Genomic DNA, 72089 nt, shown 5'->3' on the forward strand with positions numbered 1-72089 from the left:
TTTATTGAGTATTGTATAATAATAATAATGAAATACGTATAATAATAATTAAATTTATAAATTGTAAAACAAATAATTGAAGACAATCTCATTTTGAGAAAATAACACTAAACCATCAACATAACTAAATTATTAGTCGTTATCTAATATACCATTTTGAGCTCTTAAAATTTCAAACTATATTATTATTAAAAGTTCATACTCCCTCCGTCCCAATAAACATGGCAACATTTGTTTCGGCACGGAGATTAAGAAATGGAGTGTTATGTTTTAATTGAATGGGGCCAATCAAAATTATTGAATTAATTAAAATAATTTCTTCCTCCTTTCCCTTTCTTCTTAATCCACTGCCACCCACCTCCGGCGAAGTCGCCGGCATGAGCCACCCCTCCTCCGGCGAAGTCGCCGCCACCCTCGTCTCCCTCATCAGCCACCCCCTCTGTCCCTCAAAATCCACTCAAATCTGCCAACAACCACCACCACCGTCGCCAACAACCACCACCGCCGCCAATCCCTTCAAAATCCACTCAAAATCAGAAATCAAAAACCAAATCTTGCCCACAAACACTGTGAAGGCGAATAGAGGGAGAGAGAGAGGACGAAAGGCGGCGGCGCAGGCGACGACCTCTCGCCCAAATCGGCGCAGGCGACCTCGCCCAAATCGAAAGAGAATAGAGGGAGAGATGAGGGAGAGCGAGCTCTAGAGGCGGCACAGGCGAGCCCTAGAGGGAGAGAGGGAGAGAGGCGAGAGGCGGCGCAGGCGACCTCGCCCAAATTGAAAGAGAATAGAGGGAGAGATGAGGGAGAGCGAGCTCTAGAGGCGGCGCAGGCGAGCCCTAGAGGGAGAGAGGGAGAAAGGCGGCGGCGGCCGGAGAGGCAAGAGGCGGCGGCGGCGATGGGGGTGGCATCCCGCCGGAGAAGAAGAAGAGAGAGGCGGCTGCTCTCTAAGTGTGTGTTTGTGTGTGTATGTTTATTTTAAACATAATTGAGGGTTTAATTAGTAACTTAATTAATGATCTAATTAAGTTAAATTATTTCCTTTTTTAGAAAGTGGCCAACTTTAGTGGGACGCCCAAAAAGGAAATGTTGCCAACTTTAATGGGACGGAGGGAGTATTTAAATAGCTCAAAACTAATTTGTTGTGCCTAAAAATAATGCTTCTAACGAAAAATAGTAAAAACAAGATAATGATAAGGAAATTTGGGAACTTTGTATTAAACTTCGGAAATTGGCTTGTGAGTAAAAAGTATGGTAAACGATGGTCTTCACAATGAGATTTTACATGTAGCTATAAGTTAAAATATTAAGAATTCTAGTAAAAATAGTACTTCTTTTATACTTATAATAGAACTATAATTCTTCATGTTTATCCATATCTTATGATAATCTTTTTTTTTATTGGATATGTGATGGTCTTCAAGATAGCTCCAAATTCTAGAAAATCAGAGTTGCATGGCTGCTAACAGCATTGTCATTGGTGAATGTAGGCTGATTTATGCTTAATTGTTCTAAATTTTGGGGTTTGCATGTGTGTATTTTAAGATAAATCTTCTGGAAATTGGTGCGTTTTATGGTTTGTTTTATGCTTTGCAGGAGATTTAGGTTTTATAGATGGAAGAGTGTAATTTTGGAGATTTTAGATGAAAATGGCATTTTTAGGAGCACTCTGCCGTGCAGAGCCGAAAAGCCGCTGCAGAGCAGAGCAGAGAAGCTCGTCAGAGCAGAGCTGCGAGGATAGCTCTGTAGCAGAGCAGAACCGACTTGCAGAGTCAGAGCCGAAATCTCCAGAGCTGAACTTCCTTATGTAGAGCTGAAATCTCCAGAGCAGAGCTAAATCCGCAGAGCTAAACTCGACAGAGCTGAAATACGCGCCAGAGTATAACTTGACAGAGCAGAGCTAAGGATTGACAGAGTCAACTTATGCAGATCTGAATGCCAGAGTCAACTATGCAGAGCTGACTTTTCAGCTCTGCACTTTTCAGAGCTCGCTATGCCGGAGCTGACTTTTAGCTCTGCACTTTACAGAGCTAATTTTCCAGAGTTCGCACTTTTAGCTCTGCACTTCCCTTTCCAGAGCCGAGTTTCCAGAGCTCGCGTATGCTGCCAGAGTGGAGGTATTTTGCAGAGTGCGTTGCCAGCTTGAGTTACCTTTGCCTACACGATTCTATTGCCTTTAGAGTCCAACTATGCATGGCAACTTTGATGGTGATCAAGAGTGTTTTGAAGTTTATAAATAGGGCTTAGTTATTCATTGTAAAATATAATCTTTTGCCCTAATTTTTGTCCGCCTTTGAGAATCCTCTTCCGTTGGCAACCGAGACTTAGGCATTTATTTGCTTTCTTAGTTTCTTCATAGTTTTCGAATTTTATTACTTTAAGTTAGGTTTCAATTTAGTTTGTTTTTAGTTTATTCTTGGATTGTGGTTGAGTGACACAATTACACATTCAAGACGTTTACGGTATTTCATATTTTAATTCAATTTATTTTGTTTAATCATGTTTATGCTTTTCGTTTATGTTTATGCTTTGTTTTTAATTATGCTATTTAAATTATGCACTTTAGTTTCACGCCTAGATTAGAAAATCTTTAATTTCTTAAGTTAGATTTAATTTAAGTTGTTTAATTCTTGCCTAGGGCTTTTATAGTTTCGAGCCTAGATTAATTTTAAGATTAATTTATAAGTTCAAGTTTAAATTCACGTTTAAGTTTAAGTTTAAGTTTATTATTTTTAAATCAATTCTTTATTGTTTTTCCTACGATACAATTAGAAGCCCTTAAAAATCTTCCTTGAGAGATGACACTGGGTCAACTTACCATCGCTAGGATGTCCTTGTTCTATTGCAAGTCAAACTAGAGGTGTTCTAGGTTAAGTCGTAGGCCAAATCCGTTTTAATCTTTCGGTTTTCAAGGGATGCATATTTTTGTCCTCATCATAATTAAAAAATTCAGAAAAATACGAACAATATGAAAAGGAAAATATAACAACTGCTGAAATAAAAATTTCATAAAAAAGAGAAAAACAGAAAAAGAAAACCTAGCAAACATGTGAAAGTATAAATATGCTAATTAAGGGTCGAGCCTTATTAAAACTTCTCCGGTGAAAACCCAGTGGAAAAAACACCAGTAAAGAAAAAAGAGCACTCGTCTATAAAAAGGAAAATAAAATTATGTTTATATATATAAATAAACAATTCGTACACATAATTAAATAAATGTGTATAATAGTTTAAATTCTAATTTTTAGATATATAACTACTTTTTTTAAAAATATATATATATATTTAAATTATTACAAATTTCCTTCTTCTTAATTGTATTAAAAATTATTATAATTTAAACATATTTAAATTTAAAATAATTATAATTAAACAATCATGTAAACTTTTTTGAAAAAAAATAGAATCTACTTATTTTTCACCAACAAACAAAAAAAATGAAAAAAATAGTATGATGTTCAACATTAGAGATAAATGAGAGAGAACAAAAATTAATTTTAAGACTTTAACCGAAATGTATTCATTTAAAATTTATTTTTCATAATTTTTATATTGAATTAATGATCTTCTCGTGATCTTTAATTTAGCATCCATATTAAATATCTATTACTGAATTGAAGTTAACCATTTTTAAAAAACAATTAAATAGAAAAAGGAAAAAAGAAGAGAGAAAATTTTGGTGTGAAAAATTAAGAGAATAGAGAAAATTTGACGGTTAAAAACTCATATTTTATAGTATATAAATTACATCGTGATTGAGAATTTCTCAAAAATTAGTGTTGCAATTCAATAAAATAAACTATCATAACAAAAAAAAAATATCGTTTCACTCGAAGCAGTGCCACATCAAAGACAACTCATATCTTCTACGTCAATTTTATTTTAGATGAAAAACTCAATCATGATAAAATTATAATATATTTTTAAGTCCGTGAATTTTTATACTAATTTTAAAATTTATATGCAAAAATTAAAAATTTGATTAAAATTGGTGTATCTTAACATAATAACATCCCATCAAAAAAAAAACTGTAGCGATGAGAATAATAATAAGTTGGGCTACAAAAGTGGGTGCATATGATCAGTGGCGGAACCAGGATTTTTTTTTTGGGGGGGGGGGGCTGAACTGTTTTTTGGAGGCATTCAATACATTTTAGACATTTTTTACTAAAATACAAATATAATAATAATAATAACAACATTTTCATAGATAATATAGTTCAAAACATTTACTAAAATTTTTTTTGGGGGCATTCAATACATTTTAGACATTTTTTTACTAAAATACAAATATAATAATAATAATAATAACAACATTTTCATAGATAATATAGTTCAAAACATTTACTAAATTTTTTTTTGGGGCCATTCAATACATTTTAGACATTTTTTTTACTAAAATACAAATATAATAATAATAATAATAATAACAACATTTTCATAGATAATATAGTTCAAAACATTTACTAAAATTTTTTTTGGGGGCATTCAATACATTTTAGACATTTTTTACTAAAATACAAATATAATAATAATAATAATAATAATAATAATAATAATAATAATAATAATAATAATAATAATAATAATAATAATAATAATAATAATAATAATAATAATAATAATAATAACAACAACATTTTCATAGATAATATAGTTCAAAACATTTACTAAAAATTTTTTTGGGGGCATTCAATACTTATTAAATTAAGGTTTATTATAAAAGAAAAAGAAAATAGAATCCCTTGAGAGCACAAAACGCAGACTAAGGGCACGAAACTCGAAAAGAGATCGTTAAACAAAGAAACCTGAAGATACTAGTGATCCCATAAATCAGGATAGTCGTCCATTTCATCTGACCAACGTCTATGAACTATATTATTCATTGCACTCATGCTATCACTATAGCTACAATCAACCACAAAGTTACTCGGCTTGTAGCCCATTTCTCCCGCATTCCTGAGGCGACCTTTTATGCTACCTTCCGGAACCGCTTGCATCGGCTCACTTCCCATGCCCTTTCCCGTGCCCTTTGGGCGGCCACGTCCTCGCTTTGTCGTCTTGTCCGAGAGTAATTGCATTCCCTGACTAACCTGCTCCTCTAATCGACAAATGCGACTAGTAATATTGTCCGGGGTAAGAGCGGACAAATCTTTGTTACCTTCATGCGGAACACCCCCGTTTTTGTCCAAATTTGGGTCACTTTCGAGAGCAACAGCTGTGTCGTCAAAAAAAAGTCTGTTCAAATCCGCGCCATCCGGAGCCTCCATTTCCAAAGTTTCCTCCACATCCGAGTCTTCCTCGTTAATGACCAAGTCACTATCTTTAATCACATCTTTATCCCCCTGAATCGGAACCATGATTTTTTCCAACGAATCCGGCTCAGATAAATGAATCCCGAAAGACTTTCCAGAAATAGGATCCACGCCCATATCCAAACAAGTATCCTCATTATTCTCCAAATCCAGAGCCTGAAATGCATTTCGCGTCTCGACAGCCTCTTTCTCAAGAACCGGATCAGCAACCTGTTTTTTTACCGCCTGTTCGGCAACCTTTGACCAAACCGCAGCAGGTTTTTCATGATTCTTCCCAAAAGTATAAGCCAAATGAGCTTTAGGCTTAGCCGACACCTTGTTGCCCTTGTTTTCATTATCAGTAGAAGACTCGATAGGAAATGCGACATTCTGATCTGCTTCCAGAGCTTCTTTACTGTCCTGGCTGTCCTTCTGCTTAAGCTTTGTACACTTTTCCACCTGATGTCCAGTGATGCGGCAATTCGAGCAAAAGAAAGGCAATTGTTCATAGCTAAACTCAACATAGAAAGGATGTTCACAATCTATAAGCATCGATTCCTGCAATGGCTGAGCGAGATCCAGTTCAATAAGCACACGAATGAAATGGCCGACCTCTCCATAAGCTGATACACCATCAATTTTGATTGGAAAACCAATAATTCTAGCGATTGCTGTTATTACCTCATGTAGTGACCCGCTCTTTTATATATTTTTAAATCCAGTAATGCGTGTTTATTATTGTTCATCAGTGAATGAAACCAGTTATTATCCTGATATGAATTCAGCTGATGATCCTGAATTTATATTGTTAAAGCAGTCAATGATATTATTTCAGAGTTATAACTGACTTAGCAAAGTCACGTTATTTATTTAAGCGAGATGGAATTAAATTTTATTTTTACTCAAGTCGTGGATTATTTCCGACTCGTGAGTTAATTAAATCTGCGGATTTAATTTTTATATTAAAACAACGAACGAATTAAATCTACGGATTTAATTTAGATTCATTTTATAACTTATCGATTTTAGCGAGATATCACATGTCGAAATCGAGATTTATTTAAATAAACAGTACAAGCAAATATGAGCACGCGATTCACTTTACAGTTACAGAATCACCGAGTCAGAGAAAATATATCAATAATTCTCCTCTACATTTTTTTTTCCTTTCTTTTTCTTCTCTTTTTCTTTCCATTAAATTTTGTTCCCCAACTTCTATACACCACTATCATTATTTTTTTTTCTCCCCCACCACACTCATGTATGCGCCAATGAACTATTAGTATCAAACCCAGCCAACAAACAGCTCTCAATCTCACTTCACTTCACCGAAAAATATCGAAGAGCAGTCCCAATTCATTCTGCTAAGATCTCAAGGTAAGGCTTGGCCTCAATATTCATTTTTTTTTTTTTTCATCAAGTTCACCTGCATTAACAGAAGACCAATTCATTTCAGTCATTTCACAAGCTATTCGAACTTCAACAGCCACCCATCAGCTCGAAAACATTCAAGGTAATTCACAAACTCAAATATCCATTCCAGTAAGCATTTATACCAAGCATGATCATGAGTAGTTTCACAAGGATAGACAATCTTATAAGCATCTTGAACTTAGTTAACACACCAACTATGCGATCATGAGCAAGTGACAGTTCATATGAATTGAGTAAACGAGCATAATTTGAGATGTAAGCAAAACAAGAAGATTTCACCTTGCTTGTCCGATTAAGAATCGATTAAATGGATTGAGAGGGAGTTACTTAGCTTTAAAGGAGGGAAGGGCCGGCTGCCCAAGGGACAGCGAACCACCTACTGCCGAACGGGAAAAGAAGATGGCGACGGCAAACATTTACTGCTCCATTAAACTCCGACAACAGCAGCGGATCAGCGGGCCTTCACCTGCCGCCGGGAGGAACGTAGCAGCAACGACGCAGACCGGTTTTGAGCAGCAGGAATCGATCGATTATTAAGGGAGAAAATCAGTTTGAACTTCAGGGAAAGAGTTAGGGCTTTGCTTCCCTTTCATGGTTGAGACGAGAGGAGAGGCGTGTACGACCATCGCCGGCTGACTCGCCGGATTCGAGACAAGGGCGTGACAGCAGCGGCGACTAGCCAGAAATTCAGGGCGTCGGAGCTGGAGAATCACTGAGGCCGACTGGAACCATGGCCGAGAGAGAACGGCCGGCGTCGTGGCCGGAGCAGCAAACGCTCGAACTGGGCGATTTCCCTTTTCTGAGATCTAGGGCTCGACGTCGGAGAGGGATATGAAGACGGGAGTTGGACGGCGCCGCTCCCAAACGACGACCGGCGCCGACTGAATCGCCGGATTCCGGGCGAAAGAATAACAGCAGCAGCAACGATGATTCCTTGAGAATCAGGACGCGATTTGAAGCTCTACGGAGAATAGAGAAGGAAGCGACAGGGGATAGATGCTTCGATAACCGAGGTCGACCGGAGTTGACGGCCGCTGAACAGCCGAGGAAGAGGAAGCCGGCCAGTTTTAGCCGGAGAAGAAGAGGCCGATCGGCTTTGTGAAGATCGGTTCTTGAGTTTTGAGAATAGAGAGAGAAAGGTGAGAATTTCTTTGAGGGAAATAGAGAGGACCGAGAGTTTGAGTAGAGAGAGAGAGGGGATGGGCTTTGATTATTGGGCTTCACTTTTAAATTAGAATTGGGCCTCTATATTTTTTTATTTGGGCCGAGTTATTTTAAGCTTGGGCCTTTTTCTTTAATTTGCTGATGGGCTTTAATTATTTAAAGAATTTGGGCTTTTTCCCTTTTTAAAATTTTGGGCTGTGAATTGTTTTAATGGTTTTGGGCTTCCATATAATAATTTCGAACTGGGCCGAATTATTTAAGAAAAAGTTTGGGCTTCACTTTTAAATTCGAATTGGGCCAGTCATTTATTTAAATGGCCATTCCCATTATTTCTATTGGGCTTGAATTATTTTAAAGATTGGGCTGATGCTTATTTTACGATGGGCTATTATTCTAATCCCATTTATATTTCAGCTGGGTCGAGTTTTATTTAATTTAAGCTCAGAATAATTCATTCTATTCTTGGGCTAATTTTAAATTATGGACTGAAATTTTATTTAGTTGGGCCTTACATGATTTATTTATTTGAGCCCAATTATTCATTATTTAATCATTTGGGCCAAGAATTATTTAATTACTAAGCCCAATGAATTATTTCAATTGGACCTTTCATTTTAGATATCCAGGCCCATTTCTGTTTAATTAATTATTGGGCTACCTTATGTTGAGCCTTTTAATTATTCGAACTCATAACATTTTAAATTCTCATTATTAAGCCCGGTTAATTATGAGTTTATAAAGCGAATAAGCTGTAGTATTTAATTATTTTCTATCGACAACGAGGAGCGGGATTTATTTAATTGACGGATTAGAACACCCCGAAGAGAACGGATTAATTTTTGTTAATTATCCGGCTTCATGAGACGAGACTTAGCTTTTGTTTAAATCCGATAGCCTGGATTAACAATAGAAATTCCCTGATTTTATCTCAGAATAATAGTTCATGCATACGAGATTCATGCATAGTTTAATTACGCATTCTCATTTAATTGAGAATTTTCCCTCGATTTAAAGTCTTACGTTATTTTCTCGGATTAAAGGTCGAGCGCAAGAATAAGAGCTCGTCAAGGAGTCACTAATCTGTAGCAAAGCTTTGCTATCAGGTGGGCATTACTTTCATATATATCAAATGAGTTTAAATGTTACGTTCAAGCAAGTTATTTCATGACTAAATTAATTGAAGTTATTTCAAATATTGTCTTGCCATAAAATGTTTAAATTTCAGTATGATATCTATCTGATGTGACTTTAATCATGTAATCGAATTCGGGTCTTGAGCAGTTGATAGCTATCCTGCCAGGGCTAGTGTACACCAGTGACCGTGAGTCATCTAGCGGGTTGGCCGGTCAAGTGTCCGTGAGAGGTGGCCACCTCTCCGGCACACAGTTCCAGATATGATAGATTACAAGAGAACTTAGTCTGCAGACGAACTTTAAGAATCACAAATGAATTTAGTAAGCTTGGGCCTTTTTAGCGAAAAACTCCCTTGCTGTACTGTTTATGATGGCATGACAATTTACAACTTTACGAAGCATGTTATATTTCATAGTAGGCATATGTGCCCACTGAGTACTTTTGTACTCAGCCCTGCATATATTTCTAAATGTGCAGGTTGAGCAGCTGCTGATGGTGATGAAGTGACGAGCGGGACTCTTTTGTCTTATTATGTATTAATGAACTCTAGGGTTACATGTCTTCATACATGTAATCAGAACCTTATTCCGCTGCGTACTCAGAAGTTTTATGTTATTTTGGATAAGTCGGAGTTATCCGAACTTACTAGTTATTTGAGTCTATACGACTAAAACTCCGTTATATTATAAATATCCCTGTTGTTAACAATGATACTGCGATCCTTTCTTGTTTGATTATTCCCCTTTCTACCCCGCTTCTAATCTCCCTCCATTAGTCACGGTTTCCCCGGCTTAATTATCCTTAATTAGGACCGGTCGTGACACCTCAGGATCCCAAAACTCATTCGGAAGGTAATAAATCCGAACCCAAACTTGACAAATAGAAGAGACTTCCTTGTAGGGATTGAAACATGGCACCCAATCGCGGAGGCGGATGGAACCCGCAGCCAGATCCCAAACAATTTTGGTTTTCGCAAGTTTTTTATCTTCAAGAGTAGAGAATTTCATGGTGAAGAAACCCTTACCCAAAGTGAGAAGCTTCCACTCTGATTGGATACCCCACAAATTGTTGAGTTCAAGCTTCAACTGATGTGTCGCCTGTGGCTTGCTTCCTTTCCGTAGTAACACCCTTCCAATAACAGAGAATTTGAATTCAGCAATACGTTTTTGATACATCTGTTTTGGAATGGTGAGAGAGAACCCATCAGCAAGTTTCTCGGCCTTAAGAGCTGAGAATTTATGCGCCGGTAAATCTGGAGGTCGTTCAACCCGGTTTTGCATGATCGAGGCGTAGGAAATCCTACCCTCTGGTGGCGGCAGCTTTGTGTAGTTAGGCACAGAAGCTGTTCCTTCAGACGGTATTGTAGAGGACAAACAAACCTCGTCAAGTTTCAAATTCCCCTGCTCCAAAATCCTCGGTTGTTGATTTTGTGGTAGGCTTTGTGGTAGGCGAATCTCAGTTGGCTTAGATCGAGACCTGTCAAAATTAGAAGATACCAGTGGAAGATTGAGGCCCCCCTTGTCACGATGGACCTCCGGCGAACTCGAATCCATCACCGGCAGGATAACGGCAGTTTAGGAGCAGCGGCGACGGAGCCGAGCACCAGTGGCGAGCAGCGGCGGCGAGGCGGCTGCGTGAATCTGCCGTGATGCCTCTTCGATCTTCCTCCGCTGCAATTTAACACTGCGTGTCGTCTCTGCTGGACGACAGCAGAGGCTAGGCACCAATCAGCGGCGGGCAGCGGCGAGGAGGCGCGAGCAGCGGCGGCGGAGTCTTCAGCGGCCGGCGGCGTGAGTGCCTTTAGGGAGCGGCGAGGCACCAATCAGCCTAAAGAGATCTGCTGGGGGCGACTCTGCTGGAGAGCTGGACAACTCAGCGGCGAGGTACCTATGAGCGGCGGGCAGCGGCGAGGAAGCGCGAGCAGCGGCGCTGGTTAGATCTGGTTTTTCGACGCCAGATCTTGTTTTGCAGCGGCTTGGACGGTGGGCATTCAATACATTTAGGCATTTTTTACTAAAATACAAATATAATAATAATAATAATAATAATAATAACATTTTCATAGATAATATAGTTCAACATTTACTAAATTTTTTTTTGGGGGCATTCAATACATTTTAGACATTTTTTACTAAAATACAAATATAATAACAATAATAACAACATTTTTAGACATATTAAAAAAAAAAAATCAAAATTTGGGGGGGCTCTAGCCCCCCCTGGCTACGCCCACTTTATTAGGTTTGGAGCCCAATGTTTGGGCCCGATGAATCTGTAATACTCCCTCCGTCCCACTAAAGTTGGCCACATTTCCTTTTTGGGCGTCCCACTAAAGTTGGCTACTTTCCTTTTTGGGTAAAAATTACACCAAATTAAACTCTATAATTAATCAACTAATCTACACCAAATTAAATTTTCTAATTAAACCTACATACACACAAACACACGCCTCTTCTCTCTCTCCATCTCTTTCTCTCTCGTTACACACACAGACACACACAAACATGGTTCGCCGCCCTTCCCCTTCTCTCTTCTTCTCCGGCGGACAACGGCAGCGCCGACCGCCGCCCCGGCTCCTGAAACCCTCTCACTCACCTCTGCCTCTCCCTCTTTCTCTCGTTACAGATCTCGTGATCTTCCCCCCCTCCCGACAACCCCAACCCCAACACAGCCTCTGCTCTCTCCCTCTCGCCCCACCTCTGACCTCCATGTCACCGGAAATAGGAAGAGCCGCGACTCCCTCCGGCGAGGCAACCGTCGACCGGCCTCCATCTCCCAGACACTTCCGCCTTCTGTCTTCTTCTCCGGCGGCACGCCGCCCCCATGGCCGCCGCCTCTCTGGCCTGCGCCGCAACCCCCATCTTCCTCCCTCTGTAATTCCGGAGTCGCAAGCCCTAGGCCTCTTCCGAATTCCACCTGGTCTCTGTAATTCCAGAGCCGCGAGCCCTAGCTCTCTTTCTCTCTATAATATCGGTTCTCTCACAGCAACCAGCCGCTGTCTTACCCCTCTCTCTTCACCCCTCTCTTTCTCTCTGTCTTTCATCTCTGCCGGCGGTGGTGAGGCCAGTCGTCGGTCATGCGATTCTCAGTGACAATGGGTGGGTTTAATTTTCTGGTTCTTTTGATTTTTGATTGGATTGATTTTGTGGTTTGATTGAGGAAAATTGGGGAAAATTGATTTTCTGGTTTGATTGAGAAAAATTGGATTGATTTTTTGGTTTTTGATTGTTGCCGATGCGATTCTCAGCGACAAGGTGTTTTTTTGGTTATTTTGAAGACCGCCGGTGTCGCCGTCGCCGTCACCGTCGCCGGCGCCGGCGCTGCCTTTGCCGGCAGCCAGAAGGTGCAGTGACAAGTGGAATATGGACCATATCTCATTAAATCTTTAATTAACTCAAAAATTTGATGGGTCCCACTCAATTAAAACATAACACTCAATTTCTTAATATCCGTGCCGAAACGAATGTTGCCATGTTTATTGGGACGGAGGGAGTATAGAAATCAACACCTTTCATTCTTATTAAATTTAAAAATGGGAAAATATTAGGAATTATTTTATTTTATTTTGGACCAATGCAAAATCGAAACGCGTAATGAGCCGACAGTTAGTCATCTATGAAGACGACCGTACCATGAAAAGATATAACCATTTATCAAATCAATTATTATCTTATCTGTCTGTATTTTAATAGTCAAAAAATTTAATCACCACTAGTTAACCCCACGCCCCACCAATTGTGTATTATCAATTAAACATTTATCTTTGAAAATTAATTTAAATAGATAAAAACATTAGAAATTAGTACTCTTTCTATTGTAATTAATTTGACCTATTTTTTTTCTATATAGTTATTTACGAGAGTAGATTGTAAAATTGCGTGGGCTTATCTTTAATACTTCCCACTAATTAATTAAAAATGATAGGGTTTATATTTTTTTACAGCCGGTCTTGCATGCGGCGATCGCACTCCAGTGCGACGGGTCCGCCCCGACCCGCGCCGGACTCAGCCCGCGCCCCAGATCCAAAATCCTTAATCTTAAATTATTACATTTGTTTACAATAATGATTACTTTTAATAAACATGAGATATACATATAAAGTATTATATTTTCTAAACCCTAAATTCTATAAATTAAACCTTAAACCCTGTAAACTAAACCCTAAACCTGAACACTAAACCCTAAATGTATAACAATTACATTTGTATATAATGGTCAGGCGAATGACTGTCAGCTCTGGCACTGGAAATCTACTTTGGCGAGTGATGGTCAGCTCTGGCGAGCTTGATCAGGCGAATGACTGTCAGCTCTGGCATTGGAAATCTACTCTGCCGAGTGATGGTCAGCCCTGGCGAGCTTGGTCAGGCGAATGACTGTCAGCTCTGGCACTGGAAATCTACTCTGGCGAGTGATGGTCAGCTCTGGTAAATAAATTTCATCTCTGTCGAGTTTGGTCAGCTCTGGCGGCCTTGACCGCTCGACGAGTGTTGTCAGTTCTGGCGAATGAATTTCAGTTCTGTCGAGTTTGGTCAGCTCTGGCGGCCAGCTCTGGCGAGTTTGGTCAGCTTTGGCGGCCTTGGTTAGCTCTGGCAGCCTTGCGGGTCAGAGTTTCGAGTCAGGAGCACAGGTTTGGAGCGGGTCGACCCATCGCACTCCTGTGCGATCGCCGCACCGAATAATTCACGATTTTTTTAAAGGCTAAATGTTTTTATTTATGAAAATAGGCCATTTAAATGGGACGACTAAAAATAAAATATAGGCCAATTTAATTTATTGGGATGAAGATAGTATAATTTAAAGTGATGCCAAATTATGAAACAAGTCAACTCAAGTGAAACAGTCTGAAAATGAAAATATGCCCAATCAAATGAAACAAAGATAGTGTAAGCTAACCCCTCGTTTATTAAAATATGGACTAAAACTTGGAAATATCTCAATATCCTCAATATCTCCACCATTTAAATTTATTTTACTTAATTTATAACTCCTTTATAAGATGAGATTGAAGAAATTTTCGTTTTAACGAGAATAAATATACTAGGGCGACTTCGACCTATAAAGTGGGATTCTTATGAAATATTTTGACGAACTCCGCCTATAAGCCACGCCTAAAGATAGGAATTGAAGATTTGAGGTCAACTATATATTCTAAAAATTAATACAAATTTTGTTTGTTTTTCTAAGTATAACAAGATAATGTATATAGTTATAGTAGTTATGAAACTAATTATTAATTAATTTATATATTTTTTATTTAGAAGATCTTGTGGTAACTTGAAATTCAGTCGTGTTTGACGAGCTTATAAGCTTCAACAGCTTATAAGATGTAATTTTTTAAAAGTTTATAAAATTGTCAAGTGTTTGGATAATTGAATTTATAAGTTATAGAGAGAATTTTTTTGCTAAAGAGAAAAGATTTATTAAAAATAGAAAATCGAAGAGAAATAAATTTGAAGTGGTATATGATGAAAATAACAAATTATAATTGAATAATATTTGTAAAATGATTGTTGCACATAAAATTATAATAAAATGAATTGAGGTAAATGAACTTATTTTTTTAGGAAATTAATTATAAGCTTTTAGATAGAACTTATAAATTGTTTAAAAAAAAAATTGTCATATATTTTGAAGAAGCTTATGATCTATTTTGAAGAGCTTATAAGGTCAGCCAAACACCCTACGAACATTACTCAAAATAAAAATTATAGCGGAAATAATTAATGTGTTTTACATGCTGTGAATATTTGTTCTAATCTATATATAATATAAAAGATCAATATAACGGTAACTTTTTACCGCCAAATTTTCTCTCTCCCATTTTCTCTAAATTTAACCAATTTCTCTCACTTCTAACCAACTACCCGTCACTCACTCTTTCTCTCTCTCTCTCTCTCCCTCTTTTTTCCTTTTTCTTTTTCTTTGCAAGTTTTCAATTTTTGTTTTCTTTTCTTTAATTTTTTTTTACATTTAGAATTTTTGTTTTTCCTAAAATTTATACATTTAGATTAATTAAAAATTTTAATACACATATAAAATTAAATATTATGACATGAGCTTTAATTTAATTTATAATAATATATAAAAAAAAAATTAAACTAAAAAGAAGATATTCAAATTAATTTTTTTAAAATTAATCTCTTTCTCTCTCTTATTTTATAAATGAAGTTAGTTTTCATCTTTTTTGTTATTTGCATAAAATATTTTATGAAATCATGAAAATTATGTACATTTTATTATGCAAGACTGCAATTATTTTTATTACTCTTTTATTTCAAGTTTTTATTTTATTTTTTCACTATATTCATGTTTTAAACTTGCATGAGTTTTTCATAATTTCTTTTTGCGTTATACTTATAGGTTTTTTTTTATTGTTATTAGTGTGGAGAGATAAAGACCATAGTGCATTTAATTATTTTCATATGTTTTGTCGTATGTTTGGATTGCTTCAATAGATTATTTCGTATTGGTTTTATTTTAGAATTCTTTAATCTAATAGAAAAAAAAAAGATAAATTCATAGATTTGTAATTTATTTTTCCTGTAAAAAAAGTAGAATTGAACATATGATTTATATTTATTTAATTTAACAATAATTTTTTTGGTAATATATATATTTTTAAATGCATTAACTTTATAAATTCAATACAGTATTCTCACATTCTTACGAAAAACATAATTTTCACAATAACCAATCCATATGTAAACTAGGCATGTGAATAAATTTTCATATAATATTTGAATCCCCTACTTTATGAAGAATGTGTATTAAAATATTTTTCATAAACTTTAAGGATATTTTTATTTAAAATTTACCAACCTCCTTAAATTTTTTTAATCTGGATACCTCTTAATTTCGATGTCCATCGTGCATCGCACGAATGGGCGTATACTTGTACGCATTAATTAGGTCTTTGATGTCACTGTAAATAAAATCTATATTATCGGAAGTTAGTGATGTGTGCATGCAATTGCTTCAAAAACATGTCGCATACAATATAAATGTCACAATCAAAAATAAAAAATCTAAATAACTGTTGCTATTTAACCATGAGATTTGGGTCCCACCTAGAAAACCCTCTCCTCTCATCCATACAATTGTGAATAGGTCATAAACAAACTAGCCCTTCTTTTCAAATAGTATCTGTTTTCTTCTTCTTCTTCTTCTTCTTAAAAAAACTGCTTTCGGTCATAATTATCTCTACCAATAAAATGGGCCACTTTGGAAACATGTTCATTCAAGATTTTACCGAACCCTTTTAATCTTCAAATTCTAGAACAAAATATTTGTGTTCATATTGTTTCCTTGTTTGCAGGCACAATTACATAAAGGCCCTGTTTGGATGCGCAGGGTTTACTGATTTTCTTGAAGTCGCGTTGACAGAAGATAGAGAGCACAACTAAGTATGCACAATGTGTATCATTAATGAAGAATTGTGATTTAAATAATCTTTGTGTATGATTAGATTTGTGCTCTCTCATCTTCTGTCAGCCAATTTTTGTCATTTTCTTTCCTGATCTATGTCTATCTGCGACGGATCATGATGTCACTAATCAAGGTAAGTTTTATTTTATTTTATGTTTAATAGTTTTTTTTTATCCTTAGATATTTTTGAAATGAAGATCTTGATTCTTGAAGGCTTTCATGAAACCCTATATAAGCTATTAAGCTGCAGCTTCTAACCTTTGGGAAATAGGGCAAAATGTTCCCGATTTTAGAAACCCTAATTCAACTCTCCCCCTCTTTTGTTTTTCTACAACTTTCAAATGAGTTTATTATTTTTTGAATTGTTGAATAACTAGTGTTCTTTCCCTAAGCTTTTTTCACGTATATTTAATCACTTACTTTTAATTACTTGTATTTGGGGATTTAATTAGTGTTTTTGTTTCCCTCTTTAGTTCATAATAAAAACTCTATCCCTTTTAGGCACATATGTTTGAATTAAATTTAAGCATGTTTTGGTTAATTAATTAAAGTCATCTATCTATACTATATTAAAAAAAAGGGAGTTTTCAATTTGAAATTGATTTCAAATTGATTTAGGTGGCAATCATGTGAATAATAGAAAAATTAAAGTCAAAAGTTCAAACTCAAATTAATATTTGTAAATTTTCGCATGCACATTTAATTATGTGTAGATAACTGCCATTAACTTTTTTTTAGGAAACAACCATTAATTTTTAATATTCCATTTACATATTTCCATTAATTTTTTCATTTTTTTAAATTGTAAAATTCGATTAATTGTAAAATATTTAATATGCATATCAAATTAAAGATCACGATAAGAGCTTTAATTTGATATATTTTATGTAAATATATGATTTAAAATGTACAAATTAAATTTGTTTAAATATTAAAATTTTATAAATTTCTCTCTCCTCTCTAATTTTTTGAAAAAAAATGTATTATTAATTCTTTTCTATTAGTATTTTTTTTGCTTATTTTTTTGGCTTTTCATAATATCAAATTTTATAATTGTAATTTTTTTATTTTTTAATATTCAATTCTAATATATTTAGTTAAAAATAAATTTTATTATATTTATGAGTATGATAATTACATTAATATTATTTTTTATATAAATATAAAAATAAAAAATATTTTCTCGTGCATTGCAGGGGATGCAAATGCTAGTATAAATTAAGGAATTGGTGAAAATTGATATCGATGTAATTCATAAACAAATCATATAGGATAGTAATTAGGGTTAATTGCAAAACAAATCACAATATATATATATATATATATATATATATATATATATATAGGGTTAGGTTCAATGAAAAGGGCCTAAATGTAAGAGAGAAGAGAGAAGAAATCTCATCCGTTGATCTTATATAATCTAATGGACATGATTTATTCACGCCATGTTCAACAGATTTTTTCGTTGAACATTCGTGAACATATACAATATTTTTGGGGGTTCTGGGGTTCGAACCCCCATACGTTCAACAGAAAAATCCGTTGAACATGACGTGAATAAATCATGTCCGTTAGATTAGATAAGATTAACGGATGAGATTACTTCTCTCTTCTTTCTTACATTTAGGCCTTCTTCATTGAACCTTAGCCTATATATATATATATATATATATATATAGGAATAGGATCATATAGATCCCAATGCTTATAATAGATCCGTAGATCCAAATCTAGACCACACATTTATGACATGTGGCGCATCAAGATGCATAAAGGCATTTCAAGGCAAAATCTGGAGATGGGTAAAATTGGAATGTAATTTTCGGATTTAATAATTAAAAAAAATATACTTTTTTTAGTTTTTCTCAAAATAGATATATTTTAGATGCATATAGTTTCCCACGAAGATGCATAAAGTTTTCACATGAAATGCATGACTTTGAACAGAAAAATGCATTTGATTTTTACAGTTTTGGTATTTTCACCATCCCACCCCGCACCACCCCCCAACCCACCCCACACCACCCCCAACCCTCCCCATTACCACCCCCCAAAATAGTCATGTTTCACATGCATATAAAATCAAACAAAAGTGCATAAAGATTTTACATAAAAATGCATTAAATTAATCAAAAAATGCATTTCATTTTAATAAATCTGGTATTTTCGCCACCCCACCCTTGCCCCACCCCCACCCCCACCCCTACCCCCACCCCCCACCCCCACCCCTCCACCCAATTTTTTTTTTAAAACTGATTTTCTGACCACTGACCCCCCACCCACCCCCCCCCCCCCCCCCAATTTTTTTTTTCAAAACTAATTTTCTGATTGTTGAGTCGCTGACCCACCCCCCCGGCACCCCCCACCCACCCACCCCCCCAAATTTTTTTTAAACTGATTTTCTGACCGCTAACCCCCCACCCACCCTCCAGCCCAAAAAAAATTATATTTTTTCAAAAAATGTAATGCATTTTTGTGTGAAAGTATATGCATTTTTGTGTGAAAGTATATGCATTTCTGTGCGAAAGTATATGCATGTAAAACATGTAATTTTTTTTATGTAAAAATCAGTTTTCCAAAAAAAAAAATTTGGGGGGTGGGGTGGGGGGGTGGGTGGGTGGGGGGGTCAGAAAATCAGTTTTTGAGAAAATAAAAAAAAATTGGTGGGGGTTGGGGGGGTGGGGGGTAGGGGTGGGTCAGTGGTCAGAAAATCAGTTTTTAAAAAAATAAAAAATTATTTTTTTTGGAGGGGGGTGGGGGGGTGGGGGGTAGGGGTGGGTCAGTGGTCAGAAAATCAGTTTTTAAAAAAATAATTTTTTTTTGAGGGGGGGGGGGGTGGTGGGGTGGGTGGGGGGTGGGGGGTAGGGGGTGGGTGGAGGTGGGGTGGGGTTCAGGGGTGTGGGGGGTGGGGTTGGGGTGGGGTGAAATCTTATGCATTTTTATATGAAATCTTATGCATTTTTATATGAAAGTTCATGCATTCTCGTATGAAACTTTATGTATCTAAAATATACCTATTTTGAGAAAATCTAATTTTTTTTTTAAATTTTTAAATTTCGAAAATTACATTCCAATTTTACCCCTCTCCAGATTTTGCCTTGAAATGTCTTGCCACGTGTCACCATCTTGATGCGCCACATGTCATAAATGTGTGGTCTAGATTTGTATCTACGGATCTATTATAAGCATAGGGATCCATATGAACCCAACCCTATATATATATATATATATATATATATATATATATATATATATATAATCCATTTTAAATTTTGGACATCACTTTTAAAAATTTACTTGTAGTTTGGTGAATTAAGGTGTTTTCTGTATTATTATTGGGAACTCAAGGTTCTATAATTAAGTAGTTTTTTAGCGCATAATCAGTTCTTTTTTGCTCTTAATTAAACCATCTATTCGGTAAATCAATATATCTTCTATCTTTCTTAATTTTGGAATTGCTTTGAAGTATTGCTTTGTTAACATCAGTATTTCTTGCTCTGATGGGATGTGTGTGTGTGTGTGTGTTTTAATACTAAGGGGATGTTTATTTTTTAAAATTAGCTTTGATATATAAAAATAATAAAGTTAATATATCTTTTATTTATTTTAATGGATTTAAATTTATAGATATTCAAGGTTGTTGATTATTTATACCAATTAGAATGTGTTCTTTTTGGTTGTAAGTGTATCATTAAAAAGAAGGGAAAAGAAAAGATAAAAAAAATTTATCTGGTCTCCACACTTTTTATCTCATGTTTTCTTTGGTGGAAAAATATATGAAAATATTATAGAGAGAGAGAGAGAGAGGGGAATGGATCCTCTGCTGTGCACAGCATCATGCTGTGCACAAAAACAAGGTAAATGGAGTGTATTTTGTATTTCTTTTTTGTATTTTTTTTAAGTTATGTATTTATTTTCTTCTTGTTTTTGTGCACAGCATGATGCTGTGCACAGCAGAGGATCCATTCCCGAGAGAGAGAGAGTGAGAGAGGGAGAGAGAGAAGATGAGATAAATTGTACTTCCTCTGTCCGACCGAAAGTGAGTCGTATTCTTTTTTGGGTCGTCCCAACGAAAGTGAGTCGTTTCATTTTTTGGTAAAAATTAGGGAATTATAAGACTCTATTAATAAAATTAATTACACCCTTATTTTTCTTAATCACCCTAATTACTACTCATTCCTTATTTTTGAAATTATTTTTGATTTATTTTTTTAAAAACCTTTAATTACACATATAATTAAATAAATTTAATACACTAAACATCAACTTCTATAATCTCGTGCCCAAAATAACTGCCTCATTTATGGTGGGACGGAGGAAGTATATATTTTGAGGGTAAAAGATAATATGGGAAAATATTATCACACTTATAATTGTGATAATTTTATCATGAATTGGAGTGAAAAGGTGGAAAAATGGACTATTCGGGAAAAATTTTCTTCATATCTGAAGAAAATTTTCCAACTAAGAAAACGTGTGAAAAGAGTGAAAAAGGAGGGAAAATATATATATTCCACACCATTTCATCAAAGAGAACACACCTTAAGTTAATTTAGGGGGTGTATTAGTTCAAGATTTATGTAGATTTTAAAAGTCCGTGGATTTTAAAAGTCTATAGAATTCTCACAGAATCTTCATGATTTTGAATGAATTCTTGGTCGGATTTTTAATGAATTCACAAGAATTTGGCATGATATTTTCGGACTTGAAATCCACAAACCCAGCGAGCGCGGGAATTGAACGAGCGCTGGATACCCAACGACCGCTGGGTTCCAGCGAGCGCGGGAGACCCAGCGACCGCTAGGGTCCAACGGCCGCTGCTCTTATACTCTACATTCTACCGTCAAATTATTATGATTATTTAAGAAGGAAAAGGGAAGTCAGTAAATGTGTTGATAACTTTTCTGCCATCTCATCTTTACTATACACGCATGCAAATTCTCTAGTCCATTTTGGCGGCTCATCACAATCAATTACATACATTCTCTAGTCCATTTTGGCGGCCGTTGGTTTAATTAATGGAGCTGCTGTTTAATTCATGGAGCTGTTGTTTGGTTGATGCAGCGGCCGTGGTGCTCCAGCAATCGCTGGAATCGTTGCAACGGGCGCTGGGGTCCAGCGGCCGCTGGCTTCTTGGCCGCGGACGCTGGCACCCAGCGAGCGCGGGGTTTTATCGGATTTGTGAATTCTCGTGGTCCGAGCTCAGATTTGTTCATGTGTATTTTTTGAATGAAATTCATGGAAATCAGTCCAATGATAAATTCCGTAGATTTTTAAATACACCTAGATTTTCATGGACTTTTAAAAGTCTTGAACGAATACAACCAGATTTATATAGACTTTTAAAAGTCTTGAACGAATACACCAATATTTTCATAGACTTTTAAAAGTCTTGAACTAATACACCCAGACTTTAAAAGTCTGCAGAAATCTATTAAAGTCTTGAACTAATACACCCCCCTTAGCTTAATTCATATCTCATTAAAGTGATGAGATTGAAAAAATCTTATTCTTGATTATAAAAAATATTCAATCATGTATTTTATCACGTAAAGTAATCACTCTTGGGTGGATTGCTTAATTTGAAGTATTTTTCTATTTTACTGAAAATACCAATAAGTACTGACTATAGGTTTTCTACTAATAAAAGATCTATGCAGGACTTATATATGTTAAACTACTTCGTGAATTACGGCAACGTTGTTTAGAAGATAGAGTAGATTGTGTTAATTGTTGGAACTTTTTTATATAATACTATTATATATACGGTTATTTTAAATTAATAAATATATCATTAACTTGGATACATGTACATGTATTTGTTGATCATAAAATTGGAATACATATGTGGTGGAAATTTGGAATCGAATTAACGTGTGATCCAGATCACCCTTCTAGCTTTTTCTACAGATTTTTTACACGTATATTAGTTGTAGTTTAGAAATTGTCTTTTCTTTATAGAATTTATCATAGTTTAATTCTTTCTACTACCTGTATTTTATACAAGAAAATAATCTTTGACTATATTGGGCATGACCTCAAATCTCAGGTCAGTCCGGCCCATTTATTATCGGGCTTGCACCCTTTAAATACGTTTATTTGTTTGTTTGTTTATTTTTATTTTTTAAAATATTGCAAAACTTATTTTATACTTGTTATGGAAAATTATCAACTTTTATATCTTGTAGTTTAGATTTTCACGAATATTAAATGACGATTTTATATAAAGAAAAGAAAAGGAAAAACTAAAAAAAACCCTTGAAAGCACAGAAGGAGCAGACTAAGGGCCGAGCCTCATTAAAACCTTTTCACGGAAAACCCAGTGGGAAAAACCGTGAAAAGGAAAAAGAGTACTCGTCTAAACACAAGACGAAAGTAAGGAAGAGCGGAAGGATCAACGAAAAAATCATCTGAATCCCCTAAAGAAAACGTCCACGATAAACAGAGACAAAAACCAACAGAGTCCGACCAGTAGCGTCCCCGAGCCGAGCGCACCCAAACCCGGAAGGACTCTACCGACACTCCATCCCTCACCAAACCAGGGCAGCACAAGCTCAACTCCATCCACCGCCTCAAAACCCACGCCTCCATCAGCGCAAGAATCAACTGAGCATCAAGAGCACCCATCTTAATCCAAACGCCTGCCAAGTGTTCGAAGAAAGACCCAAACCAAGATCTCCCCATACACACGCCAACAAAACCAAGAAAAAGCCGAACCAAACAACCACCCATCAGCCCCAACTACCGTTTCTGACGCAGATGGCTATGCGAAGCCATGTCAAGGCGAACCGCAGCCCTAATCTCCTCAATCTCGTGCGGCCACCACCCTTCTGAACGTTGTTGGTTAGCCATTAAATCTGCCGCCTTGTTTCCTTCTCTAAAGATGTGAGAGACCTGCAGCGAGAAAGCATCTAACATCTTTAAAATCCTATTCCACGTCGCCTTAAAACGCCAAGGCACATTCAAAGAACGAGAATTAAGAATGGATATCACGTAGTTGGAATCGGATTCAATCCAAAGCTTGTGCCAACCACGATTGTGAGCAATTTGAATCGCCGAGATAACAGCCAGGAGTTCCGCTTCAAAGGCAAAACCCGAGCCACCTTTGAAGTGAAAACAACCACGCACCACATTCCAGTTATCTCTAAACACCCCACCTGCAGCAATAGTGCCCGGAGCTCCCATCGCCGAGCCATCAGTATTCACTTTGATCCATGGCGCCACCGGTGGCCACCAATGCACCTCCACAAACTCCGGAGGAGGAGCACTCCTTGTAGTAACACCCACTGCCCTGAGAATCAGATAATCCGACCAAGAATTCCACATGTAGCCTAATTTAGCAAAGTTATCATCAATCTCTTTGAAAGCAACTTTCACCGTGTGGATGACACGGCTTGCTTCGAACTTTTGATTATCAAAGATACAATTGTTTCTCTGCATCCATATGGCCCAGATGACCGTGATGATACCCGCTTTCCAGAAATTACCGGTGAGGGGACTAAGTTTATACTGCCAAGCTGCCACCAAAAAGCTATGAATATCATTCTCTTGCAACCCTTTCGTGAAATTAAACCACCCAAGAAACGTAGCCCAAATATTCTTCACACGCTCACAATTCCAGAAAAGGTGATCTTGAGACTCACTTCCTTTTAAGCAAATAAAACAGACATTAGGCGTGATCATACCGTAGCGGATAAGGCGATCATAAGTTGGCACTCTATTATGAAGAAGACGCCAACATATCAAAGAACGTTGAATTGGAATAAAAGATTCCCAAAGCCAAGAACCCCAAGACACCTTCGGAAAATGATGACAATGCTTGTTGAAGGCCAGCGCAGTAGTGACATTCCCTTGCAACGAGGGTTTCCAGAAACGCACATCTCCCTCAGTACCAAGAGGAGTGAGTAAGATATCACACACTATCTCAGGAAAAGCATTAACAAAGGCTTGCGTGAAATGCCAGACCCCATCGTAGAAATAATCAGCCACCGATTGAGAAAGAAACGTAAGCATGAAATGCGGGATTCCGCATTTATTCATGAGATTATACCCAAGCCAGTCGTCATACCAGAACGAAGTATAAGCGCCGTCACCAATATACGAGTACGAATCCGCAACCAAACCATCAATTTCCTCACGTAAGCTCATCCAGATAGAAGAAGCAGCCACCAGAGATTTACTACGCCCAAAGCGATCGAGATATCTATCTCTAATCAAATCATATCCGAACTCACGCCCACCAACCACCTTCCACGCCATTTTCATGAGATAGCTCTTGTTCATGGACTCGAACGACCTTACCCCGAGACCGCCCTCCTCCTTAATCGAGCAGACCCTCTTCCAACTCACAGAACAGGATGGCGTCTGCTTGATGTTGCCAGTCCATAGGAAATTACGGCAGCACGCATCGAGCTCCTTAATAAGAGCAGTCGGCCATCTATAAACCATCATGGAGTGCGTCAGGGAGCTTTGGATAATCGACCTGATCAGGCAAATCCTCCCAGCCATCGACAAATGTAATCCCTTCCATCTCGCGAACTTGTTGATCACACGATCATGTATCGGTCGAAGATAGGAGGCATGCACACGACCCTTAAAGATAGGAACCCCAAGGTAAGTAATCGGAAAGTTGCCCTGAGAAAATCTCAAAATGCTCCGTATAGCCCTGCACGTCTGAGAAGGAACTTTGCTAGTAAAAAAAATCTGCGACTTATCCGGGCTCACAATTTGATCAGAAATTTGACTATAATATTCTAGAATTTTCTGAATGGTATGAGCGTTCGTGACCGTGGCGTGACAGAAAACCAGAATATCATCCGCATATAAAAGATGAGTGGGAAAATTAATTCCCTGTCTCATTTGCATCGGGGTAAGGGTGCCCGCGCTAACACAATTTGCAAAGAGCCTACCAAGAACATCCTCGGCGATTCCAAAAAGAATCGGAGAAAGAGGATCGCCCTGACGAACACCCCTCGCAAAATAACCTTTAAGCTGACCATTGTACAGAATAGAAATCCTAGCCGAATGAAGCAGAATTTCAATCCAACTAATGAACTTTGAATCATAGCCAGCAACACGAAGGACGTTAAGCAGGAAATTCCAGCTAAGAGTATCAAAGGCTTTTTTGATGTCAATCTTGCAAGCCATGTTTTGACCACGGCTCGTACGATGCATACAGTTCACGCCTTCCGACCCAATCAGAATACAATCGTGAATTGAACGGCCGCTAATAAAACCAAACTGATGACGGGAAACATAAACAGCAGCAACCTGGCTCAGTCTAGACGCCAACACCTTAGTAATAATCTTGTAAAGAAAGTTGGACAGAACAATCGGTCTCAGATCCGAGACCGAATTGACGACACCTTTCTTAGGTATCAACACCAAGGTATTAGAATTGCAGCCTTGAGGAAGATAAGAATTCCGGAAAAAGGCTTGAACAGCACACCAAATATCCACTTTAATAATCGACCAACAATGCTGAAAGAACTTACCCGAGAAACCATCTGGGCCCGGCGAGCTGTTCGGCTTCATCTGAAAAACCGCAGCAGAAATTTCATCTTCATCCGGTAAACGAATGAGCAAATTATTATAACGATCTTCGACCATTTCCTCAATAACCGCCTCTACCGCCGCAATATCAGTATTAGTTTGAGTGCTAGTCGAAAACAAAGAAGAGAAAAAATCCACGATATGATCCCCAATAACCTTCTGATCGTAATTCATATCTCCATTGATCTCCATGTGAGAAACGATGTGAGGTTTACGACGAAACCTAAGCATCGCATGAAAGAATTTCGTGTTCCTGTCTCCATCTTGAAGCCAAGACACCCGGCTTTTTTGCTGTAAAAGCGAGCTCTGCCTGGAAAGCACAACGTTGATCTTAGCTTGGGCTTCCACTTCTTTATCAAAGAGATCCTCCGTGTAACCATCCCTGGCAATCTGATTTTGAATCTCCAAAAGCTCTTGTTGAGTATTCATGATACAAGAATCAACATTTCCAAAAACATTCCGATTCCACGCGCGAAGAACCTGCCGAAGACGCTTTAATTTATGCATAACTTTAAAAATCGGGCAGCCAATCTCGGTATCCATCTGCCAGGACCCTTCCACTGTATGGAGAAAATCCGGATGTAAGGTCCACATGTTAAGGAACTTAAAGAAACGATGGCGAGGAGGAACATCCACCATGCAATGAAGACAAGCGGAGAATGATCCGAGGTAATACGTGGCAGAGCTTGAACAAAAACCGAACTCCAGAGATTTGCAAAAGAATCAGCATAAATCGCTCTATCCAGACGAGACTCCACATGGGTAGGCATAAATCTACGACCAGACCACGTGTACTGCAGACCAACCGTAGGTGCCTCAATGAAACCGGTGGCTTCAATGAAATCACAGAACTCCGCACAAGCAGTAGAGTTAGGCATACAGTCACTACTTCTTTCATGGGCGCCTTTCACCGCATTAAAATCGCCAATAAAGACAACATTACCATCAATATGATCCAGAAGATCCAACCACAAGCGCCGTCTGCCAGCATACGTGTTAACGCCATGCACCACCGTGATTTTAAAATTCCACGTCGACCATCTGCAGTTCATGATAACCACCTGCTCGGAGGAGAAAATGACATCATGAGTAACAGAAGGATGAGAAAAAACCCAAATATTCGAACTCATGTTGTTTCTTGAATTTTGAAAACAAGGAATAAGATTCAGAGAACGCCAAAATCTAGAGTAAGTCTTCTTGAGATTCGTCTTAGGCTCAATAATCCCAACAATAACAGGGGAGAAGGAGTCGCAATGCTCCTTTAAAACTCGTTTGGACTCGTCCGTAAGGCCCCGGACATTCCATACGAGGACATTCATCATAAAGACTGAGAATTCGTGTTCGGGTTTTCACCCGATTCCACTTCAGCTGCCCAACTCTTGGTTGCCACATTATTCAGGGCTGTATCATTCTTCGAGCTCCCAGACGTAATAATGAAATCTCTAGGTTTATCTCCTGCTTCCCAAGCTTTGTAAAGTTTATTTTTGATGAAATCTTCGGCCTGTTGATTAGGTTGCTGGTGAGGTTGTTGCTCCACCGACTTCCGGAGACGACTCTTGATACTATCTTCCCCACGAATAATCGGATTCTTTGCCGCTAAATCTTTCGGCGGTCTCCCCCTTTTTTTCACCTGCGCCTCCGCCTCACAATTCCTGAAAGTTTCCACTATCCGCTGAGCTTTGATAGCGCTTTCCATCATCCTTTCCTGTTTCTCACAATTTTTATCCCGATTGACCGAACTTTCGTAAATGACGATCTGTTGTGAATCTGCTTCAGCCCGTGTCTTGCCATCATTCGACTGCCCATCAGACTCCTCTCCCGAATCTATCTCTTCCGTAACCGGCACAGTGATCGCCTGTAAGATATCCGGACCCGACGTCAATCTATCTCCATTGACATCCTCAAAATCAACATTCCGATCAGTTAAAGCAAACGACTGATTGTGGTTCTTTGTTTCCCGCGGTGTCTGAATCTGCTCTTCTTCAACAGCAACCTGTTCCAAAACCCCCAACTGATTTAGAATCTGCTCTTCTTCGACAGCCACCTGTTCCAAAACCCCAAACTGATTTTCAGTGATAATCTGAGGTCTGTGAGGTTGGGCAGTCCTATTCTGGTCCCAAGATTTTGGCTTCCAGTTAGGTGCCCTAACCTCCTTGGCAGCTCCCTTATTAATTATTTCCTTGTCTTTACCCAGCGACATATCTTTGGCCTTCCCATTCCTGCTGTCCTCGCTGGATTTGTTCTTCATTTTATTGCAGTTATCAATAGAATGTCCAGTGATCTTACACTTAGAGCAGAAGGCCGGGAGTTGTTCGAATTCAAATTCGACGTGAAAGGAACGTTCTTCCCCGTCAACCAGCAAAGCCTCCGGAAGAGGACGCGAGATATCAATTTCCAACAAAATTCGAGCATAATGTCCAGCAGCACCACGTGCAGAAGCTCCATCAACTTTAATAGGCGATCCCATCGCCCTTCCAATACCCGTAATAACATCCAGAGTCCAAAATTCTAAGGGCAAAAAATAAATGCGCATCCAAACTTCACAAAGTGAGGAAATTTCTTTATAGGGGTCGAAGAATCTTACCCATTCGCGTAAACGCATGGTTCCGAAAGGTAACTCCCAAGAAGTGCTTTTCTGAACGAACGCCTTGTCTTCAGCGGTATTAAATTTAATAGTGTAGAAGCTCTTTCCCATGGGGATGATTTGCCAATCCTTGTCAATATTCCAAGCCACCTGAAGATCACGTTTAAGATCAGTGAGAAGACGCGGCTTCTCTCCTTTCCTCAGTAGAAGACGACCAATTAAAGCATGCTCAAATTGATTTATTTTGGGCAGCAGATGCTCTTTTGGGACCCTAAGCGTGGGTATTTCACCAGAGAAATCCGGTTGCAGTGAAGTGAATCGATGAACAAGCACATCCGGTGTACGTTCAATTTGTCGGGGTCTCCTCAGAAGTGAAGCAAAAGAAGTGGTGCTCGGCCGGTGAAACTCCGTCGCCGAGGCCTTCTTAGTATTGTCTCCCTTGATCAAATCCGAAACGTTAGTATTGGATGTAGTGATTTTATGATCCTGTGAATTTCCAGAAGTTCTACCAGCAAAAGACGTCGGCGTAGATTCCTCAGCCACACCCTTTGAAGATTCAACATCAAATTTCTCTTTGTCGTGACATTCTCCATGGCTATGACGTTGAGTAGAGAAATTATTGGAAACTTGCGGCAGATTCAGCCCTGCCTTATCAACCATTATCGGCTGTTGTTGGTTGATTTGTATCGTTGGCGTCGGTGGATTGATCGGCGACGTTGGCGGCATCAGTTGGTGGACGTTCGACGGCGTGCCGGCGATCTCAGCAAAGAACTGCATATTCCTTAAGCATAGAGAGGCTAACGCCGGGTGGCTGTGGTAACAGTCCGGTCGCCGGTGATTGGGAATCGGAGGTGAAATCCGATAGTCAACTTACACCCGCTGCAGATCACCTGATGCAGATCGGCTATGGAGCCGGAGCCGGAGGATAGTCGCCTGCTGCAGATCGGCTGATGGTGCCTGCAACCGCCGTGCAGCAGCAACAACAACTTATGGTGGAGGCTTCGACAGATCGCCGGGAGTGATGCTCTGCCGTTCCTCGCCCACTCCGGAGCAGCAGCAACGGCGGCTACTCTCGCCGATCTCAGGCAGCAGCCGCAACTTCCGTGAGGGACGGATCGCGCCGGACCTTCGCCGGTCTTCGGCGGTGACGGCAGCACGTGAAGAGATAGGTGTGAAATTTCTCTCTCTTAAAAGTCGCCTGTCTCTCCCAATCACGCCGGAGAAATGAGTTTCCGCCGGGTGAAGCTCTCGGATGGAGTATATTTCCCGCCGTGCAGCAGCAGCAACAGCTTCTGGTGGCGGATTCGACAGATCGCCGGGAGTGAACTGCTCTGCCGTTCCTCGCCCACTCCGGAGCAGCAGCAACGGCGGCTACTCTCTCCGATCTCAGGCAGCAGCAGCAACGTCCGTGAGGGACGGTTCGCGCCGGACCTTCGCCGGTCTTCGGCGGTGGCGGCAGCACGTGAAGAGATAGGCGTGAAAATACTCTCTCTTAAAGTCGTAGTCTCTTTTTCCTTTCCTTGTACAAGAAGGACTGATTGGAAGCAACTCTGTATATCCCATCATTTGATTAACATATTAATGCTTGTCATTTCACCATTTTTCATATAACATAATACCATGAGATCCAATTTGTTAGACAAAAGGATTAATGAATGTCAATCCACGTGTTTTAAGACTAAACTAGCATTTGCATCACGTGCAATGCACGAAAAATATTTTTATATTTATATATTAATATAAAATCGATACAAACTCAATTATCATATGTATAAATATAATAAAAAATAATTTTAAAAAAATTAATATATTTAAGTTGAATATTGAAAAAAAAAATCACAATATTAAAAACATATATATGAAAAAGCAAAAATAATAAGTTACAACAAATAGATTTATTCATAAAAAGATAGAGAGAGGAGAAAGAATTTTTTAAAATTTTAATCTTTAAATAAATATAACTTTTATATTTTAAGTTAAATATTTATATAAAATATTATCAAATTAAAGCTCTTATCGTGATCTTTAATTTGATATGCATATTAAATATCTTATAATTGGCTGAATTTTAAAATTTTAGAAAAAAAAATATAAAATAAAATAAAGAAGATAAAGAAAAGGAACAAAAATTGTAGTTTACAATAAACCTTCCACTACAAGAAAACGCCAGATTAGCTACTGAATTTAACTATGGAATTTATTCCGTAGTTAATTAACGACGGATTACCAACGAAACATATTAATTTTGATTTTTTAATTAATTTTAAATATTCCGTTATTAAACCGTAGCTAAATAGTCGTTAAAATATACTGAATTGTTCATTTTGTTTATTAAACTTAATATTCCGTAGCTAAATAGTCATTAAAATATACTGGATTTTTCATTTTATTTACTAAAATTAATATTCCGTAGCTAAATAGTCGTTAAAATATGTTGAATTTTTTTGTTTTATTTTCTAAATTAGCTTTCCGTAGTTAAGGAGTCGTTAATATTTATTGAATTTTTTTCTTTTTATTAATTAAAATTAATATTTTGTAGCTAAATAGTCGTTGATATATATTAAATTTTCATTTTATTTATTAAAATTTATATTCCGTAGCTAAATTGTCGTTAAAATATACTGAATTTTCATTTTATTAATTAAAATTATTATTTCGTAGCTAAATAGTAGTTAAAATATGTTGAATTTTTTGTTTTATTTTCTAAATTAGCTTTCCGTAGTTAAAGAGTCGTTAATATTTATTGAATTTTCTAAATAGTCGTCTGTCACATTAATCTCAATCGGAAGAAGTGCAGCTCCCGCCCCCTTTGCCGTCCATCTCTGAAATAAGCTCCTGGCCCCTTTGCCGTCGATCTCCCCGCCGCGCGCTTCGATCTCCGCCGTCTTCCCTGCCACCCGCTCCGATATCCGCCGTCTATCTCTGCATCTTCTCCCCATCGTCGCCTTCAGTTGCTGTTGCCATTGCTGGAACAATGGTGAGCCTTTTGTCTCCTATTTCATTTCAGTTAGGGCTGGAACAATGATAGTCGTTGTCTGGTTATTGTTTTATAGATCTGAAGACCGATCATTCAACCGATTGAAAGCTCTTACTGCTAGAATACACAATCGATCAAGTAGCTTTCTCCTCTTCAATTCAAGCCAGGTATTCTTTTCCTTGAATATGAGTTTTGAAGGTCTGGATTTCCTCATTTCAATTTCAATCTGTATCTGATCAAATTTTATGAATTTTGGGGCTCATGAAGCTCGTGAACTACTACTCTACTTGTTTTTTTGGTAAATTTTATGAGTGTGATGAGGTACCAACTCAGGAGTTCTTTATTGAATACTGAAACCATTTCGATCTGATCTCTCCTCCGCTTTTGGATTTTTGGAGAAGATGATTTTTTTTTTTCTTTAAAATAAAGCTAAAAAGGTCTCCACTTTTGGATTTATTATTCTTTTATTTATTACTCCCTCCGTCCCGCTATTGTTGGCCACATTCTTTTCGGCACGGAGATTAAGAAATTGAGTGCTATGTTTTAATTGAGTGTGGCCCACCAAAATTAGTGAGTAATTTTGGCATTTTTAGAAAGTGGCCAACAATTGTTGACTTAATTAGTGAGCAATTGTTGATTTAATTAAAGTAAATTATGCCATTTTTAGAAAGTGGCCAACAATAGTGGGACAAACCAAAAAGGAAATATGGCCAACAATATTGGGACGGAGGAAGTACATGCTTTCAAGTGAGATATGGTTGTGGCTACTTCGGGATCAAATTGGTAACACAATTAAGAATCCTAACACAATATTCTAATTAAGTATCCTAATTATAGGTCCGTTATGAATCCTAACACATGTGAGATACTGTGATACGCGCGTTTCCATTATCCTCATCTGTGCGTATGTGTGTGGTGAAAGAAAATCAAATAAAGGAACGGATAAATTTCTTCCAAAGGAAGATATATCTGGAATCTTGTTTAAGATCTTTAACCAGGCACAAAATTTGAATTTTGACTAACTTTGATTTAGCTTCTAAAAGAAAACTGTTTATTAAGATATATTCGAAACTGGCATTTGATAGTATTGGGTTCATCTTTGAAACCTCTAAGAGAAAGACTTTTTATTTTAATTATGCTTAATGTAGATCAGGAGTTAGGATGACTGTTAATTTTGGATTGTTCTATATATTTTTGAATTTCCTTTGTGAACCCTTCTGAATTTGTTATTTCTTATTGTTAATCTTATATCTAGGTTTCACGGAAGAAGAGCTTGCTTGGCAAACTTCTTTGGTCTGCTACTGATGCTAAAGAGCTCCAGCAAAAGTAAGATTTTGTTCTTCATTTTCAAAAATATGATACCCGGATAACTTATCTTGCTTGATTATAATTTGAGCACCTTCATTTACTGTAGGGAATTTGAAGGGCATGCTCTTAACAAACTTGTGGGAATGGCCTATGAGAAGTACATGGTAATCACTATCATCTTCATTCTTCCTCTATCATCCTTATAGTATATTGATGTAAGAATTAATTTTAGAGAATCAGTTGACTATTGACTATTTATTACTTATTAGTATAAAAAACAATAATGCTATAATTAGTAATATTTTAAATATGAAATTCCTACCAACAAACTCATACTTTGATACCTGAACACATTTTATTTATCAAAGATTCTTAATAAATCCAATTTTGAGAGCCTCTGACTCTGAGCACTAGCTACTCAGGAAACATAATATTTTGAAAAGCTTGTGTATGTAAAAATTGGACTATCTGCAGTTGACAAATATGAATTTCATGTCTGGTACTCTAATCACATGGGCATTGCTTCACTCAGATTAAAAGATACAAAGGAAAAACTCTATGACAAACGAGGAAGCTAAACATACCGTTGTGCATTTGAAAAGAAACGAGCAATAACAATCTAATGGTTTATGTTCTCTGTTGTCTATATCTCTGAAATCCATACATTCATTTGAGTGAAAACACAAAGTATAAAAAAAGAAAAAAACAAAAAAAAAAGCCCAGAAAAATGAAACAAGCTCATAGCTATCGTTGTTATGAAAGCAAAAATAGAAATCGTAATATCAGCTGCCTCTATATTTGGTTGTTTCTTAAAGTTGGTTCTGTCTTACTCTGCTTCAAAATTCAATCTAATACCACTGGTAGCTATTTCTGCTATACCTAATTTGGATTCTTAATTGTTTCTTTCCTACAGAGTTGCTGTGGACCTAACGGACCTATAATTAGGATACTTAATTCTTAATTGTGAGATACTGCAGTTTCAAGGTATTGCTCTTGTTCAATTCTGAAGGGTTATATACTTAAAGCAACACTTTTATGCTTGTATATATTGATACCTTATTCACTACTATTTTCCTATCTGAATTATTGTTATTGCATAATCCTATTATAGTCCAATTTATCTCATACTATAGATTATATGGTGTGTTGTAGATCACAGAAGATCATATAATTGGAAAAAGTTGAGATATAAATTGAGTTCACAATCGAGGCAACTATGGACGAGTTGCTGGTTTAGATTGTAGCATAAATGGATAAATAGTTTGTCTTGGCTATTTATTTTTGCTAGTACCTTCGTGTATTGAACAGGATCACAGTGAGATGAATTCTTATATTCTGACTAATTAAGAATCAAGATCTCGGCGACTTAAATAGTCTTAACCTTAGTTGGATTAATCGGTGTGAATAATAGATTGACTATTGCTTTGATTTATCATGGGTGAGAGTTCTCTTGAAGCTCAATATACTCGATACTTTGGGTGATAGCAATTATTATTTGACATGCGATTATATTGCAATAAGGATCTGTGTCCTGCTAATAACAAGATGATAATATCCTCTCGAGGAACTTAATAAGTTTATCGTATTAAACCCTGCAGGTGGAATTAGTTCCGATACGATAATAAGTTTAAGTGGTAGCACTCGAGATGTCGTTTATAATTAAACGACTAATTAATTAATTAATTGACAGTCAGAGGAATTAATTAATTAATGGATATTCGATATCTTAAACACGGAGATTAATTAAGTCTAATACTAGCCCCGACTCACCTAAAGAATAAAGAGGTAATTCAGTATTAATTTTCTAGTGGAATAAATTAATACTAGTGTCTCGATTTATATTCTGGGCTGAATAAGAAAAATCGAGCACTGGGAGGCCAAACTTTATTCGAGCTAGTAGATCCCCGATTGGCCCAAATTAAGGCTTAAATCTCAAGTGGGCAAACAATTCATTATCTCTAGATTCTTTCTCATAAATAATTGCTAAAGATATCACTTTGCCAAAAGTGAAATAAATAAATGACAAACATAATAATTGCTATTATTCTTATCTTTTGCTATTTTAATCAAAAGTAAAAGAAAAGAAAAGTATGTGATATCATTCTTAAGAATGAAGAATCACGTAGCAATTGTAAAAAAAATTTGAGAAAGAGAGAAATTGAGAAAGAAAGAGATTGAGAGTGTTTGTTCATTGGAGTTGAGATAGGATTCGAAGATCGTTGCCATCCAACGTCGAATCTTGCCGTGGGAACAATTCGGAAGATCAACTCTGGAGTCGATCACTTCTCATTTCGCAGGTATACTTCTTTTACTACCTTGTAGGATTATGGTTTTTGTATGTACTTGTTAGATATCCGAAATGGATCGTGGGCACACGAACCGTATATCAAAATATGGTTCCTGCAATTGGTATCAGAGCCAAGGTCCGGACATTTCGGCTCTATCGGATTAATGAGTAGTAAAACCATTAGATCTTGGTAGAACTTTGCTATATCAATATGCAGGTTTTGTATATTGTTTGTCGTCTTATCGTGGATCATTTATTTGATTTGTCGATCTTGGCCTGTAATCTTAAAATCACGACAAGCTATGCGTGATTAGATTAGGATTTCCATTTGTATTTTTTTTCTTTGTTGGTTTATCTATTGGAGAACAATAGAAATCAAGAACAGAGGGTGATAGAATGCAAAATGGAGAAGCACACAAATTCCGGGCTCCCGCTGGTCGCCCGGTGCCGGAATTCAGCCGGTGCCGCCGTGCCTTTCGCAGGAAATCAAGTTCTGGCAGTCTCCGAAGAACAGCTATAACTTCCTCTACAGAAGTCCGATTGAGGTGAAACAAGTGGCCACGGAAAGCTCTTTCAACGACGAAGAAGTCGTATTTCTGCATAAAATACGATTGGAGTTCGTTTGAGGGGTCAAACGGAGCGTTGAAGTTGGCTGACCTGTTCAGCAACAGATTGACGAATTGGGCCTATCTTTTGGACTTCTATGATTTAATTCCATTGGGCTCTCTTTTGGGCCTCTTAAATTAAATATATTGGACCTATTTAATTAAATTAAGTTGGGCCTATTTAATTAAATTAATTTGAGCTTATTAATTTGGGCTCTTTTATTTAATTAATTTGAGACTCTTTGATTTAATTAATTTGGGATCTTTTATTTAATTTGGGCTACTTAATGGATGGAGTGTTTCGCGGACGACGAGACTTGCCAAAAGACGAAGAAATCTATTATGTAATAGATTAGAATTTAATTTCCCTTATTTTATTCATTTGTAATAAAATAGGCAGGGAAGAACAGGTTCCAGGTTTCCACGATAAGACGACAATTTTTTTTGTCGGGTTTCTTTTATGTCGTGGAATTTAATCACCGTTAAGGTGTTTTTTAGAAGCATGATATTTTTTTTTTGTGGTTTTAAATGCGCATAGTATATCATGCTAGGTGTTATCACGTTTTCTCTAAGCATGTTTTAAAATTTCAAGCGAGCATGTTTTATTACATGTGTTATAGAAATGCATGCTTAGGTTTTCCGTGTCAACGTGATTTAACCTGTAAACCTTTTGAAGTAAAAGACTAAGCGGATAATTCAATTTTTTAAATAAAATTGATATAGACCTCCACAGTTGGTTTAAGACAAAGTAAATTGATAATTGGTGTAAACGTCCACACGAACGTGGCTTGCACTCGTTATTAATTTGCAGCTTTTGTCGGTTAAACTTCTAAATTAAAAAAAAATATTTTAATCTTGTGAATAAGTGGGAGTTTTTGCATGTAAACGTTCACACTATCGTGACTTGCATGTATTAATTTCTGCGAATTATTCTAGAAATGATTAAAATTAATTATTTTAACCTTGAGAATAGTGGGAGCTTCTCGTGTAAACGTCCACACGAACGTGGCTTGCACGGGTTAGTCTTTCATGGATTATTCTAGAAGGGGTTAAAATAAAAGATAGTCATAAAGTTGACTAAACTGTGGTCATAGCTTAGGCGTTTATTTCAAGTACAACTCCCCAACGGAGTCCCTTCTTGAAATTGCGTGGTCTAGACAAGGTCCGTTTATTGGTCCCATTTTTTCATAAGGATAAGTTGAAAATGGAATGAGACCAAAGACTGGGTGTCTGGTCAAACGAAGAGCACGTAAACGTCCACACGAACGTGGCTTGCGTGTAATTCGATTGGGCTAACGGAGGTTTCAATAATATTGTTTTATCAAAAGGTTACAATATTATTGCTACGAATCTTTATGCAATAACGTGTTTTCTTATTTGTATTTGTTTGTTTAATATTTCAGATATGACTATTACCCCGCTTTTGAATGTTTTATCTGCTAAGCCGCTTACTGGTCCGAATTTTTCGGAATGGAAGCGCAATCTGGGATTTGTCCTAGACGCGGAGGAGTATAAGTTTGTGCTTACTACTCCCGCTCCCGCGAACCTTACTACTCGGTCTTCCGAAGAGCAAAGGGAGGCCCATAAGCGGTGGCATAGGGCGAATAATATGGCGAAAGCTTATATTATGACCACTATGTCTTCTGCGTTGCAGCTGCAACATCAGTCGTTGGAGACTGCGGCTGCAATTATAAGGAACCTCGAGGAGCTCTTTGGGGAATCAGACCGATCAGTTCGTTTTGAACTCATGAGGAAACTCATGTCTTCAAAGATGACGGAAGGTTCGTCTGTGCGCGAGCACGTGCTTGGAATGATTAATCATTTCAATGAGCTGGACGTGCTCGGTGGAGGAATCGAGGATGCTACTAAGGTAGACATGGTTCTCCACACTCTGCCCAAATCCTACGAAAACTTCCGACTCAATGCCGTAATGGGCAAGAAAAAGTTCACTCTGAATGAACTGCTTAATGAGTTGGTAGCGGCCGAGGGGGTCATGGGAAAGAGTCCACAGGCTTTGGCCACTGCCACAGGACCCAGTTTTCCTCCGAAAGGTAGGAAGAAGAAAGGGCCCCATGGCAAGAAAGGCCAAGAAAAAGGTGGGAGCAAGAAGAAGCTAGGCCCGACCGGAGGCGTTGGCAAGCCAAAGGGGAAAGGGAAATGCTTCAAGTGTCAACAAGTAGGACATTGGAAATCCGACTGTCCCTTGATGAAGAAAGCTCAAGGTATTTCTATTGCTCTAGTAACGGAAACATATTCAGTTTCGAGATCTTCCCATCAATGGGTTGTTGACTCGGGTGCAACTGACCATGTTTGTTACACCTTGCAGGGGTTCCTGCGGACAAGGGAGCTTAGTAAAGGCGAGCTAGCACTCTCCATGGGAAATGAAGCAAGCTTACCCATTGTTTCAATTGGAGATGTGAATTTATTAATTGATGAACATGTTTTGGTTTTAAGAGATGTACTCTATGTTCCGGGTTTTCGGAAAAACTTGATTTCTACCATTCAATTACGAAAGTATGGATATTCTGTTCTTTTAGAAGACAGTGCAGTATTCATTAAAGATGGTCAAGTTTTATTTAGAAGTGCAGCTGATTCTCTTTATACTTTTACATGTCCATTTGATTATTCTTCATCTGCTTTTACTTTGACTACAAACCAAAAGAAGAGAAAAGCTTCTTCTCAAGAGAACCAAACTCTTCTTTGGCACCTACGATTGGGTCACATCAATCTAAGGAGGATCCAAAGACTGGTTTTCCGATGGTATCTTGGAGTCTCTTCAAGTAGAACCAATCCCAGTCTGCGAATCCTGCCTAGAAGGAAAGATGACGACTCGGCCTTTCAAGGCCAAGGGGTATAGGGCCAAAGAAGTGTTGGAACTGGCTCATTCTGACTTGTGCGGACCTATGTCCACTCAAGCTCGTGGAGGGTACGAGTACTTTGTCACTTTCATTGACGATTACTCAAGGTACGGGTACATTTACTTGTTGCGCTACAAGTCTGAATGCTTTGACAAGTTTCAAATATTCAAGGCGGAAGTAGAAAAGCGACAAGGTAAAAGTATCAAGTCATTGCGATCTGACCGCGGTGGCGAATACCTCAGTAACGAGTTTAGAGCATACTTGTTAGAATCTGGGATTACATCTCAGTTGACTACACCGGGTACACCCCAACAGAATGGTGTGGCAGAGAGAAGAAATAGAACTCTTCTTGAGATGATTAGATCGATGATGAGTTTTGCTACTTTACCCATTTCGTTTTGGGGATATGCCTTAGAAACAACTGGTTACATTCTAAACTTAGTGCCTTCTAAGTCGGTTGCTAAGACCCCGTCCGAGCTGTGGTCAGGGCGCAAGCCTTCTCTTAACCACATCCGGGTTTGGGGCAGTCCAGCACACGTGCTGAACAAGGATGCCGATAAGTTGAGCTCTAGAACTGAAGTAAAGTTGTTTATAGGATATCCTAGAGGAACGAAAGGGGGTTATTTTTATTATCCTAAGGATCAAAAAGTCGTTATTAGCACTAACGCAAGATTCTTGGAAGAGGACTACATAAATAACCATAAAAATAAGAGTAAAATTATATTCGGAGAGGTCAAAGAAATTGGCACGACAAGTCAGCCAATTCAGCCAACTGTGCAAGATGTAGTACCGCAGGTCTCATCAGAAAATGCACAGAATGTCGATACCGAATCTGAAATAGTGCCACGTCGAAGTGAGAGGGAATCAAAGGGCAAACTGCCCAGTCGATATGCATTTGTCAATAAATCTAAAGATTCAATTGACGATGGGCTTATCGAAGAAGATCCCTGGACTTACTCCGAAGCACTAGCATATCCGGATGCTCTTGAGTGGGAGGCATGTATGGTTTCAGAATTTGAATCCATAACTGCCATGGATGTATACGAGAAATGTTTGCTACCTAAGGGTCGAAAGGCCATTGGTAGCAAATGGGTATACAAACGCAAGAGAGGACCGGATAGGAAGGTTACGGCCTTCAAAGCGAGACTAGTGGCGAAAGGTTATACTCAACGACCTGGTATCGATTTTGAGGAAACTTTTTCGCCAGTAGCCATGCTTAAGTCTATCCGATTTCTCTTGTCCATGGCAGCCCATATGAACCTTGAGGTGTGGCAAATGGATGTCAAGACCGCATTCTTGAATGGGTATCTTGAAGAAGATAGAGATATCTATATGCTACAACCAGAAGGGTTCATCAAGAAAGGTAAAGAGCATCTAGTTTGGAAGCTTAAGAAGTCTATTTATGGACTTAAGCAAGCTTCACGATCCTGGAATAAACGTTTTGATAACGTGGTCAAAACTTATGGTTTTGAGCAGTGTGTCAACGATAGCTGCGTTTATAGGGTCTGTATCGATGGGAGTTTGGTTTTCCTTATACTCTATGTGGATGACATACTTCTCATTAGTGATAATGTGAATGTATTGTCTGGCATTAAGGAGTGGTTATCCCAACAGTTTGAAATGAAGGATCTGGGAGAGGCAGCATATATTCTCGGAATAAAGATTGGTCGTGACCGATCTAAGAGAATGTTGAGTTTGTCTCAAGCATCCTACATTGACACTGTTTTGGCACGGTTCAGCATGCAGAATGCTAAGAAAGGTTTTCTACCTTTCAGACATGGTGTTCCGCTATCTAAAGCTTTGTGTCCCTCAACACCTGAGCAAATAGCGAGCATGAAGACAGTTCCTTATGCTTCGGCTGTAGGAAGTCTCATGTATGCGATGCAGTGTACCAGGCCTGATATCTGTTTTGCCGTTGGCATTGCAGCAAGATATCAGGCGAATCCAGGTCAAGCTCATTGGACTGCTGTAAAGCACATACTCAAGTACCTTAAACGGACTAAGGAGTATGCGCTAGTTTACCAGTCTGATGATCTGACATCGGTAGGGTATGTAGACGCCGATTATCAAGGTGATAAGGACAAGAGGCGGTCTACTACTAGCTATGTGTTTATGTTTGGGGGTGGAGCCATTGTGTGGAGAAGTGTAAAGCAGAAATATTGCAATTCACTATCCACCATGGAAGCTGAGTATGTAGCTGCTTGTGAAGCTGCTAAAGAGGCTGTATGGCTCAGGAACTTCCTAACTGAGATTGATGTGATTCCTAGTTTGCCGAAGTGCATCACAATTTATTGTGATAACGAGGCTGCTATTGCGAATAGCAAGGATTCAAGATGTCATCAATCCATGAAACACATTGATGGCAAGTATCATTACATTCGGTCTGTGGTCAAACATGGTGATGTAGCTTTGATGCATATTGCGGGAGTTGATAATCTTGCTGATCCCTTCACGAAGAGTCTTCCTGGTGCGGTGTTCAACAAGCATGTTGAAGACCTTGGAGTTCGTGACCTCCCGATACTAAACTAAACTTTAGTATAAGTGGGAGAATTTGTAATAGAGATTTACAAGTGAGTGGATAGCTAGAGGATATTATCAGTTTATTAGTCACGTTGTATACTAAAAGTTTGCTTTAGTATAAGTGGGAGAATTGAAGGGTTATATACTTAAAGCAACACTTTTATGCTTGTATATATTGATACCTTATTCACTACTATTTTCCTATCTGAATTATTGTTATTGCATAATCCTATTATAGTCCAATTTATCTCATACTATAGATTATATGGTGTGTTGTAGATCACAGAAGATCATATAATTGGAAAAAGTTGAGATATAAATTGAGTTCACAATCGAGGCAACTATGGACGAGTTGCTGGTTTAGATTGTAGCATAAATGGATAAATAGTTTGTCTTGGCTATTTATTTTTGCTAGTACCTTCGTGTATTGAACAGGATCACAGTGAGATGAATTCTTATATTCTGACTAATTAAGAATCAAGATCTCGGCGACTTAAATAGTCTTAACCTTAGTTGGATTAATCGGTGTGAATAATAGATTGACTATTGCTTTGATTTATCATGGGTGAGAGTTCTCTTGAAGCTCAATATACTCGATACTTTGGGTGATAACAATTATTATTTGACATGCGATTATATTGCAATAAGGATCTGTGTCCTGCTAATAACAAGATGATAATATCCTCTCGAGGAACTTAATAAGTTTATCGTATTAAACCCTGCAGGTGGAATTAGTTCCGATACGATAATAAGTTTAAGTGGTAGCACTCGAGATGTCGTTTATAATTAAACGACTAATTAATTAATTAATTGACCGTCAGAGGAATTAATTAATTAATGGATATTCGATATCTTAAACACGGAGATTAATTAAGTCTAATACTAGCCCCGACTCACCTAAAGAATAAAGAGGTAATTCAATATTAATTTTCTAGTGGAATAAATTAATACTAGTGTCTCGATTTATATTCTGGGCTGAATAAGAAAAATCGAGCACTGGGAGGCCAAACTTTATTCGAGCTAGTAGATCCCCGATTGGCCCAAATTAAGGCTTAAATCTCAAGTGGGCAAACAATTCATTATCTCTAGATTCTTTCTCATAAATAATTGCTAAAGATATCACTTTGCCAAAAGTGAAATAAATAAATGGCAAACATAATAATTGCTATTATTCTTATCTTTTGCTATTTTAATCAAAAGTAAAAGAAAAGAAAAGTATGTGATATCATTCTTAAGAATGAAGAATCACGTAGCAATTGTAAAAAAAATTTGAGAAAGAGAGAAATTGAGAAAGAAAGAGATTGAGAGTGTTTGTTCATTGGAGTTGAGATAGGATTCGAAGATCGTTGCCATCCAACGTCGAATCTTGCCGTGGGAACAATTCGGAAGATCAACTCTGGAGTCGATCACTTCTCATTTCGCAGGTATACTTCTTTTACTACCTTGTAGGATTATGGTTTTTGTATGTACTTGTTAGATATCCGAAATGGATCGTGGGCACACGAACCGTATATCAAAATATGGTTCCTGCAAATTCTTACTCTATTCTAACACAATATTTAGGATAACACAACTGCATCAACTATTTGTTTGAAGAAAAGAGCTAGCACTACTAGTTTCTTATTTCTTCGTTAAGAAGATAATGGATATAATTTGCTACTAGTCTTGGTTGCATGCAGTGGTGGAATGCTGTCTGGAATCAGCCCTGTATGGCCAGGGCTAGGGATGTTAATCGGGCCAGCCCATCGGGTTTTCGGGCTAGCCCTATCGGGTTCCGGGTTAGTCGGGTGCGGGCTAATCGGGTTGGAGATTTTTTCGGGTTGAAAATCTTCAACCCTAACCCTAAACTTTCGGGTTTCGGGCTAGCCCATCGGGCTAATCAAGTTAAAGGCGTAAAAATAAAATTATCATTTGTATTTTTTTATTCCTAATGATCTAATGTATAATGTATAAAATATACATAGATATTAAAGATATAAATTATATAGCAAAGCATGAAATGCAAAAATATAAGGTATTCAAGATTACATAAACAAAATTATATTAAAATGAGGTAATAAAATTTAACATGTATCAATGCACTAGAATCAATCTGGATTATTACTGAATAATTAGTGGATTTGCCATGCACGTCTCATTGACAGAAAAAAAATGATATCACTTTAAAATGAGATACTAATAATTAATTTCTAACTAGTGAGATACTAATAATCAATTTCTGCAAAAAATCCGTAATTAATTTCACTTTTTTTAATGAGATTGCACACACATATATTCTAACTAATTAATTTCACTTTTTTTAATGAGGCTACATATATATATTTAAGCAAATATCATAGATCTAAATATAACAGAAGTTGTAACTGGATGCATCAGTCACAATTCCGTCAGCCCACCGGGCCAGTCCATCGGGTTTTCGGGCTAGCCCTATCGGGTTCCGGGTTAGTCGGGTGCGGGCTAATCGGGCTGGAGGTTTTTTCGGGTTGCGATTTTTCAACCCTAACCCTCTAATTTTGTCGGGTTATTCGGGTCGGCCCACGGGTTTCGGGCTGCATTGACATCCCTAGCCGGGGCTGATGATCGCCTCAAGTTTTTTTTCATTTTAGCTCTACACCCACTTTGCTAAGTATACGTTGATTTAGCTAAGATACTGGTTTTCACCATTTCTCCATATTGAATTCATTTTTGTATTTGTGCAACGGAAGTTGATTGTTATTCAAAAACTAATATTTGATTGTTATTCAAAAACTATTGATAAATTGATTATGTCCTGTCCCCATACGCATAAAACTATTTGATCTTTATAAGTTATAGAAACTGGTACTTGCATTGCTTGTGCTTGTAATAAGAGTTTGATGTAGTCAAGAGCGTACGTTTGACATGATTCAATTTTTTTCTATTTTAGTCTTGTCCTGTGCCCGTTTGCCAATTGCTAGCTGCTGTGTCATCGTCGTCGTGACCTTACATCATTGTGTCCAGGTTAGTGTTTTAAAACTGGCTTGTATATTAAACTGCCAGTGGGGGAGAGGCAGAGATGCATGTGTATTTATTTGAAACTGCCGGTGGGGGAGAGGCAGAGATGCATGTGTATTTATTTGAAATTGCCGGTGGGGGAGAGGCAAAGATGCATATCTATTTATTTGAAATTGCCGGTGGGGGAGAGGAAAATATGCATATCTATTTATTTGAAATTGCCGGTGGGGGAGAGGCAGAGAGAGGCTACTCTACAGGCTACTCTACAGGCTGAGGTGCAGGAGCGACGACGAAAAGAAGCAGAAATGGAGACTAGGCAGTTGGAAATGCAACAACAGATTTCTCAGCTTATGAAATTCTTCCAATCATCCTCAGGGTCGTTCCCCCGTTCCTCGTCTCCACCCTAGATACATGTTTTGTACTTATTATATATTGTTATCAGATTTTTATTTAGATGTTTATGAATTTATTACACTAACAGGCCTCCTTTATGATACTCCCTCCGTCCCAGCTTTTTGTATCCACTTTTAGTTGTATTTATAACTAAAAGTGGATACAAAAAGCTGGGACGGAGGGAGTATTTTATTAGTTTGATTTTGAGATGATTATTAATTTAAATAATGCATTGATTTTGTATTTATTAGAAACAGGTTTTACTGTGAAATGTTAAAAAATATCTGTATATAGCTACGGTTTTGCTACGGAATATTAAAAAAAAATAAAAAATACTATATATAGCTACGGTTTTACTACGGAATATTAAAAAGATAAAAAATGTACTTGTATATAGCTACGGATTTACTACGGATTATTAAAAAAAATAAAAAAATACCTATTTGTAGCTACGGCTTTGCTACAGATTATTAAAAAATATAAAATAAATCTATATATAGCTACAATTTTACCATGGAATATTAAAATAAAATAAAAATATACTTGTATATAGCTACGGATTTACTACGGATTATTAAAAAAGATAAAAAAATACCTATATGTAGCTACGGATTATTAAAAAAAATATAAAAGAAATCTATATATAGCAACAGTTTTACTACGGAAGGTTAAAAAAATAAAAAAAATACCTGTATATAGCTACGGATTTACTACGGATTATTTAAAAAAATGAAATATAATATCTTTATGGCTACGGCTTTACGACGGCTAGTAAAAACAAATGAAAATAAAATATGTTTATGGCTACGGTTTTATGACGGAATGTAAAAAAATTACAAAAATGAAAAAGTAAAGTAACGACGGTATATTCCGTCATTAAACCGTAGTTAGATTTAACGACTGAATATCCCGTCACAGGTGAACAGTACGACCAAGCATATCGCGACCCTTGTCATTCCGTCGTGAATTTTGAAATTTCCGTAGTTAATCATTTTTTGCTACGGTTTAGCTACGGAATATTCCGTAGTTAATCGTTTTTTGCTACGGAAAATTTGATTTTATTATAACTACTATATTACCTCTAAATTTTAAAATTGATTTTAAATTGACAGTTGTCTTTTTACTTTTTAATATAATATAGTATAGATTTCTAAATTTTCACAAATATGTCTCACTATATTTGTAAACGCACACACACAAATACACAACCCACTATTACGTCTTGAAAATTAGATATTTTTGTTGTACGAAAAAAAAAATAGTTGATATCAAAGAATGGAGTTTAATTTAATTTGTAATATTTATAAACATTCATGCATTCTTTGAAAAGGGGAACAATCTAAAGAAATTTGAGATTTCTTGATACATACATGCATGTCTTGATACATAAATGTACGGTGTTCAGTTTGGTGAAATACACATAACTTAATTTTATGACATGAAGTTTTATTAGATATACTCGATTCCATATTTAATTTTGAGACAGTGTTACGTAGAATTAATTTTTATTATTTAAGTATTGGCCTTCCCATATTATAAAAATAATCTTCAATATTTTGAGCTAATTAGTTGAATTTCAGGTCACCTTAATTTAGAGTAACTAACCACTGACTGAGTGTTTCAGTTTCAGTATTAGCAATGATATATGTTTTGATTTGTGATATTTATATCTAACAAACCCAACTGCAATCAAAATATGAAAAAGCTCTTGCACTCTTTATTAATATACCAAATAACTAATGTAATAGAGGCTCGATAGGCAAATCTAAACGTTCTGATTAGAAGCACAATTAAAACAAATCAAAGAAATTTGTCATACATTTAGAACAAGAAGACTCCGGCGGCGGCGGCGGTGCCCATGACGGCTGAGACCTCCAAAGCGGCGGCGCCACCAGCGGGGGTATCGGCTGCCGGCTTAGCCGCATCAGCTGCATCAGCAGCGGGCGCCTCAGCCGGAGAGCCACCGGGGGCGGCGGCGGGGGAGGCGTCACTGGCCGGAGCCGGTGAAGATGCCGCCTCCTCCTCCGGCGCGGCGGCGGAGGTAGGGACAGCCGTCGTCGGAGTGGCGGCCTTGGTGGGGGCTAAGGCGGGCACCGCTGCCGCCTTTGGGGCGGCGGTGGGGGTGGCGGAGGCCGGTTTTGAAGGAGCCGCCGCGGGCGATGCCGATGGGGCGCCAGATGGGGATTGGGCGGAAACCGCCGCGGCAAAGGCGGCGGAGAAGAGGAGGGCAAGAACGATCAAATGGCGTGCCATTTTTTATTAATTCTGTTTTTTTTTGGGGGCTGTCGAGTTTTATTAATGATTCTTGTAGTTTATTGCAGCAATTTTTTCTTCTCTAATTGTGTTAGACAACAATTAGAGGAGAAATTGCAAGTGCTCAAGAATGAAGAATACGGTGGGAGGTGGCGGGGCTTTTATACGGTGGAGGTGGCGGGAGATGCGGTGGATGATCGGTGGACATTTCATGCAAATTAAGACCCTCGAGTTTTTTGGTATCAGCAAATGAGGAGGAAGTTAAGGCGGTTGGTTACTTTTGATAATTTGTTGCAATATTTATGGTTAATAGCGATGGTTGAAGCCAACGACGAAAAAAGCTTTCAGGGATTTATTTTTTTATTTTTTTGGGTAATATATTATGGGTCAAAATTAAAAATACCCACCTACATAACTTATTTATGAAAAATGCCCACTTTCATAAAACATATATCAACCCTACTCAAATCATAATTAATGACAAAACTGCCCTTTATCAAAATCCTCTAGTAATTCATCATAATACAATTCCAAACGTTTAAATTGGAAATAGTCGGTGAAGACTTATCAGGCCCAACATGCTTCCGTAACAATTCAAAATTAGTCTAAACATAAACCAACATTATACCTTTAGTCGAATGGTCTTCTTCAGGAGTCAATACTTGTTGCGTTTTACGGACCGTCTGCCCCCAAGGCTCCGTCCAACCATGCGCTTTCAAGGGATGGTTGCAACCTTCTCCCTTCACTAAGTTCCGACGTATAATATTTTGTTGGAAAATGAAAGAAAATTTTTACTAAATCGGAAAGTTAAGCAAAACAAAGCGTTTAAAGAGGAATTATAAAATATTTAATTTATTCCATAATATCTCCCTAAGGGAGGAGACAAAATTGTTTAGCTACTCATTAGTAGTTAATACTTGTGTACATAAAATTAAAAGAATGAAAACTTAAAACTAAAAATAAACTTTGAAACTAAAATTTAAATTTTACTAAGATAGATTTCTAGAGAGAGTGTGTGTGTGAAGTTGTGATGATTCTTCGATGATCTCTTCCTCTCCAGGGCTTGGTTTATATAGAAGTCTGATACCTTCTATGATTGCTTGGTAGTTGGCCTCGGATTCCTTTTTTTGTGGCCAGCTAACTTGGATGGTGACTGCCACCTTCTTTTGTCGGCAATAATTGCCAACACCAACTAGTGCCTTCACATGTATCTGTGGTCCCTCCCTCCATTATTCAGCTGATAATGCTGTGGAAGGGGCCAACTGCTTTTCTACCCAACTTTGTCTTCTGCCTTTCGGTGAGTGGATCTTCTGTTGAATTACCCATTCTCGTATTCTTGTGGGTAATTAGTTTTTATCCACCCACTTTTGACGTTTTTTATTTAGTGGGTGGTCCTCCTGTCCTGAGTCATGACTCTCTTTTCTTGGTCGAGCCTCTTACTTTTTTGGTGCCCGAGGTGCTCGTCCGCGTGGAGTTGTGTACTCCCCATGCTCATCTGACCGGAATTTCTTTTTGTTAGGCTTCGGGAGGAAGCCTTTTCCGAACTTCGGTTCCTTCTGCGTGGGACATTCTGTGCAGATGTGATTGTTCCAATAGCCCAGATGAGCCATATTGCAAACTTGCGACGAGTCTCTTTACTCCCCGTAATTTTGTTGTGCCAAAGTGTTTGCCTTTTCTCTTCAAAGGCATTCTCGGCAAAGCCTGTAGTTGTTCCTGTCAAAGTATTCAACAAGAACGATCCAAGTCCTGAATTATGAGAGAACTTGAATCTAAACTTGACTTTGTCCATCTCCGTGAGACAGACCCATAACCCTCATGCACGCCTTGTGGAGATTTGATCCTCCGGGAAGGTAGCGACAATAGAGACTTGATGATCAAGTGCCTTGATCCGGTTTAAGGCCTCCATGTTGGGTCTCCGAAGCTTAATAAAATGAAAAGCTTTGTGATTACCCTTTCCTGCTAGTTCTGGTGACGTACTAAGAAAATACAGTTCCAGAACGTCTCCTCTGTTAAGGGACGAGTTGTTTGACCAGACATCATAAACGGTCTCTTGGATCCACCTTGGTAGACCCTTGATTTTGCTGAAGGCTGGTGACATAGTATAAACTGAGGCTAGCGCCCCAAATTCATACCACTCTTTGACCTCCTGAGGCTTGGCTCCGGTGGTCATCCGAACACGAGGATATTTTCCTCCAACATCAACTCGGATATATCCGGGATTAATGCCTTTCCTGGTATTGAGTTTCTCCCATCTGAACTGGTACATCTGCCAAGCAGGAGATATTTCAATAACGTTAGTATCAATCTTAGTTTTGCCTGTCAGTGGCCTAAGATTGATCTCTCCCTCTTTTACCCCAGAGGTGGAGGGTTGACATGTTGGTTCGGGCAGTGAAGCCTTATCAACATCTTTTTCTTGAGGATCCGGTTTTGACACTTTAGCCTTAGAACTTGTGCTAGGGGTACTTGAATCCCCTGCTACTGGTAATCCCTCCGGTACGGCAAAGCTTGCTTTGATCAGGGGAGCCCTAATCCTGCGCGAAAGTGGCTTGTGGATTGCCTCATGGAGATTTGTCATCTCCTTGCGACAGACTTGTATTCGGTTAGACATTTTGGCCTCATCAGCCGTTTGTATCCGACCTGCTTGTTTGGCATGTAGTAAACACTCATGCCATTCCTGAAGTAGCAACTCCATATTATCAGATAGCTCCTTCTGGTACTTGATGATGGCGTCAACTTCAATTGGCTCCATCCCTTGTTAAGAAATCTGCAAGAACATTATCATCAGATTTCAGAATGACAATATCAAAATCATAATATTGGCATTCAGCTTGCCATCTTAACAATCTAGCCTTTTCAGATTTAGATTCAATTTTCTTGGTTAAGAAAGCCTTAACATTAGTGTTATGGACTTTCAAAGTGAATTTCTTTGCAAGTAAGAATAACGGCCATTTTTTAAACGCTTTTCTGACTGCATAAAATTCTTTCTCGTTGATGTGCCACTGCACAACTTCACTTTCGGAGAAGAGGCCACTACAGTATTTGCACGGTTCCTCTCCATATGGGGTGATCTTAGTAAGCACGGTTACCCACCAAAAATCACTCGCATCTGTGTAAAGGACTAGATCGTCCTCATCTTGTGGTATTGAAACCTTTGGGAGATTCTTACAAATCTCTTTCAACTCGGACGGTATGGAGATTGATGTTTACTCTTATGCCTTGAGCTGATGCTTCCTGGATTGCATTTCTCTCGTAGGAATGAGAGAAACTTCTTTCTAAAGGCCTTGATATTAGCCTTTCCCCTTGGAATGATAACCTCGGTGCTCCCAATCTAAACTTTGATCATGTTTCAGCACCTGCTTGTCTCTGATTTGGATGTCAATTTCCCTTATTTGTGGGATTTCGACTTGGTCAGTGTTAATTACCTTGGCCACCTCCTTAAAATATTTCTGGGATTTCAATAAAATTCTTTCCCAAAAATAAATTCGTGTGATGGGAATTTGATAGGGCATATGATACTTGATATGTAATCGAGTATGACCTATTTCCTCCCGTTAAATGATCCTTCCTGTTGTAGTCCTGATAGAGTGTCAGGGCTCGGCTGAAGTCTGCATCTTGAAGATTATAAGCGATCTGTGGGTACATCTCGGCTATAATCTGCTTGGCGTAGAGATTGCCCGAGAAAGCTCCCAGTACTGAATCTCTTGAATTTATAATCCTCTTGTCGCAAATTGCAATATCAATTGGTGTATCTGTCCTTGGAAAAAGAGAGAACTTGATCACCAGCTGGATTGCTCCAATATGAATCCATTTCATCTTTTTTGCGACTTCTAGCTTCATTTTTGAGAGATCCCTCCGTACATCTTCGGCTGGAATTAATTGGATCTCTACTTGGTTGTTTGTCAATTCTATTGGAAGTGACAACTCTCGGCTGGTTGTGCCGAAGAAGACATGATGCTTCCTTTTGAATGGACTCAAACTTTGTAGCACTTGATCCAACCTTCCTCTTGAAAACCCTTGGAATGTTTGTATATCCATGGTTTTGTTCTTGATTTTATCCACGAGTTTCTCCACCACCTTTTGCTACGGGATCAGAGAATGGCTGGTATATCCATTCTGATCGTCCTTCTGCAAGTGGATAACAACCTCGTCTTCTTTAGTCTGACTCGTCTCCGGATGATCCATCCGTCATATCTGAATCTTCAGAACTAAAGACTTTTTCATGGATATCAGTTCTTGGTTGTAGAGGGCGTCTTCGATATCCTGTGTGGATTCGAACTTTCGTATTCCTCTTCTCTCATTGTCAGGGCAATTGGTAGAAATATGCCCTTTTGTACCGCACGTCCAGCAGTTACAATCTTTAAAACTTTCATTTGTTTTGGCTTGGGTATGCCTGAAAGTTTTCCTCGCCGGGGTTCACTTTTGAGATGAAAACCCGCTTTTCGATGGTCCGATCCGTTGGCCTGATTTGTAGGAACGGGCCTTCTGTCTGGTCCACCTTGTTCTGGGCCTCCAAGAACTTTGCCTTGTTCTTGGTTTTCTTTCATAGGGTTGATACCTATGTTTCTTCTTTCTCCTCCGTTGATACAGCAACTCAGCTCCAATCTCTGTTGGAAGATCAAGGTTATCGCACATCAATGAAGATCTTTTGTTGAGCCTTCTCAATTTCTTGAGATTTCTTTGGTCCGCCACCTTCTAGCACCATTCTGACAACTTCTTGTGGACATATGACATCCTTCTTGATGCACTATCTAGTGGATAATCCCCTGGTGACACGTACTCATTGATGAGCATTTCCCTCCATGGACTTGGAAACTTTGTAAAAAGAGGTCCCTGGCGGTCTGGTCATCAACTAACCCCATATGGATATATATGGCATAAAGGCGTAAAAATTCATCAAGAGCTTTTGGCTCTAGCACTACCAATCTTAGATTGTAAAGTGCTTGTCGACATTTTTGACGTTTTTCTTTTCCTGATCCCTCGAAAAAACCCATTCCAAGAAAATGGATTTTAATCTGGTGGGCAGCATATTCAAGAATTTCCAGAGCTGATTCTTTGGTGAACAACTCATTCTTCTCCTTCGTTGATGCTTTATCCCAGAATTGTTTTGCTATTCCAGCAAAACTTGCCTCGAAGATCTTGACAAATTCATTTTTATCATATTCTATCATGGCAATCACGACCTTCATGGCTGAAGCCCATTCATCGATGAGACCTTCCCAATCTTTAAAGCTGGCTTCATCGAGGTTGAGAATCAATCCGTATGGGTGGATTGGTTCAAGTGTGGCCTTCCCTACAGGAGTGTCCTGCATCTTGGGCCGGCGTTGTCTGGTTCGTTGATAATGACTCGATTCTTCATGAGCCCCATCTCTTCTAGACGATTCTGCTTGTGGATGCTCTGCTTTGGGCACATCTTCTCCTTGGTTCATCTTTAGATCAACCATATTTAGGTTAGCAAATGATTATGCTAACTCTTGTAGATCCTCTAATCCGATTCGATCAGGGATATTCATGGTTTTTCCCTTTCACGATTCGAATTATATCCTCCGACTGCAGTTTCTTGGGCGCTGCATCAAGTGGTAGCGGATACGTTGGGTCTTTGGATCATGTATTTTGAATAATTCCAGAACATGGTTTCCGTCTTTCGATGTCCTCCACATTTTTATGAATATCACGCAAGAGTTTTAAAATTTTCTCTTGTTTGAGTGATATTTGGCTCATCTCCATTGGTAGATTATATAGCTTGTTGCCATAATATTCCACCGTTCTTTGAATCTCCTGTAAGTTGATGTTGTCGGGAGAGTCTGGCTCAATCTTCTGGTAGCTTGGATAAGCTACTCCCGCCTTATTCTTTGGCTCCATTAGTTGTGTGACTGATGGGCGCCGTTTCTTGCTCTCTCAATCGCCGCTATGGTTTTGGCGATTCCTATAAGGTGTTCATGGTAGGACTGAATACTTGTGATGATATCACGAATAATCTCTCAATCTTCTCCTCGCCGAATATTTGTTACGAGGGCTCGATTGTTCCAATTGAGCTCGTCTAGTAGACGAGTAGTTTCTCTCTCCAAATTTTGAAGAGAATTCCTGTATACAATACATCTCGGACACTCGTCCAGATCCATAAACTTTTAATGGAGTCTCCTCCCACATAGGTTAATTATGAAATAAATTAAATATAATATAATTCCTCAATAAAAACCCGCTCTGATACCAATTTTAGAAGCGAGGATTAATGTATAAGATGAAGTATAAAGAGAGATATAGCATAAGAGTAGAAATGGTATTTCACTATGAAATGGATATTTTTAATAGATGTTTTATAAGGGTGAGTAGATTTGTATGATAAATTATATAAGTGGGTAGATTCCCCTATTTGCACATATATTATTGTTTGATAATGTGATTGATTAATGGGGTTTTTTTCTTGGTCAAGATTGATTAATGGGTTTTTAGATAATAACTAGGATTTTGCGCTCGTAAAATTCATGATTCATGAGAAAACGTTTTTTCTTTTTTCTTTTTATATATATATATATATATATATATATATATATATAAAATGGTAAAGAATAGCTAAAATATTTAGAATAATATTATAAGTTAACTACATTCTTTAATTATTTTATAAAAGGGATAAGTATCAGATTAGCCCTTAACGTGGAAGCCCCTATGGCATTGAGCACCTTATGGCAAGGGGGTGTCAAATAAACCTCTATGGTAATAAAAATCGAACAATTAAACCCTAAATCCTAACGCCAACATAACACCGTCCGTATCAGATTTTATTTTTCTTCTTTTTATCTGCGGGGCCCACCAGTAACTAACTGAAATCCCCCTTTTTATTTGGGGATATTCGTTAGTTTGAAGAACCCTAAATCACGATGCTTGCCTTCAAATTGGAGAATATCTTTCAAAGTTTTGCGAAATTAACATAGGGATTCACCGTGTGCTTGCATTTCGTGAGGAGCCATGAGTTTCAATTCCGTCTCCGGTGGTTGTGGATCGGGCTCTTCGCGTGGTGGACGTCAGTTTCAAGACCATCAAAATCCAAGGTTTTGTGAGTGCCAAACTGATGGAAGAAGGTTGAGGGCTGTGATAATGACATCGTGGACGGATGAAAATCCCGGTAGGAGATTTTATGGATGCCGAAATTGGAAGGTATGTTTGTGAGTTCCATTAGTTGTGTATTTGCTGAGCTTTAGGCCATTAAATCCCTTTTCTTGTTTTAGATGAAGAATTGTGGTTATTTTGATTGGCTTGACGAACCAATCAGTGAAAGAGCTAAAGACGTTATCAATGAGTTGAAGGTCATGAAGAATAAGGAAAGCTCAAGCTTGGAACCGATGGATATGGAGATTGAATTTGCCAAGATTTGGAATGTCATTGAAATGTTGAAAGAAGATTCAAACAAAAATAAGAAGAAATCTAGATTGGTTACTGCAATGTTGGTTGTTTCTTGGTTGTTTATAGCATATTATGCACTAGTTTAGTCAGCCTTTGTAAATTTCGATCTTCTATGTTTTGAAAATTGGAAATGAAAGGGAGCTTATTTTGTGTCATACATGATTGATATTTTGCTGTTTGCAAGGATCATTGCAATATGAATGTAAGAATAACTGCAATCATCATGATTAAATCCTTGATGTTGGCAGACAATGATATAACAATATGATATAACAAGAATGTAAGAATAATTGCAATCATCACCATTCCATAATTGTAATGTTGTAAAAAATAACAATCTTTTACAAGCATCATATCAGCCACTTAAGAAAACAAACTGGAATGAAAAGATCAAACATCTGTTTCAAGTTCTTCCATCAACAAACATAAGTATACCAGTGCAAATTCAAACTAACTATTGCATCAAAACAAAAGTTTTACATCTTCATCAATCAAACAGGAAAAAAAACCTAATATCCTCCAAAATGCTTGCTTCAACTAGTAGTAGTAGAACCTACAGTTGAAGCAACATTTTTCCTCTCGGGGATCTTCTGAGGACAACTTGTTCATCTTCAAGTTTGCCTTTTCCTCGAGGAGCCTTAAATGGCTTGGAGGTCACCTTCCGAAGCTTGGATTGTTCTCCCACTGTTGCAACTTCTTTTCTCTTTTCCTTTCTCAATTGAGTCTCATTTGGAATTGCAAACCTTGTGTTTGGTTCAGGATCCAAGAAGCAATTATGAAACTTTGCAGGCACAGATGAAGAAGAAGCTTGTGTATCCTAGTGATAACACTCATATTTCCATGGTTTTTAATGTTCACATGATGTTAATTTTATAGGAAATTGAGTGTTGGATGATTGTTTTGTGCTTAATTTGCTTTATCTTGTGAAACATGATTCTTACTCGAACTTTGAAGGAATTTTCAGATTTATTGAGTTCGAATTTGGAGCAATGTTCTGAAATAGAAGTTGTAGATTGTCTCGATACGAGTTCGTGAGCGCAAACGGATCATAAATCGGAGTTCGGACGAGAAAGTTATGGCCGAAACAAAAACATCGCGCGCAGCAGTCAACATTCGGCGACCTAAACGGCGACCGCCGAGTTGGTCGCCGAAATTCCTGTTTCAAATTTGCACTACGAGCGTTAAATTCGGCGGCCGATTTTCAGACCAAAAACGGCGACCAATTCGGCGATCGCCGAGTTTGGTCGCCGATATGGGCGGTTTTGCGAGATTTTCCGTTTTTTAGAGTTCTTCTGGGTTTCAAACACTGTATTTTACCCTGACACTATAAATAGGTCCTCTTTTGACCTATCTAGGGTTCCTTTTTCAGTTCCCAGCTTTAGTTTTTCAGTTTCCAACTTTCATATTTCAGTTTCATAGCTTTAGAATATTTTTAGTTTTCCAGTTTTCAAGGCTTGGATCAAGATTGAAGATTCAAGCCGCTACAATCGTTTTAATTCAGTTTTTATTTAATTTAGTTTTTACAATTGCATTCTTTTTAATTATGTTTATGTTTGATTTTATTATGTCTGGCTAGTCTTTTAATCTGAACCTAGGGTTTGTATATAGCTTATTGATTATGTGTTTTTGATTTATTGATATCAATTTGCCCTCCAACTTATGATTCATGATTCCTGGTGCTTAATCTCTTGTGAATTATCTGATCAATGATTTACATGTCTAGCTGTTCAGTTTGAGTCTTGAATGCGATAATTGTTCAGCCGATTCAGGAATGCATGATATAGTGTTAGCCTTGAGTCTTGAATGCGATAGGTGAAGCTATAGGAAGCTATTCTTTATGTGCTATTGGGAGTTAATTTATTCCTTGGAGTCTTGAATGTGAAAAGGGATTAATTAATCTACGTTCATAGGTGGTCGTTAGAGACGCTTGTGGATAATATAGTGATCTTTCATCAGGGTTGGATTAAAATTGGTAATTGAATCAATAGGTTGAATGCATGTAGTTGATTGGTGAAAATACATCCCTAGGGTCAGAGTTTTCCATATTTGAATTTATCTACGTATTTTTATTAGTTTCTATTTGCGTTTTAATTTACGTCAACCAATCTCTACCTTTCTTTGCCTGAATATTACTATAGTTTAATTAGGATTACTTAGAGTAATTCGTTATAATAGTCCCTGTGGATACGATACTCGGTTACTGATTTTGTGCTGCAATTGCACCGTGTTAGTTGCGGTAATTTGTTGCTAATAATTAAGTGATCAACTTTTTGGCGCTGTTGCCGGGGACTGTTTAGAATTGACTTTAATATTTCTAATTAGACTTAAGCATTATTTCAGGTGTTATAAGTTTATTTTTTTTTTCTAGTTTTTTTAAATTTCTGTTTTTGTTTGTTGTCTCAGGCGTGTATGATCACGAGATCCAAAGGAAAGGAACATCTAGTGCCTTTGAACTTGGAAATCGAAAAGCAGTACAAAAGAGACAACCGCAAAAAGAAGAAGCAAGCAATGGCAGAGCAACAGAATAACATGGACCTTGAAACTCTTGTGCGAGCCGTGACACACCTTCAGAGGCAGCTAGACGAAGAGAGAGAGCGCAACCGGACTCCTCCACCAGAGCCACCACTGAATCACATGTATCAGCCTCGGGTTGATCAATTTCAAGGAGGCAGATGGGGACCAACTGTGCAGGCTACCACGTTCGAGCTGAAGCCGGGATTGATAAACATGGTGCAAGCTGAACAATTTAGTGGAATGGCTTCCGAAAACCCGCATGCTCACATTACTCAGTTTCTAGATATCTGCGACACTATTAAGCAGAATGGAGTGCCACCGGATGCCATCAGAATGAAGATGTTTGGATTCTCTCTCAGGGACAGAGCGAAGGAGTGGTTCAAGAGTTTGGACAGAGGTGCTATTACTGGATGGGAGGATTTGTGTAGAGCTTTCCTGGCAAAATACTTTCCTGCTTCTAAAGCTCAGAAAATCATTGCGGAGATTTCTCACTTTTCCCAGCTAGGAGATGAGACCATTCATGATGCCTGGGAAAGATTTCGTGAGCTGCTCAGGAACTGTCCACAACATGGTTTCACGGCGGATCAGCAAATCATTCACTTTTATAATGGTTTGACTGGTCTAACAAAAAGTATGGTGGATGCTACTGCAGGTGGATGTCTTCTCCATAGAAATACAAGTGAGGCTTATCGTGTGATAGAAGAGATGGCCTCCAATAGTTATCAATGGCCGAATGACAGAAATTCTACGAGAAGAATTGCAGCTGTGCATGAGGAGAGAGATGATTTTAAGGAGAAATATGAAGCTCTTCAAAAACAGTATGAGTTGGAGAGAAAAGTATTGCTAGCTAAAATTCCTCAGCAGCCGAGTTTATCTGATGTGTCACAGTTTGAAGATGCTAATTATGTCCAGCAGCAGTACCAATTCAATAGACCAAACTATCAGGGACATTAGGGCGGAAATCCACCGTATCATCCTAATAATAGGAATCATCCAAATTTTTCCTATTCAAATCCCAACAGTGTTGTGCAACCTCTACCTGGGTTTTCTGTGTCTAGTGGAGGAGTAATCAATGAGCCAAAGAAAGATTCAATGGAGGAAATGATGAAGCAAGTATTGGTGAAGGTCACTGGGATGGAGACAAATTCGGCAAACATGGGGACCAAAATCTCCAACATGGAGCAAAACTTTTCAGCGTTGTCTAAGCAGGTGCAGATGTTGGAGATTCAAGTTGGTCAGATGGCTAACCAAGCAGCTGCACAGCACAAGCCAGGCCAATTTCCTAGCAACACTCAGTTCAATCCGAAGAGCCAACATCAACAACCACAGCAAAATCAGCAATGTCATTCCATACGGGTGGTTGATACTACAGTTGAGGATGCAGAGCAGCGGGATCATACTGAGCAGAGGAATGACAAGGGAAAAGGCAAAGTAGTGGAGGACGACGATGATGACTTGGAGGAGCTTGCAGCGAAACAGACGCCTCCCCCTAAAAAGGATTCGAGCTCTTCTGCTGTTAAGGAGCCGGTTCCAACTCTTACGTTTCCCAGGCCAGAGTACAAGCCTGTAGCACCCTTCCCGAATAGCCTGGCAAAGCCGAAGATGGATCAGAAGTTAGCCAAGTTTATGGAGATGTTTTCAAAGCTTCACATCAACATTCCTTTACTTGATGCTTTGAGAGATATGCCAGGCTATGCCAAGTTCCTCAAGGACGCAGTCTCCAACAAGCGGAAGTTGGGGAAATATGAGACGATCAATCTTTCCGAGGAATGCAGTGCAGTGCTACAAAGGAAGCTACCATTGAAGCAGAAGGACCCTGGCAGCTTTACTATAGCTTGTGAGATTGGAGGGCAGAATTTCTCACGTGTTCTTTGTGATTCAGGGGCAAGCATAAATTTAATGCCTCTCTCAATTTTCAACCGATTGGAGATTGGAGATATCAAGCCTACCTCTATTGCATTGCAGATGGCAGATCGCTCCATCACATATCCCAAGGGAATTGTGGAGGATGTCCTAGTGCAGGTGGAACAATTTATTTTCCCTGCAGATTTCGTAGTGTTGGACATACCGGAGGACAAAAATACTCCATTGATCTTGGGGCGGCCGTTTCTAGCTACGGGCCGTGCATTGATAGACGTGCAAGAGGGAGATCTGACTTTCCGCGTCAATGATGAAAAGATGACATTGAGAGCCTATGGGGAAACTGTGATTTGCAAGAAACCTCCACCAAAGGAAGTTCCCCAGAATGAAATGATTAATTTGGCTGACAGTTTTCTAGCAAATTCGGAGGATGAAGAGGTTGAGAAAAATGAGCTGCCCAAGTTTGAAGCCAAGAAAAAAACTCAAGAACCAAAAGAAGTTCTGACTTTTGAGAAGTGTTTGTTTTTGGAGTATGATGGGGGGTCTTTGAAAACCCATACCCCCAAGAAGAAGAAAGTGAAATTCCGGATTTTTCGGAATAAGAATGAAAAGGGGGCAATGCTTGTGGAGGATGTCCGAGCCAAGAAAAGTGTTTTGGTGGAGAGGGCACCTAAGAGTAGAAAAGCTTTCCAATGGTTAGAGTGCTGTTTCCGACCTCCATGAGTTTTTGAGGTATCGTCGAGCTCTAGACGTTAAATTAAGCACTTGTTGGGAGGTAACCCAACCTTTTTCTTTGTTTTGTTTTCCTTTCGTTTAGTTTCTTTTTGTTTCTTTGTTTTCTTTGTTTTCTTTGTTTTCTTAGTTTAGTGCAGTTGAGCTTGGAAGATGCGGGAACTCGCGCTTGGTTCATACCACCACCATGGAGCATGTTTTTTCTGTGAGTAGTGACACACATATCATCATCCCTCCAAACTTATTTTCGAACTTATGTTCTGTAATAAGTTTGGGGGAGGGGGGTGAGAGTAGATATGTGTATCACTTTTATCTTTTTGTTAGCTTTCTTGTTTTATCCTGCTTGGTTGGTGGTGTGTGATTGTTTTTGAGATGATTATTGCTCCTTTAGATTTCTGGTGAGATGCCAATGATGATTTATGTGAAAAAAAAATTGAATTTGATTTTCTTTGATGATTTAAGCATAATTTGAACTAATTTGCATAATTCTAGAGTGATTTTGACCTTGACTTTTGGACGTTGAATAAACCTGTGAGATTTTGAGCCATAACTGTTTATAATACACAGTTTATTCTTTGTTGTGAGTTTTGTCATGCATGTGGTGATCTTCTAGAACTTGCCATGGTTTCTGTGTCGAGGTTGCTGTTGTGCCCAGGATTATGAGATGATTTTAGGCCATCTTTTGTTAGCCACAATTTTTCCCAAACACTATCCTTGAAAGATTTATCCTTTGTTATCCACTTTGAGCCTATTTAGCTTTTATTCTTTAGCCGGATGATAGGAGGTGATGAAGTATATGGGGATCTTTGTGTGGTGAATATCATAGTGGTTCATGAAAAAGAAGGGATGATATTATGACACTATTTACTCTTATAAGCTCTAGAAAAGTTGTGGAAAGAAAAGAAAAAAAAAGAAAAAAAGAAAAAAAAGAAAAGAAAAAGAAAGAGAAAAAAAAGTATAAAGTCGAGTGTATATTGAGATATTTGTTTGAAAATCGACTTTGTGTGTTGGAAATAAATGGAGAGCATAAAAGAGTGTTTAGTTCTGTTTTGTGATGATTAAATCCCTTGAGTTGTGTTGATTATGGTGATATAGTTGGGTGGAAGATGGAATTTATTCCATACTTGCTTTGTGAAGTTATAAGGTTGGTGTTCTTAATTTATTTGAGTCACTTAGCCTATATTTCCCTACCTTAACCAATGTCCCTACATTATAACCCAAAGAAAAAGACCTTTCTGATCTTAGTCATGGCACACTTTTAGCGATGGAGATTGTAGACGATTGGCAAGCCTATGGTAAGTGATCTATATTGCATTGAATTCGATGAGAGTATACACGTCCCGTTCCATCAAATTGAGAGTTGAATGATACACATACCTTGTGAGATTCAATTGTTTGGAATGTCAAGGTTGATTTTGCTATAGGTTGTGTTTATTGGTGAATTTTGTGCTTAATTGTTGAGGATTTGAAAATTCTATCATTCTTTATTTTTCGGAGGCATCGATGATCTAGATTTCTTACCCATTCGTGTTTTTGATTGTGTTCTTCTCATTATTCGAGGACGAACAATGCCTTAAGTTTGGGGGAGTTGATAACACTCATATTTCCATGGTTTTTAATGTTCACATGATGTTAATTTTATAGGAAATTGAGTGTTGGATGATTGTTTTGTGCTTAATTTGCTTTATCTTGTGAAACATGATTCTTACTCGAACTTTGAAGGAATTTGCAGATTTATTGAGTTCGAATTTGGAGCAATGTTCTGAAATAGAAGTTGTAGATTGTCTCGATACGAGTTCGTGAGCGCAAACGGATCATAAATCGGAGTTCGGACGAGAAAGTTATGGCCGAAACAAAAACATCGCGCGCAGCAGTCAACATTCGGCGACCTAAACGGCGACCGCCGAGTTGGTCGCCGAAATTCCTGTTTCAAATTTGCACTACGAGCGTTAAATTCGGCGGGCGCCGAATTTGGCCGATTTTCAGACCAAAAACGGCGACCAATTCGGCGATCGCCGAGTTTGGTCGCCGATATGGGCGGTTTTGCGAGATTTTCCATTTTTTAGAGTTCTTCTGGGTTTCAAACACTGTATTTTACCCTGACACTATAAATAGGTCCTCTTTTGACCTATCTAGGGTTCCTTTTTCAGTTCCCAGCTTTAGTTTTTCAGTTTCCAACTTTCATATTTCAGTTTCATAGCTTTAGAATATTTTTAGTTTTCCAGTTTTCAAGGCTTGGATCAAGATTGAAGATTCAAGCCGCTACAATCGTTTTAATTCAGTTTTTATTTAATTTAGTTTTTACAATTGCATTCTTTTTAATTATGTTTATGTTTGATTTTATTATGTCTGGCTAGTCTTTTAATCTGAACCTAGGGTTTGTATATAGCTTATTGATTATGTGTTTTTGATTTATTGATATCAATTTACCCTCCAACTTATGATTCATGATTCCTGGTGCTTAATCTCTTGTGAATTATCTGATCAATGATTTACATGTCTAGCTGTTCAGTTTGAGTCTTGAATGCGATAATTGTTCAGCCGATTCAGGAATGCATGATATAGTGTTAGCCTTGAGTCTTGAATGCGATAGGTGAAGCTATAGGAAGCTATTCTTTATGTGCTATTGGGAGTTAATTTATTCCTTGGAGTCTTGAATGTGAAAAGGGATTAATTAATCTACGTTCATAGGTGGTCGTTAGAGACGCTTGTGGATAATATAGTGATCTTTCATCAGGGTTGGATTAAAATTGGTAATTGAATCAATAGGTTGAATGCATGTAGTTGATTGGTGAAAATACATCCCTAGGGTTAGAGTTTTCCATATTTGAATTTATCTACGTATTTTTATTAGTTTCTATTTGCGTTTTAATTTACGTCAACCAATCTCTACCTTTCTTTGCCTGAATATTACTATAGTTTAATTAGGATTACTTAGAGTAATTCGTTATAATAGTCCCTGTGGATACGATACTCGGTTACTGATTTTGTGCTGCAATTGCACCGTGTTAGTTGCGGTAATTTGTTGCTAATAATTTAGTGATCACCTAGGTCATCTGAAAAGCATTTAAGAAAATGAATAACAAACAAAGTATTTACACTTCTAAATTAATGGAATTAAGCATACCTGACTTGGTCTTTGAGGGCAATGACCTTTTTTGTGACTTGCACTTTTGCAAATACTACACCTTTGTATCTGACCTGTCCTTAATAACGTGTTGCCTTTTCTGGGCTCGTTTGGAGCTCTTACTCTCAATTTGTTGGGCCTACCAATCTTTTTCTCAATAGGAGGAGGCTCCACTCCATCACTCTCTTTCACCTTCCAAAACTTTAAATCTGGAACTGGCTTTATAGAGTGTTCATAGCTTTTCATAAAGCTAGACTTGTGGTACCAGTTGGATATTACACTAAGAGGATCCAATTTCGAGTAAAATAAGGCAGCAAGGGCATGGCAGCATGGAACACCTATCAATTCCCACATCCTACAGGTGCACTTTTTCCTATCCAAAGAAACAGTGTGTTTATCTTCATACTCCCCAATTTCATACCCATCTTCCCCATTCCAGATGACATTACATGTCATAGCATCAGATTTGGCATCCTCAAACAACTTCATAGATGCAGGGGACCAATCAGACTTCTAACCATTCACACTACATCTCCTATCTCTAATTCTAGTCATGGCTATCACCCTAATATCCTCTAGCATACTAATAATGGGCTTGTGTCTAGCTTCAATAATACTAGAATTGAAAGACTCAGAGATGTTGTTATCTACCATGTGAATGCAGCACCTCTCACTCTGGTATGCCCTGCACCAGTTTTGGGGTGGATAGTGAAGGAGATCCACAGCAGCCTGTTTCTTTATTGAGCTGATCTTTGCCATGTTCAACTTGAACTCTTCCTCGAATTAACTCCAGGCAGCCATCCAAAACCTCTTCTTCAATTCCTCACCTCTCCATTTCTTACTCCAGTTAGCATAGATGTGTCTTGCACACCATCTATGCTCAGCTTGTGGAACTTGATCCTTGACTGCCTCCATCAATCCCTATTTTCAAACGAAATTAATAAGCTTGAGTTACAATTTTCAAATACAAAAAAAGTTGACATATATCAAAGGAATTACTAACCTTCTGCATGTCTGACATAATAGTTATTCTTGACCCATCACCAAGTTCCAGCTCATACTTCAACCCACTTAGAAACCAAGTCCAGTTGTGTTTGTTCTCCTTATTGACCACTGCCCAAGCTATTGGAATAATACCATCATTGGCATCTTTGCCAACAGCTGTTAGAAGTACACCAAATGTAACCCCCTTAAGATGACATCCATCTAATGAAATCAAAGGCTTACAACCCCCCAGCCAATTTTTCTTACATGCATCTAAACAAACAAAAATTCTCTTGAACACTCTCCTGCCATTTGCTAACTCATCCCTAGATAACTGCAGCTCCATCTTTGTCCCCGGGTTTGTCTCTTTCACCTTCTCAATATAGCCACAAAGCATATTGAACTCTTCTCTGTAGCTGCCTTTCAGTTTGGTCAGAATGATTTTCTTAGCCCTTTTGCATTTAATCAAGCTAACATGAAGTTTTAATTGTTCTTTCACTTGCCCCTGCATATCCCTAGATGAAAACTTGAGATTTCTATACAATGCCTCCTTGAAATAGTTTGCAAGGTATGCTTGAGAGGCACCAGACACCTCCCTCTGCCTAGAACAGTTATGTTGGGCTACCAAAGTCTTAACAACTAACCTTTATGTCTCCTCATCTTTGAAGCAAACATAACAAAAGGACAAGACTTCTCACTAATGCAGATCACCCTGATTATCTTAGGTTCATTTTTTACAAACTTAAGTTTGTATCCAAACTTCACAGCATAGGATTTGATAGCATCCCTACAATCCTTTGCCCATGCAAAGGTCATGCCTATTTCAAATTTACCCTGCTCCCCAACTTCTACTGAATCTAAAACATGATCTCCCTCCATCAATTCATCATCACCATCTGACTGGACATCACTATACAAGCTAGAGTCAGTGTCTGAGTCAATACCAACACCTATGTCATCATCATGGTCATCACCCTCATCTTCACTTCCCAAATCTTCATCTTCCTTCATTTCATTCATAAACTCCTCTACCCCAGTGTGTACTGTCACTCCCTCCTTAGCATTAGGCTCTAGCCCAGTGTCTACTGTCCCTACCCCCACCTCAGTCTCTTGGATAACATTAGGCTCTACCCCAGTGTCAACTGTCCCTACCCCCACCACAGTCTTTGTTAGGATTATCCTCACCATCATTGACAATACTCAAACCATGCACCTCCTCTAAATCACCACTACCATCTTCCCCCTCAAACATACATAAAGGTATAATTTGGGGCATGAGATCTGTTTCATGGTCAGCAAATAATAAGACCTCTGCTTGTCCTACTATATCAAAGTAGTCAAAAACTTTCTTACAATGCTGTGAGTCTCTAAGGATAACTAAGCCCTTCTCGACAGTGTAATCATCATCTAAGGCATAGACTTTCTTAGGTTTACTACCATAGCAATTAGCAAATTCATCAACAATGCGCTCATAAGTCATTTTCTCATAGGATTCTTCAATTTCTACATAATTGTAGCCATCATACATTAGTTTCCCGGAATCATCATTTTTCACCCATAAACCCATGAAATTAAAAACGAATGTCAACATGCTGCATCACAGACAACAAGAAAACACAAAGAATTTCACATTCAGTAATTGTACACAGATTTCTTCGAGATAAATTAACATAATAAACCATAAGCAATAACCCTTGCATGCATTACTTGTTACTACTGATGAAATTCAAAACTTGAGAAAAACAATATTGAAAACCTACCTTAATTGCGCTTTGATCAATCCCAATGGAGTAGATTATCTTTGTCTATTAATGGCGACTGCAAGATGTTTGGAATTTTCGAGTTCGAATGAGGAAGAAACGAAGTAGCGTCGATTCATATGCCTTGTCTGATACCAACACCCGCTCAAATATTTTTGGTGGGACCCACAGATTAAAAAAAAAAGAAAAAAAAATATTAAGTAAACGGCATTATGTTGGCGTTAGGATTTAGGGTTTAATTGTTCGATTTTTATTACCATAGGGGTTTATTTGACACCCCCCTTGCCATAAGGTGCTCAATGCCATAGGGGCTTCCACGTTAAGGGCTAATCTGATACTTATCCCTTTATAAAATTACAGGTTAATGAATAAATCATAACAAATTAGTGAAATTGAAATGAAACTTATAAAACATAAATGTATGACTATAATTGTAGGAATAATGTCACACGGTGAGCACATCGATTAATAACTTAAGAAAAATTATACGATATTATATTATAATAATTTAGCAAACTCGAAATAAAAAATAAAAATGACCATAATTATGATAATGATATCATACGTTGAGCACATCAATCAGTTATTCAATTAAAATATATTATAAATAAATTTAATGAACTCAAAATTAAAAATAAAAAATAAAAAAGAATTGTTCTGATTGTGAAAATAAAAAAGTAAAAATTTCGAAAAGAAAAAATAAAACACAAAATGAAAAAGAAAATGGAAAGAAAAATCTAAACAAAAAGTATTGCTTTGCAATGAAATACTAGAGGAACATTTTTTATTCTAAAAAAAAACGTGGCCTTATATTTTTAGATATGATTGTGAAGATGAAATTAGTGGCCATGTCCATATATAATTGGCTTTCAAATTTATTGAAGTAAAAACAGGAAATAAAATCTTTAGAAACATTCCAAAATAAATTAAGGGCAATTTAGTAATAATAATAATTTATATTATGTAATAAATTATTAAGGGCATTATGTACGCACATATTATGTGCGTTTAGTGATTTATGCTTAATTGTTCGTCTTTTGGGGGTTTGCATGTGCTTGTTTTAAGTTAAATATTCTGGAAATTGGTGTGTTTATGGTTTGTTTTATGTTTTGCAGGAAATTTAGGTTTTATAGATGGAAGAGTGTAATTTTGGAGATTTTGGGTTAGAATGGTGTTTTTAGGCGTACTCTGGTGTTCAGAGCTGAAAAGCCCGCGCCAGAGTAGAAAAGCCCGCGCGCAGACCAGAGCAGAGCGCAAATGCCAGAGCAGAGCTGACTTGCAGAGTCAGAGCTGAAATCTCCAGAGCTGAACTTCCCTAGGCAGAGCTAAAATCTCCAGAGTAGAACAAACTTGACAGAGCAGAGCTAAATCATCAGAGCTGACTTACGCGCCAGAGTAAACTTGACAGAGTCAACTTATTTTGCCAGAGTCAACATATTCAGAGCTTACTTTTCAGCTCTGCAATCCTCGCCAGATCTGAACTTTCCAGAGCTGACTTTTAGCTCTGTCATACCCTTTACATAGCCGAATTTCCAGAGTTCGCTTATGTTGCTAGAGCTACGATTTCTCGCCAGAGCCAAGATAACTTGCAGAGCACGATACAGTTGGACTTACCTTTGGATGCACGATTCTATTTCCTTAAGAGTGTAGTTTTGCATGGCGAGTTTGATGAGGATTAGGATTGGATTAAAGTCTATAAATAGGGTCTTGATATTTATTGTAAAATCATCCCTTTGCCCTAATCTTTAGTTTCCGCAAGGCAACCAAGACTTAGGCATTTTTCAAGCTTTCTTAGTTTCTTCAAGTTTTCGAGTTATTAGTTCTAGTTTACTTTCAAGTTAGTTTATTTTAGTTTATGTTTCGAAGGTGTAATCAAGTTACAGATTTCATCCTCGTGACGTTTACGGTATTTCATATTTAATTCAATTTCTTTTGTTTAATCATGTTTATGCTTTGCCTTTACTTTTATGCTTTAATTTCAATTCTGCAATTTAAATTATGCACTTTACTTTCATGCCTAGTTTAGAAGCTTTAATTTTCAAGTCTTTAATTTCTTAAGTTAGCTTTACTTTAAGTTGTTTAATTCTTGCCTAGGGTTTTCATAGTTTCTTGCCTAGATTAAGTTTAAGTTTAATTACAAGTTAAAGTTTATTTTTCACGTTGAGTTTAATTTACAAGTTTTAGTTTTTAAATCCAACCTTTACTGCTTTCTTGCGATATAATTAAAAGCCTTTTAAGATCTTCCTTGAGAGACGACTTGGGTAGCTTACACGTTACAATAGATCTCGTTCTATTGCGAGTCAATCTAGCATAGTGTTTAGGTTGAGTCAATTTTTGGCGCCATTACCGGGGAAGGTTTTAGGCGTTTTAGTTGTGTCGCTTTGCCTTCCGTTTTTACTTGCTTTCTTTATTTTACGTTTTGTTTTTACTTTTCCTCCCGCCGGTGCGTTTGATCCGTTTGTTTAGTGTTGTGCATGCAGGGACGCCGTAGTCTTAAAGGCAAACTTGTGTCTCCGTTGCACAGTACGTAGGGCTGTAAATGAACAGAGCTACTCGCAAGCTATTCGAGATTCGGCTCGAAAAAAGCTCGTTCGGAGCTCGATTCGATAATAAACGAGCCGAGCTTGAGCCTAATTTCGAGCTCGAAATTTTTATCGAGCCGAGCTCGAGCCTGACAGTGCTCGGCTCGTTGAGCTCGCGAACATGTTCGAATTCGATTGTTCACGAACATGTTCGCGAGCTTGTTCACAAACCTTCAGTCGAGCCTTCAATCGAGCTAGTACACGAGCCTTAAACGAGTCGAACTCGAACTCGAACTCGTGTAACATATTAATTAAGAAAATTTTCTTAAATTTATAACAAATTCGAGCTTGAACACCATATATACAAACATCTAACGAGTCGAGCTCGAGCTCAAGCTCGAATTCGATATTATCGAGCATCACCCGAGCCGAACTCGAGCCGAGCCCGAGCTTAGTAAGTGGATGACGAGCCGAGCTCGATCATCAAGATAAAAGCTCGAATCAAGCTTGAGCCGAGCTCGAACACCAAAATATTTAAACAAGCCGAGCTCGAGCCTGCTAGTATTCGGCTCGGCTCGTTTACAGCCCTAACAGTACGAGCGAAGGGATTTTTAGGAAGAACAACTGCAAAGGAGTTTTTGCAGAGGACAGAGCAGACGATTCTGAGTCTGGCTCTGAAGGAGAAGCACGTGACAGAACTGACGGTTTCTACTCTAGCTCTGACTCTGACTCTAACTTTCCAGAGCAGAGCGTAGAAACGAAGGAGGAAGCCAGCTCTGACCATACAGAGCAGACCGTAGACATGGCAGAGCACACCATAGATACGAAGGAGGAAGCCAGCTATGACTTTGCTGACCGATCAGAGCAGAATACAAACAAGGAAGAGATGACACTTAATAACTATCACAGCCCGCAATCCCTAAGGATGGCTTAACCGGGGTTATGACTCGGGAAGGGGATTAAGAAGCGGGGAAAGAAAGGGGCATTTACGTAACAATCAAACATTTTATGAAAATAGACATTTATTTATATAACACTAGGATCATAACTGATCACTTGGGCAAATACAAGACGTTTGTTCGGGAAGGCCCGTCAAAGTGGATTACCCAACAAAAGAGTATCATACTTGAAATAAAACATTAGCTTAACAGAGTATCTTGCAGCGGAAATACGTGTGAGTTATACATATGAAGATGTATACTCAAGGTTACATTACTGTTCTATGTCAAAAGGTACATCCGCTCAACTCCACTCCATTCCATCACCCGCTCAACCTGCACATTAGGGAAAACAACATGCAGGGCTGAGTAAAAATACTCAGTGAACATATGCCGGAAACATAACATTTTATATCATTTATTGTACTGTCAACAGTAACACACATGGTTTTTACTTGAAGGACCCGTGCTTACTAAACATTTTCTTTCATTTCATAAAGTTGGATGCGCATCCCATTTTCAGTCTATATGATCCATATCTGTTCCTTTCACGCGCCGGGAATGAGGCCTCCTTCCACGGACGCCAAGACCGGTCGCAAGCGACACACAGTCTCCATGAGTGTACACGTTAACCCTTACTAGCAAACCTTCGTCTAGCGTAGGGTCCGAATTCGATTTCCTTTATAGTTGGCGAACCAACACAGATAGGATACATACATAAAACATAAACATTTTTGGCAGACAATCATTCATAAACATTTCATTCACTTCATTTCATTTCATAAAGAACCGTTCATCATTTGATCATTTTCATAAAATCGAACTTAACAGTTATATCATGTCATTCATTTCATTTCGTATAAGAGGCCTGTATGCAGGGGATCTCTATATACGTGTTTTAAGAAAGCCCACCTTATTCGTTCCCACAACGGGCGTAGAGTTACTTCCCTCTTTAGCTATCACTTCCCGCCTGGACCTTTATTGACGAAGAATCGATAAGTTCGAGAAGAAGTCGTGAAAGATGGAGGGTTGATCTCTAAACTAAACTATCTCTCTTTAATGATTTTAGGGTTCTAGCATCCATATTAATCTTGTCTCGTTCGAAACCTTAAACTCAAAACATTTATCACATAACTAACATGCGCATCAATCATAACTCGTTCTACTCACGCCATCAAGTTAAATATTCCGTCATTTAAAAACAAATCATAAAATATCACATAGACAAATTATATCATCGTAGATCATGCTTTCTCATACATAAAACAATTTAAATCATTTTCAAATAAACCATATTAATAAGCCATTTGACAAGAATTCATTAAATAAGAGTTTAACTCAAAATATTTTATTTTAAAGTCCATTTATAAATACTTGAATTAAAGGAACTCTATTTATTTAATTAATTTAAAGGTTAATATATAATTAAATTAATCAAGCTCAATTTAAATTAATAATTAAGAGCTCAATTAATTTAAATGGATATAAGCCCAAATTAATTAGATAAATTAAGTCCATCATATTTTCTTTAAAAACAGCCCAAACAATTAAATTGTAATAGCCCAGATTTTTATTTGAAAAGGGCCGGCCCAATCAACAATTAAATCTCAGCCCAAACATATTGAGGTCCAAGCCCACCTCTCACACTAACCCTAAAAAAAACACACACTTAAACATATTTTCAGCACACACACACTAGAAACGCACCCTCTCTTCTCTCTCTCTCTCGGACTCCCTCTGTCCGCCTGCCGTTCAACGCGGCGGCCGCCGCCACCGGCGAGCGGCGCGGCTGCTGCCTCTCTCTCTTCATCCCTGAACGCTCGCCTTCTCTTAACCTCTCGCCTCTATCGTTCATCTCTCTCTCTCAAGACTGCCAGAACAAGGCGGCAGACACCACCACTGCGATGCGCTGCCGCCTGGTCCTCCTCTCCGGCCACATGGCCGCCATCTCCATCTCCCTCTCTTCTATTTCTCTCTCTAACCTTTCTAGTTCTGCCCTCGCTCTCTTGACCACGCCGGCGTTAATGCAGACGGACGCCCACACAGCTGACAACACCGTACCGCGCCGTCGTCGCCGCCGCTGACCCTGTTCTTCCTCTCCAGCCAAACGGCCGGAGACAGCCCAGGTAAACCTTAAGTTCCCCATCTCTTTTCATTTTAACTTTCCTCCTCTTTTTCCCCTTTCTAAATTAAAAACTGAAATACTCATCTCCTTTCCCCCTCTTTGGTAGATCGGAAGCCACCGCGGCTCCGTCGCCGTCCTTTGACCGCCGGCAGCCACCGCGGCTGCCGTCCCCTGACCTCGACTCACACACACAGCAGGGGTTCAAGCCTCAAAACAGTCACACATAGCATATAGGATTTTTCTTAGCAAATATCATTCTCATACTGTAATTGCTTAATGAAATCTAAAATTCTTTTCTTGAAACTGAACTAGTCTGTAAATTTCAGTTCATATGTGCATATGTAAACATGTTGTGAAATATCAGAACAGCTGTATATGAATTGGTGGTTCCCTTGGTGGTTCTCTGAAAATTGAAGCGTCAAGAGGGTGATGATACCTTGAGTAGGTGGATAATAGTCTCTGCAGATATTGTATATCACATAAATTAGAAATCAATTTGGGAAGAGAATGGAAAGATGCAGAAATTTCTTTGTTGCATTACCTTAAAGTTGGCTGTGAAATTGGGCTGCAGAGGTCGAAAATGGTGAAGTGAAAATGGTAAAGTGGCTGTTGATTTTAAAGAAGGAATGGGACAGACGTGGATGATTGAGGACCATATTCTTCTTAAAACAAATTAACAAAATATCTAAGGATTACTAAAATATCTAAAGATTAACACATTAATCATGTAGTTTCAATCTCATATAAATATGTGTTATCCATTTGGATTTGTCAATTTATTAAATTAAATAATCACATATGCTCACTTTAACAATTAATAAAAAATCATATTTAACACTTCAATGTTAAATCCTCATTAATAAATTAATGGACTCAAAATATATATTTTGAGTGCATCGTCCACTGAAAATAAAAATAAAAATAAATCATCACGTATATAAATCATCAAATTCATATAAGTTCGTATTTTATTAATGGATGTTGAACCCTAATTATCATAATAAATCCTTAATCAGTCATTAGAAGATTTTAATCCTCAATTAAAAGTCGGGTCATTACAATAACATGGAGTACATGGGAGATTTTACCAGACCTGTTATAGGAGAAACTAACACCTCGGCTATTGTACTCCCTACCGCCGTCCGAAACTACAATTTGAAGCCGAATGATTCCAGCTTGTTACCTCTATTCTACGGGATGCCGAGTGAAGACGCACTGCAATTCATTCGTGATTTTTGCACGCAAGTTCAAACCATCCCACTGTTGAATCTTACGGAGGATCAACTAAAGCTCAAGTATTTCCCGTATACTCTTAAGGACAGGGCAAGGGCGTGGATGCTTACTCTGCCGCCCAACTCCATCACCACT

General features: G+C 38.0%; 2 protein-coding genes, 2 long non-coding RNA genes and 1 other non-coding gene across 5 annotated transcripts; 3 read left to right on the plus strand and 2 right to left on the minus strand.

Annotated features, from left to right (window-relative positions):
- The first annotated feature begins 16128 nt into the window (after positions 1 to 16128).
- LOC130987487 (uncharacterized) lies at positions 16129 to 21809 on the plus strand. The gene is made up of 2 exons (XR_009089773.1): positions 16129 to 16581; positions 21513 to 21809. It is a non-coding gene; the product is annotated as an uncharacterized LOC130987487 (long non-coding RNA).
- A 9509-nt stretch (positions 21810 to 31318) lies between these two features.
- On the plus strand, positions 31319 to 44590 carry LOC130987488 (uncharacterized). The gene is made up of 6 exons (XR_009089774.1): positions 31319 to 31561; positions 31638 to 31728; positions 32817 to 32887; positions 32976 to 33033; positions 33783 to 33853; positions 44045 to 44590. It is a non-coding gene; the product is annotated as an uncharacterized LOC130987488 (long non-coding RNA).
- Positions 44591 to 46202: 1612 nt separating this feature from the next.
- On the minus strand, positions 46203 to 47003 carry LOC130987489 (uncharacterized). Its single transcript, XM_057911018.1, has one exon. The coding sequence runs from the start codon at positions 46756 to 46758 to the stop codon at positions 46327 to 46329; it is 432 nt and encodes a 143-aa protein (XP_057767001.1). The 5' UTR covers positions 46759 to 47003; the 3' UTR covers positions 46203 to 46326.
- A 6721-nt stretch (positions 47004 to 53724) lies between these two features.
- LOC130990642 (uncharacterized) lies at positions 53725 to 54245 on the plus strand. Its single transcript, XM_057914868.1, has 2 exons — positions 53725 to 53913; positions 53985 to 54245. Exons 1-2 carry the CDS (start codon positions 53725 to 53727, stop codon positions 54243 to 54245), a joined length of 450 nt encoding a protein of 149 aa, XP_057770851.1.
- Positions 54246 to 57141: 2896 nt separating this feature from the next.
- LOC130991115 (small nucleolar RNA R71) lies at positions 57142 to 57248 on the minus strand. The gene has a single exon (XR_009091078.1). It is a non-coding gene; the product is annotated as a small nucleolar RNA R71 (small nucleolar RNA).
- Positions 57249 to 72089: the final 14841 nt, after the last annotated feature.

Source organism: Salvia miltiorrhiza, chromosome 6, assembly GCF_028751815.1.
Source record: "Salvia miltiorrhiza cultivar Shanhuang (shh) chromosome 6, IMPLAD_Smil_shh, whole genome shotgun sequence".
Lineage (NCBI taxonomy): Eukaryota > Viridiplantae > Streptophyta > Magnoliopsida > Lamiales > Lamiaceae > Salvia > Salvia miltiorrhiza.

What these genes read in the sequence shown, in the direction of transcription:
- LOC130990642 (XM_057914868.1), top strand. Translation starts at nt 53,725, where the DNA reads ATGAGTTTCAATTCCGTCTCCGGTGGTTGTGGATCGGGCTCTTCGCGT. An exon ending in ATGGATGCCGAAATTGGAAG is followed by an intron (nt 53,914 to 53,984) that starts GTATGTTTGTGA and finishes TTCTTGTTTTAG; the next exon opens with ATGAAGAATTGTGGTTATTT.
- LOC130987489 (XM_057911018.1), bottom strand. Translation starts at nt 46,758, where the DNA reads ATGGCACGCCATTTGATCGTTCTTGCCCTCCTCTTCTCCGCCGCCTTT.